Source organism: Lepidochelys kempii, chromosome 6, assembly GCF_965140265.1.
Source record: "Lepidochelys kempii isolate rLepKem1 chromosome 6, rLepKem1.hap2, whole genome shotgun sequence".
Classification (NCBI taxonomy): domain Eukaryota; kingdom Metazoa; phylum Chordata; order Testudines; family Cheloniidae; genus Lepidochelys; species Lepidochelys kempii.
The window spans coordinates 15268799-15337977 of record NC_133261.1 but is presented as its reverse complement, the minus strand read 5'-3'; the positions used below and the strand labels follow the sequence as shown (position 1 = coordinate 15337977).

At 50.9% G+C, this 69179-nt stretch overlaps 3 protein-coding genes and 2 long non-coding RNA genes across 18 annotated transcripts in view; 3 read left to right on the top strand and 2 right to left on the bottom strand.

The window, feature by feature from the left end:
- Window positions 1-820, bottom strand: part of LOC140912455 (uncharacterized) — a 1648-nt gene extending 828 nt beyond the window's left edge. The window contains exons 1-2 of the long non-coding RNA XR_012159287.1: window positions 749-820; window positions 479-652 (exon numbers count right to left, since the gene is read on the bottom strand). This is a non-coding gene — a long non-coding RNA (uncharacterized lncRNA). The remainder of the gene's footprint in view (window positions 1-478; window positions 653-748) is intronic.
- A 3510-nt stretch (window positions 821-4330) lies between these two features.
- On the top strand, window positions 4331-9763 carry CBLIF (cobalamin binding intrinsic factor). The gene is made up of 8 exons (XM_073349220.1): window positions 4331-4628; window positions 7002-7136; window positions 7778-7912; window positions 8218-8393; window positions 8550-8736; window positions 9044-9179; window positions 9386-9504; window positions 9702-9763. Exons 1-8 carry the CDS (start codon window positions 4409-4411, stop codon window positions 9761-9763), a joined length of 1170 nt encoding a protein of 389 aa, XP_073205321.1. The 5' UTR covers window positions 4331-4408.
- Window positions 9764-13637: 3874 nt separating this feature from the next.
- Window positions 13638-18495, top strand: MRPL16 (mitochondrial ribosomal protein L16). Of its 3 annotated transcripts, none has more exons than XM_073346884.1 (4): window positions 13638-13802; window positions 14393-14458; window positions 16028-16176; window positions 16464-18495. In XM_073346884.1, the coding sequence occupies exons 1-4, from the start codon at window positions 13751-13753 to the stop codon at window positions 16947-16949; spliced, it is 753 nt and encodes a 250-aa protein (XP_073202985.1). In that variant the 5' UTR covers window positions 13638-13750; the 3' UTR covers window positions 16950-18495. The 3 variants fall into 3 exon arrangements, with proteins under 3 accessions (XP_073202985.1, XP_073202987.1, XP_073202986.1); XM_073346886.1 differs by having other exon boundaries at window positions 13782-13802; window positions 14393-14580; XM_073346885.1 differs by lacking the exon at window positions 13638-13802 and adding an exon at window positions 13855-14100.
- Window positions 17465-55363, bottom strand: STX3 (syntaxin 3). 12 transcript variants are annotated; one of them, XM_073346871.1, is made up of 12 exons: window positions 55041-55361; window positions 37160-37240; window positions 36668-36767; window positions 31686-31760; window positions 30936-31003; window positions 29993-30101; window positions 28978-29051; window positions 28510-28644; window positions 26811-26921; window positions 26579-26689; window positions 19251-19359; window positions 17465-18767 (listed from the first exon to the last, which is right to left on the bottom strand). In XM_073346871.1, exons 1-11 carry the CDS (start codon window positions 55350-55352, stop codon window positions 19282-19284), a joined length of 1254 nt encoding a protein of 417 aa, XP_073202972.1. In that variant the 5' UTR covers window positions 55353-55361; the 3' UTR covers window positions 17465-18767; window positions 19251-19281. The 12 variants fall into 12 exon arrangements, with proteins under 12 accessions (XP_073202972.1, XP_073202982.1, XP_073202973.1 ...); XM_073346877.1 differs by lacking the exons at window positions 17465-18767; window positions 19251-19359 and adding exons at window positions 20867-23343; window positions 25757-25810 and having other exon boundaries at window positions 55041-55360; XM_073346878.1 differs by lacking the exons at window positions 17465-18767; window positions 19251-19359 and adding exons at window positions 24992-25011; window positions 25757-25810 and having other exon boundaries at window positions 55041-55360.
- Window positions 55364-55366: 3 nt separating this feature from the next.
- Window positions 55367-58317, top strand: LOC140912456 (uncharacterized). Its single transcript, XR_012159288.1, has 3 exons — window positions 55367-55472; window positions 56196-56272; window positions 57577-58317. It is a non-coding gene; the product is annotated as an uncharacterized lncRNA (long non-coding RNA).
- Window positions 58318-69179: the final 10862 nt, after the last annotated feature.

The window sequence follows — 69179 nt, the reverse complement described above, 5'->3', positions numbered from 1 at the left end:
CCTGGCTAACAGCAGGGAACATTTCTGTTCAGCCACAGGCAAACAGCCCAGCAGGAACGGGCACCTCTGAATGTCCCCTTAAGAAAAGCACCCTATTTCAACCAGGTGACCATGAATGATATCATTCCCCTGAGGATAACAGAGAGATAAAGAACGGGTGTTGTTTGAATGCCAGCAAACATATGCTGCAATGCTTTGTTCTGCAATGATTCCCAACTACGTTCTACTGGCCAGGCGTGGTAAAGTGTCCTACCATGGTGGATGGAATAAGGCTGCCCTCCCCAGAAACCTTTTGCAAAGGCTTTGGGAGTACATCCAGGAAAGCTTTATGGAAATATCCCTGGAGGATTTCCGTTCCATCCCCAGACACGTTAACAGACTTTTCCAGTAGCTGTACTGGCCACGCATGCCAGGGCAAATTAATCATTAAACATGCTTGCTTTTAAACCATGTATACTATTTTAAAAGGTACACTCACCAGATGTCTCTTCTCCACCTGGTGGGTCCGGGAGGCAGCCTTGCATGGGTTCGGGGGGTACTGGCTCCAGGTTGAGGGTGAGAAACAGTTCCTGGCTGTCGGGAAAACTGGTTTCTCCACTTGCTTGCTGTGAGCTATATTCGGGTCCCTTTTATGGCCTCTGTCCTTCATGCCCTGGGAGATTTTGACAAATGTTTTGGCATTTTGAAAACTGGAATGGAGTTCTGATAGCACAGATTCCTCTCCCCATACAGCGATCAGATCCCATACCTCCCCTTCGGTCCATGCTGGAGCTCTTTTGCAATTCTGGGACTCCATCATGGTCATCTCTTGCCACGCTGGCCAAACAGGAAATGAGATTCAAAAGTTCGCAGGCCTTTTCCTGTCTACCTGGCCAGTGCATCTGAGTTGAGAGTGCTGTCCAGAGCGGTCACAATGGAGCACTCTGGAATAGCTCCCGGAGGCCAGTACCGGCGAATTGCATCCACACTACCCCAAATTTGACCCGGCAAGGCTGATTTCAGTAGTAATCCCCTTGTCAGGGGTGGAGTAAGGAAATCGATTTTAAGAGCCCTTTAAGTCCAAAAAAAAAGGGCTTCGTCATGTGGACGGGTGCAGAGTTAAATCGATTTAACGCTGCTAGATTTGACCTCAACTCCTAGTGTAGACCAGGGCTAAGCGATAGAGACTAACAAATTTATTTGAGCATAAGCTTTTGTGGACTACAGCTCACTTCATCGGATGCATAGAATGGAACATATATTAAGAAGATATTTATACATACAGAGAACATGAAAAGGTGGAAGTACCCATACCAACTGTAAAAGGCTAATTAATTAAGAGGAGCTATTATCAGCAGGGGGAAAAAAAACTTTTGAAGTGATAATCAAGATGGTCCATTTTGGACAGTTGACACAAAGGTGTGAGGATACTTAACATGGGGAAATAGATTAAACTAGTGTAATGACTGAGCCATTCCCAGTCTCTGTTCAAACCTAAGTTAATGGTATCTAGTTTGCATATTAATTCAAGTTCAGCAGCTCCTCCTTGGAGTCTGTTTTTGAAGCTTTTCTGTTGCAAAATTGCCACCTTTAAGTCTGTCACTGAGTGATTAGAAAAGGAGTACTTGTGGCACCTTAGAGACTAACCAATTTATTAGAGCATAAGCTTTCATGAGCTACAGCTCACTTCCTCAGATGCATATCGTGGAAACTGCAGCAGACTTTATATACACACAGAGAATATGAAACAATACCTCCTCCCACCCCACTGTCCTGCTGGTAATAGCTTATCTAAAGTGATCATCAGGTGGGCCATTTCCAGCACAAATCCAGGTTTTCTCACCCTCCACCCCCCCCACACAAATTCACTCTCCTGCTGGTGATAGCCCATCCAAAGTGACAACTCTTTACACAATGTGCATGACTATCAAGTTGGGCTATTTCCTGCACAAGTCCAGGTTTTCTCACATCCCCCCCACCCCCATACACACACAAACTCACTCTCCTGCTGGTAATAGCTCATCCAAACTGACCACTCTTCAAGTTTAAATCCAAGTTAAACCAGAACATCTGGGGGGGGGGGTAGGAAAAAACAAGAGGAAACAGGCTACCTTGCATAATGACTTAGCCACTCCCAGTCTCTATTTAAGCCTAAATTAATAGTATCCAATTTGCAAATGAATTCCAATTCAGCAGTTTCTCGCTGGAGTCTGGATTTGAAGTTTTTTTGTTTTAAGATAGCGACCTTAGAGGTTGAAGTGTTCTCCTACCAGTTTTTGACTGTTATGATTCCTGATGTCAGATATGTGTCCATTTATTCTTTTGCATAGAGAAAAACACCTATCTTGCTCTCTCTAGTGTACCTATCAAGGGATATTTTGAGTTTTAATTGCTGGAGGCCTATTTGGGGCGGGGGGGGGGGAGGGGAGGAGGAAGAATCTGAATATAGTAGAATACAACAGATTATAAGGTGCAAAGGAACCATTAGATCATCCTTGTCTGACCTCCAGATAACATAGTCCAGAGAATCTCCCGTAGTGATAGGATACAGAGGGACCTAGACAAATTAGAGGATTGGGCCAAAAGAAATCTGATGAGGTTCAACAAAGACAAGTGCAGAGTCCTGCACTTAGGATGGAAGAATCCCATGCGCCGCTACAGACTAGGAACCAAATGGCTCGGCAGCAGTTCTGCAGAAAAGGACCTAGTGGTTACAGTGGACGAGAAGCTGGATATGAGTCAACAGTTGCCAAGAAGGCCAATGGCATTGTGGGATGTATACGTAGGAGCATTGCCAGCAGATCGAGGGATGTGATCATTCCCCTCTATTCGACATTGGTGAGGCCTCATCTGGAGTACTGTGTCCAGTTTTGGGCCCCACACTACAAGAAGGATGTGGAAAAATTGGAAAGAGTCCAGCAGAGGTTAACAAAAATGATTAGGGGACTGGAACACATGACTTATAAGGAGAAGCTGAGGGAACTGGGATTATTTAGTCTGCGGAAGAGAAGAATGAGGGGGGATTTGATAGCTGCTTTCAACTACCTGAAAGGGGGTTCCAAAGAGGATGGATCTAGACTGTTCTCATTGGTAGCTGATGACGGAACAAGGAGTAATGGTCTTAAGTTGCAGTGGGGGAGATTTAGGTTGGATATTAGGAAAAACTTGTTCACTAGGAGGGTGGAGAAACACTGAAATGCGTTACCTAGGGAGGTGGTGGAATCTCCTTCCTTAGATATTTTTAAGGTCAGGCTTGACAAAGCCCTGGCTGGGATGATTTAGTTGGTGTTGGTCCTGTTTTGAGCAGGGGGTTGTACTAGATGACCTCCTGAGGTCCCTTCCAACCTTGATATTCTATGATTCTATGATCCCTGCCTCCAGCCCAGTATAGAACTGGGGATCTGTCTTCAGACAGAAAAGGATTGGCGAAGATGCCCCCAGTAGAGGAGATCTGTCTCCCCACATATCTCAGCTTCTCTCTATGGGGCAGCAAGGGGATTGCCCTTTGCCTGCTATACAGGTAGTGATACTGATAGCTTTTGTAAAGTGCTTTGAGATCTATGGCTGAAAAGCTCTAGGTAAGAGCTGGGTGTTGAGCTCTGGCTCTCAGTGAGATTCAGAGAGTAATTCACCCTGGCCAAACATCAGTACACACAAGTAGGATTTGAGGGAAGAGGCTACAGCTTGGCTGACTCCTCTTGATCTCAGACACGTTCTCTGCTAGCCACTCCCCGTTCTGTCCTACTCACGCCACATGTTGGTTCGCCAACCAGAAGGCACCTCTGGTTGTTGGGTTGGCTGCTCTCCAAAGGATAGGGTATAACAATGGTGCTCACGTGACTCTTGGTATGTCCTTCCACTAGCTGTGTAGCTGATCCCACCAGTGCCAGTATTTGTTCTCCAGAGTCACCTTGCCAAACCCTTGAGAGTCTGTGTTGTCGAAACTGAGATAAGCGAATACAATGAATGGTATCAGAGATGGGGCGGGGGAGAGGTAGGGTGAGGGCTGGGACTGTGCATATAAAGGATGACACAGAAGGTTGCCAATGCTCTCTGAGATCCCCGAGTCCTGCCCCCAGCAGGAATCGTTGCCCAGAAGAAAAGGCAGAATGTTCCCCTGGGCCCTGGCTGTTGTGTGTGTGCTCTGCACGGCGACCAGCGCCACGGAGCAGTGCAGTGAGTATGACGGAGAGGGCCAGCAGGGTGCAATAGCTAGGCTCGGCTAATTCCATGTCTCCCTGGTGGTCCCTGAGCACAGTTAAGGAAATAAGCAGAGGTGGCACAATGGGTGCTGGTTCCCAGCATCAGTGAGAGCCAAGAGTCTCCAAAGAAAGTGAATCTGCATGGGGGGGAGGAGGCGGGAGGGCATGTTCCTTAATTCATACCCTGGGGCTGCCGAGGTGGCTCCCCAGGGCACATGCCCTCCTGAATGAATGTCTGCTTCTCTCCATCTCCAGCTGTCCCTCCTACGCAGCAGTACATGGTCACTGAACTCCAACGTAGAATGGAGAGCTCTGTCGTCCTGCAAAGCCCACCGAACCCCAGCATCCTGATTGCTTTGAACCTGGCTGGCGGCACACAGGATGGCATGAAGGAAAAGCTCATGGTGCAGCAGATAAAAGACAGGATCATCAAGGAAGGCACAGTGGGTAGGACACCAGAAATCAGATATTCTTCCCTGTGTGCCAGATCAAAAGCCCACTGAAGTCAACAGGAGATTTCCATTGACTTTGAAGGGCATTAGATTCAGGACTTCTGTGCATGCCCCAAGTCCCTTTTCCATATATCCTGCCCTTAGAAGACGAACTGGTATATCCTTTAGTCATAGAATCACAGAGATGTAGGGCTGGAAGGAACCTTGGGAGGTCCTCTAGTCTAGCCCCTTTTGCTGTGGCAGGACCACGTAAATCTAGACCATCCCTGACCAGTTTGTCCAACTTGTTCTTAAAACCCTCCAGTGACAGGGATTCCACAGCCTCTCTGAGTAACCTGTTCCAGTGCTTATCTAGCCTCGGAGTTAGAAAGTTTTTTCCTAATAAATAACCTAAATCTCCCCTGCTGCAAACTAAGTCGATTCCTTCTCGTCCTGCCCCCGATGGACATGGGGAACAATTGATCCCTGTCCTCTTTATAACAACCTTTTACATATTTGAAGACTGTTATCAGGTTCCCCCTCAGCTTTCTCTTCTCTAGACTAAATATGCCGAGATATTCAACCTTTTCTCATAGGTCAGGTGTTCTAAACCTCTTATTTGTGTTGCTGTCCTCTGGACTCTCTCCTATATGTCCCCAACTTTCTTAAAGTGTGGTACCCAGAACTGGACACAAGACTCCAGCTGAGGCCTCACCAGTGCTGAGTAGAGCAGAAAAACTACCATTCCCGTCTTATATACAACACTGCTGTTAATACACCCCAGAAACCACCCAGAATGACAGTTGCCTTTTTCGCAATAGCATTGCACTGCTGGTTCATATTCAATTTGTGATCCATGACAGCCCCCGCATCCTTTGCTGCTGCCATGCTGCCTAGCCAGTCCTTTCTGCTGCTGCTCAACCAGTCTGACTGACCCTTCTGCCATCCTGATTTTGTATGATCACTGATCCGGAAGGATCTAGTGACCAGGTTTCCCCAGCAGCTATTGTAAGGAAGGATGTCAATGCTGACCCCTAGTGGCAATAGCAAAGAATATTCCTTCCAGGCACATTTTGCTGAGTTTGGAGGGGATTGTATTAATATTCCATGTTAATATCCTGGCCCTCTCCCACACCACACACATGCAACCGGTGAAGAGGACATTACATTTCCAGGTTACACACTGACAAGTAAGATTTCATATCTAGCCTTAATTGTGCCCCCTTGAGTATCACTAGGATAAAGGCTCTAATTACAGGATCTTGGACAATTTCTCAAATAAAACAGGGTTTCAGCTCAACAGGAGAAAGTCTCTGTAACTTATGAACCACTGAAAACCAGAAGAAAGGGAGGGAGGCTAGAATAGGAAGATTGACTACAGCAGAAGCTGCTTCTCCCCCTATGTATTTCTATACTGTTTTCATCCCAGTCTGAGATCCTTTCATCCAGCCACCTCTGGGGAACAGCATTTTATAATCCCTCACAGCAACACCACACAATGGTTTAGCACAGGAAATAGAGACAAATCCTGTGTTCAGTGGAAACGGGAGGGCAGATGGCCTGGGACATGAAGAAAACTGGGTTCTATTCCTAACTCTGCCACTTATTCCCTTGGGAGTCTCTCTGGGCCTCAGTTCCCCATCAGTAAAATGGGGACAATTATTATTTATTAGGTGTATTATGATAGCAGCTAGGGGTCCCAATCATGGACCAGGATCTGATTATGCAAGGTGCTGTACAGACATAGAACAAAAATCTTTGTTGATTTCGACTGGAGGTTCTTTGGGGCAGGAACTCTCTTGCACTGCAGGGATGTACAGTGCCTAGCACAACAGGGCCCAGATATCAACCAGGCCTCTTAGATGCTATCCTAGTAGAAATAATAATAAATCTAAGGTGGAATTTCAGGAGGAAGGATGTTGTTAGAGCTGGAATTCAGACAAGACTGCAGGCTTAAGCCTTGCTGTCATGAAGAGCAATACGGGATCTAAATTACACATGAGTGCTCAGGACCTCAGTTTTATAGCCCATCTGATAGACTGCACCTCCTAGCACTCTAGCAAGGTCCTGGAGGCCATACCGACTCCAGAGGAAGAGCAGTAAGTCACTATCACCCCTGTGTAGCATGCAAGTGTCCCTCAAATGTTGCCCATCCTAACAAAGCCCTATCACAAGCCCACTTAGCTTTGATAACAACACATGCTGTGCTGGCTGCCCCCAGCCCGTGCACTGACACCCTCACTCCTCCTGGTGTTTCAGACATGCAATCTGTTATAGCTTTAACCCAAGGAAACATAGGAAAGACATGATCTGTGCTGTGCCGAGGACCCCCTGATGAGTTGATTACACTTTCTCTCTCTCTCCTCCACTTCCACTCCTTGTCCTGAAGAAATGACCTCTGGCCAGGTGGCCCTCTACATCCTCGCCCTCATCTCGTCCTGCGAGGATCCCAAGTGCATCACAGCCAACATCAACTTGGTTGAAGTCTTGAAGTTGAAAACCAAGGAGGAGTTGACCTACTTGAGTAAGAGGGGGAGCAGGGCTTCAAAGGCATAAGAATTGGACCAGGACTCAGCAGGACTGGGTTCTGCTCCCAGGTCTGCCACTGGCCTGCTGGGAGACCTTGAGCAAGTCACCACACCATTCTGTACCTCAGTTTTGCCATCTGTGCAAATAATAATGATCCTGACCTTCTTTGTTAAGCGCTTTGAGATCTATGGACAAAAAGCACTATACAAGAGCTAGCTATTAGTATTCTAATCAGGGAAGAGCCTTAGGGACTGGACTCCAGGTCTCCTTGCACCTTTGGGGTCCTGCCCAAGTGTGCCTGGGATCTTGCTGTCCAGGAGGAGTGTCCTCTGCAAATCTCCCTGGAGGCAGCAGTTGCCCAGGTCAGCACTGCGCCACCATTTCAACTGAGGGAATCACTGGGATCTTTGCTCTTTTTCTTTACCCAAGTGAGTGGGCACTGTTGGAAAGTGTTGTCCTGAGAGCTTAGCACCTCGAAGGTCACCTTCTGTGTCTACAGTGGGTACAGCACAGACGAGGACCAGGACAAGGGGTGCACTTCCCCGCCTGATATACAGACACAACCTTTAAGGGAGGGGAGGCCCATTGTGTCTCGGTGGCCCAATGTTCAGTCACTCCTGCTCTGGTGCTTTTCAGGTGACCACAGCACACCCAAGACAACATTCTACCAGCTCAGCCTGGACACCCTGGCTCTGTGCCTGGAGGGGGCCAATGTCAATGAGGCAGCAGTAAGCCTGGCCAAGGAGGCACTGGCCAAGGACTTCTTTGTGGGTAAGAGAAGCAGCCAAGAATGCCAGCCCCTCCCACTACTGAGCCCCAGTGCCACTGGGGCTTGCTTCCAATTAGGCACCCTGCTCTGCTCACTGACCTCACCCCAACATACCTGCTGCTGAACCTCCCCATCATTGCCCCCTGCCTGCCCATCTGTGCCCCCATTACCCTGTCCTCCTCCTCACTGCCCCTCCCTGCCAGCTGCATGGAGCCATGCTCCAGAGAATGTGCTGCTTTAACCACCCTTGCTGTCTCCTTCCACCCCCAATGGTCGTGGTGACGATGGGGCGGGGGCTGATTTGCAGACACCGGAGCCATGGCGACTCTGGCACTGACCTGCGTGCACAATAGGCTGGTGAAGGCTGAGCAGAGCAGAATCCTGGCGCCCATCCATGAAGCACTGTACAAGCTCCGACAGCAGATCCTCAGGGCCGTGGAGACCAACACCGCCAATATATACAGCATCGGCTTGGCTCTTCAGGTACCAAATCCCCACCCCCTCCCTGCTGGAAGCACTGGCCTGGTGCAGAGCCCTCAACACACCTTGAGCCATGGGTCTGGCTGTGGCATGTCTGAGTCGAGGTCCCAGCCCACCATGCCCTGCTCTGTTAGAGGCCTCTCCCTCCTCTTTTGACAGGCGCTCAATGTCACTTCGGTGTCCTATCCCACCGGGGACTGGAGCTGCTCACAGACGCTAGCCAAGGTGCTCACCGAGATCTCCCAGGGAGCCTTCAACAACCCCATGGCTGCTGCCCAGATCCTCCCTTCTCTCGTGGGCAAAACCTACCTGAATGTGATCAGACTCAACTGCTCGTCAGATAAGGGTAAGGATCGCTCTGTAGCCCCTTCCCCCACCAGCCACTTCCCCAGCCCCTTGGAGCAATGCAACAATGACCCTGGGGTCCCAAGATCTCTCACCTGTTACTTTACCTTGGTAGAGGTCTGAGCTAACCGGCCCTGATCCTGGCCTCTGCTCCACTGGCCCCAAATAATCCCAGTGTTGAGGGTTTCCCTGGTTGGTAGAAGGCTACTGGAATAGGTCTCCTTCACACCCTGCGGCTGGCCCAGGACCACAATAAGTGCTCTAACCACTAGGGTGACCAGATGCTCCTATATCCTCTCTCTGCTCAGTCATGGTGAAATACACCATCATCAACCACCTCAGGGGGCAACACTTCACCCACACCATCTCCGTGAGCGTACCCAAAGGCTCTGTGCTGCTCTCCGTCCTGCAAGCAGCTCAGCAGGACAATCCACAGGACTTCAGGTGAGCAAGGCAGGCCTCATGTGGCTACAGGTTCATCCTCCTTTTTGATCATTCTCTCCCTACTGGTGCGTCAGTTTCCCTGTTTGCCTCTGTCTCTCTCCTGATCCATCCCCTCTACATCCCTCTCCTTCCCTGCAGCCGACAACTGTACCCTCCACCCTGTTATCCTGGCTCCCTCCTGACTTTTGCCTTCGTTTCCCTTGCAGCTATGAAACAGAGCAGACATCCTGGGGCCTCATGGTGGTCTCCATCAACAACCGGGCTGCCAACTCCAATGACAAGACCTACTGGCAGTTCCTCAACGGCACAGAGCCCCTGGAGCAAGGTGCGGGGTCTGAGGGGAAGGGAGTGGGCGGGACGGTTGTTGACAACCACCTGGCAGGGGAACGTGCTTGTCCTCAGAGTTGCATCAGTTCCGTCCAAGCGGGGCGTTTCATAGGAGGGAGGCAACAGCAAGAGCGAGAGTGAATTCCATCTGAGCAGCACCACTCCTGCTTTATCATCCTGTCCCATTTCTTCCAGGTGTCGACAGCTACATACCAAGTAACAACGAGCATATTGAGGCCATCTTCAGCACATACTGAGCACACAGGTGGCCTTGGGGAGGAAGGGGATGCAATCAAGAGCAGGAGAGGCCTCTTCTGTCGCCCTTCAAGACCCCTCTAGGCTGAGGAGATACATGCCCAGCCCATCACAGGGCTGTCAAGGGCAAATAAAAAGAGTTCTCTGGTTCTCACGGATCGCTGAGTGTTTATTTCAATCTGAGGTGTGACACTGGGCTCTCAACAAAGCTCTCGGCTTCTGAAGGGCTCCCCAATTTGGGATAGTCTCTACCAGCAAGCTCTAGGGACAGATGTGATTTCCTGCTTCTAAAGAGGACTCAGATCAGCTCACACCCAGATTATAGCTGGCCACATTAAGTCTTAAGTCTGCGTGAGTTAAGATTGAGACCAGCTTTCTGTTTAAAGCTTGACTTTTCTAAGTACTTCTAAAATCCACACGGTTATTTGGATTTCCTTGAAACTTGGTGTGCCTCATAACGTGCTTGCAAGAGTTAGTGTTCCAAATGTAGGGGCATTTGACCAAGGGATCCCCAAGATACAGCTCCTGAAAAAATGTTTTCCCCCGTACAGTTTGCAAATTTGATCAGTGTATATTGATAAAGTTCTTTCTGTCTAAAGAGGCTCCAGAATAGGCCATTCTCTCACAGGGATACCATTAAATTTTCTCCCCATTTAAAGAGGTCCCTAGAACAGGACATTGCTTCCTAACCAACACTAGGGGATTGATAAAGCTCTTCCCTTTTAACAAGCCCTCAGATTGGGCCATACACTTCAGGATAACAAGAGGGTATCAATAAAGTGTCTGGCATTCCAGGGGAATGATAACATTCTAAAGTGGCTCCAAGATGGGACGATCTCTTTTGAAAAACAACAGCATGCCATCAAGCAGTGGGTCTCAACCTTTTCCGTACTGTCATGGGGTTGATATACCCCGCCACAGGTGCTGGGCCAAGAAAGACAAAAAACGGAGATGACAGGTCAAGTGGCAAGAGTTTCCCAGGCTGTCTCTTGTCCCTAGGGTAACAGGGCCCTGCCTCTGGGGTCAATACAACTGTCCCTGTCAGGGTTCCCTCCCCACTCTGAACTCTAGGGTACAGATGTGGGGACCCAGATGAAAGACCCCCTAAGCTTATTTCTACCAGCTTAGGTTAAAACTTCCGCAAGGCACAAATTCTTTGCCCTTGGAGGGTACGCTGCCACCACCAAGTGATTTAACAAAGAATCAGGGAAAGGACCACTTGGAGTTCCTATTCCCCCAAAATATCCCCCCAAGCCCTTACACCCTCTTTCCTGGGGAGGCTTGAAAATAATATCCCAATCAATTGGTTACAAAGTGATCACAGACCCAAACTCCTGGCTCTTAGGACAACAGAGAAATTAGACAGGTTCTTAAAAGAAGGATTTTATTAAAAAAAAAAAAAGATAAAAATCACCTCTGTAAAATCACTTTACAGGGTAACAAAATATTCAAAAACACAGCATGACTTCCTCTAGGCTTAGTTTCAAAGTTACAAAACACAGGAATAAACCTCCCTCCAGCAAAAGAAAAATTCACAAACAGAACAGAAGATAATCTAATACACCTTGCCTGGCTTTTACTTACAATTTTTGTAATATGAGAGACTTTTAGGATGGTTTATAGGAGAAGGAGTTTTCTGACCTAATGCTTCTCTGCTTCCCAAGAGAACACATAAAACAAAGCCTCCCCCACCCCACCCCCTTTGAAAGTATCTTCTTTCCCCATTGGTCCTTTTGATCAGGTGCCAACCAGGTTATTTGAGCTTCTTAACCCCTTACAGGTAAGGAGGAATTCTAGGCTACCCTTAGCTATATGGTTATGACAGTCCCTGTCTTCAGGGCAGTGCAGCCCAGCGGCCAGAGTTTACATGGTTGCCCTTGAGCAGTAGAGTGTGTTCCTTGGGGTGGTGACTGCTCCAGTGGTGGGTGTGGTGTGGGAGACCCAGATCCACCTTACTCCATTGAGTCCCGACCCAGGGCCCTGAGAAACCAATTCCTCCTGTGTTCAGGCTCAGTCGCTCTCTGCATCCAGTCCATTCTCCTGGGTCACTTCCTACCTTCACTTTCAGTGTAGTTAGTCTCCTGGTGTCAACTAACTCTTCTCCATCATCCTCAGTGTTTGCCTGGGTGTGTGTAGGGGCCTCAGCATGGTTAGCCTCTGCAGCCTAGGGCTCCTGAAGCCTGCAACACACATTCGCTCTCCTCCTCAGTCATCCTAAGCTGAGCTGAGCTGCTGCCTTTTATCCCTTGTCAGCAAGGGCAAGGGGGCCTGGCTTCTTCATCCCACAGAGTGTGGTTAACCATAGATGGGCCATTGCAGGGTTGATACACCCATATACCATGCAGGACATCGCCAATTCTTGGAATTAAATTGCAAGTCTTGCAATAATTGGTGTTTCTAACCCATTAGACTGCACTCCCCTCCCAGAGTTGGGGAGAGAATCGTGACTCCCATCACCCCCCTCACCCCCATTTCCAGCTCCCTGCATTGGAACAGCACCATCCAATGGAACAAATGTTGGTGCGACTCATGACAAGGTTGGCAGCTGGATGTTGGGTGGCTGAGGACACTCGGCTAGAGGTGATCTCCCATTAGGCAGGCAGCAGACAGTTTTTTCAATGAAAAGCTGAGAAACATGACCTGAGAGCTCCCTAGAGGCTCAGAACCCAGAAGGCAAAGAAAATGAACTCTCTATATATCTGTCTACCTATCGCTATATAAATCTCATTATTTCATGGAGATTTGGGGAGAGCCGACTCAAGGTATCATAATGCTTGGGGTTGGTGATGTTGCATGTGACCCCACATTACAGCAGTAAGGAGTTGCAGGGCTCCCCTCCCACCTTGCCATAATGAAAGGGAAGGGGGCTGAGGACCCACATGCTAAAAGATTTCCTGCCCCCAATCAGGCCATTCCTGCATGGTTCACACTGCATACTAGTCCCCACTGTGGATTATAGGCTAGGGGGATAATATGGGAGAGCCTCATTGTCTAGCAGGGCTGGGGGTATAATGTGGTTGAAAGGCTCCCCCAGCATGAGGGGAAGGGCGCATAGAACCCAGGAGTCCTGGCTCCCAGCCCCCCTGCTCTAACCACTAGGGTGACCATATTTTCCCAAAGGGAAAACAGGACACCCCACAGGGCCAGCCGTGTGTGAAGCCAGTCTGAGCTCCCCCTGTCTCCTGCCCCATGGGTCCACCCGAGACACCCCCACACACATCCCTACAGTGCATGAGGCCAGCCTGAGGATGCCCTCCCGTACACGGGGCCGGCCCAAGCTGCTCTCTGGAGCAGGTCTGGCGTGGCCGCTATCCCGCTTCCCGCACATTCCTCCACAGCCCGCACAGCATTGCATCCCACGTTTTTGGCAAAACTGTGTTTGTCCAGTTTGCTCTTGCCAGCCGATGATCATTTGGGAAGAGCAAATGGGACAAATGCACCGTTTTGCCAAAAAGTCGGGATGGCTGGGACAGGACTTAAAAACGGGACTGTCCACAAAATGGGACATATGGTCACCCTAACTAGACCCCTTCCCCTCCCTGAGCTGGTATGGAACCCAGGAATCCTGATTCCCAGGCCTGCTGCACCCCATCCCCCTTGGTGGCAGCAAAGACTCATGGGGGGCCAGCCCATACTTTCTAGGACGAGGCTGATGGGGGGAAGGGGTGGCAACAGCGCTCCCTGGGGATCTGGTCCGCTCCCGACTGCTTCGCTTCCGCCGGCCTTGCAGGCTGGAACCCCATAGTTCCGGAACCAAACCTCCTGACTCTTGCTTCCCCCAGTGCAACATGCCTACAGGATTACCGGAAGTGGTTCCTCCCGGACGGATTAAAGAGCACTCCAAAAATGGCGGCGCCCTGTGGCCATTTCCCCCTCCCCTTCCGCTTTCCCCCGCCGTGAGGAGCTTCTCAGTACAGCACCTAAGGCAGCCTCGTTTCGGGGGCATCCGGGCGCGAGGACAGTCCCACCCTCCGGAGCGGCGCGCGACCATGTGGAGGCGACTCGCGCGCCCTCTCCGCGCGCTGCCAAAGGTTCCCGGAGGTCAGAAGGTCGCCAAGCGAACGCCCTTTCCAGCCCCTATGAGCCGGGGATGGTCCCCCGTTGGGCGCTGCCGGGGTGTTGTCCGCCCAATGCGGGGCTCTCCTTGGGCTAGTGTCCCTCGCCGGCCACCGTTGCCGGGAGGGCTAGCTCAGTGGTTTGAGCATTGGCCTGCTAAACCCCGGGTTGTGAGTTCAATCCTAAATGGGGGCCATTTAGGGATTTCTATGATCCGTTCCGTTGGACGGCCCCGTTCGCATGGGGCTGGGAGCCGGACTCCTGGGTTCTAGTCCAGTTCTGGGTGAGGGGGCCAGTGGGGGTCCTATCCCAGGCTGCCATGCCTCCCTCTCCCCGTCTGCAAATCGGGGAGCGTGCGGCTTCGCCTGCTCTCAGGAGGGCTGTGCGCTCCCCAGCGAACGGCGCCCTGTCAAGGCCGCAGGTTGCAGCTTCGCTCTGTGCCTGGGGTCTAGGTCGTGTTCTGGTGGTGGCTGGTTAACGGCGACTGTCTCAGCTCTGCCTCCTGCTGGTGCTTTTATTAAAGGATCAAGGATCTGTGTAAGGTCTCTCTACATCTCCTCTCTCTTATTTTCCAGATCCTTTTTGTGCCAGAGTCCTCAGTGCTGGCCTGAAGAGCTATGTGCTTCCCCAGGATTATACCAGTGAGTGCCGGGCATGGAGAAATGCCAAGACAGAAGGGCAGCGGGTGTCTTGTAATGTTGGATGCATTTGTCACCTCCCTTGGAAAAGTGTTGCGGGAAGATGTTGAGTGGGGGCTGGAGTGGTAGGTGAGGGGAGAGCATTATAGAAAGCATATTAATGATTTTTGCGGTGTGGTGGGGTATTGACTAAGCACATCGTCACCATCTCTTGAGGGAGCATGGGTTAACCAGGATGCATATTATTGATCTCACTGTGAGGGGCGGAGGAAGCGTTTTGTCGTCCTTGCTATCAGGGAGGATTTCAGAGTAGGAGTGTATCAATTCTTATTTTTTTAATAGCTTTGGAAAATATACCTAGTTGCATATCTCCCTTGTCAGGAGAACACACCATTTGCTCTAGGTTGTCCTATTTCTTTTTTTAACACCTAGGGAGAGGGGTCATGTACTATTTTCTAAAGGCTAATGCATTTGGGTTTTGGACCAGTGTGGGAAGCAGACAGAATCTAGGGGCTTTGAGCTAACAAGCCCTTTGCCTTGCCTCACCCTGCTGTCTAAATGCCTCCCACATATTTGTATTTCTCTCTTGATTCCAGGCAAGACTGAGTAGTAATAATTTTTGCCAGCTGCTCTTCATCCAAGTGCTGATTTTGGCTTGATATTGAGATTGAAGGGAAGCTCTGCTGCTTATGTTTGATGTAAAGAAGCAGTAAAGCTGATACTTAGGCCTGTCTACACCTTTAAAATTTAGGTTGACCTAGCTACATCACTTAGGGCTGAGAAATTTCCACACAGTTAGGTCAACCTAACCCCCACTGCAGAAGAGGAGAGAAGACACAATCACCACAACCCATGGACCTTTGAGTGCATCATCCCTTGGAGGGGTGGACTACCTACATCAACAGAAAACCCTTCTGTAGCTGTGCAGCTGCTGTAGAGTAGTCATACCGTTAAGTCTGTATTGTTTCACCAGCCTCTCTCACCGCTATCATGTAGATGATAGATAAAATGGAGGAGAGGAATGGAGTCTTGTGGGACTGTGTAGATGAGGGCTTTGAGGTGGAGGAAGAGTAATCCATAACCACCCTCTGGGTTTGGTATGAGAGGACAGACCTTTGCCATTTTAGGATAGCTTGTTCATCCCTTCAGCTTCAAGGGGGTGGGATGGGAATATTTGGGGATAAATAGCAGGAGGCCCCTATCATTCTCAGTCATCTGCCCTAAAAGGAAGCATTAATGACCGAGAGAATTGGTAGTATTATTACTAGTGTCAAGAAGTAGTTTCTTAATCAGGGGACTAACCCAAGCTGCCTTCTTGCCTATCCTTAGAGAAATCAGCGTTCTGAGCCCATGTCTCCCTTTGCTTGATTTAACATACTAGTTATAAGATGCATAGGCTCAGGTCCGTGTCCACACAGTTTCAGAAGCTCAGTGAGGAAAACTAGCTGATGTTCCTCTACTGATGGTTCCATATTTGCACCCTGTAGCCACAGATCTGTGCCCATCTGCCCCAGTGAGAGAGTGGGGGTGCCTGTGGGGCATACTGACACCTCTTTTTGTTCATTCTTCCAGACGTCTCCATCCCTGACAGGCCCAAACTGAAGTTCATGGACAAAGTTCCAAGTGTACCTAAAGTGAGGCGGGAATTCAAAAACCTACGTGACATCCGTGGCCCATCCACTGAGGCCACTGAGTTCACCCAGGGACAGTATGGCATTTTGGTGAGTGGGAGAGGAGGGGAGATACAAATTGGGGTCACCTTTGGGGTGATTCAGCCAGAGCAAGGAAAACAGAACCCCAGGAGCTGACCTTTTCAGCTGAGGTAGCTGAGACCATTAGGGCTTACTCCATCCAGGGTGAAGACATAAGCTAACTGAGGCCAAGAGAGAGCATGGAAGTGGTATGAGTGAGAACAACTGTAAATAGGTGGCAGAAAAAGCCCCTTCACCTGTATCTGAGTCATAACTCTTCCTGTGCTTGCTCTCTCTCTCTCTCTCTCTCCTTGCAGGCATTGGGTGGTGGTTACCTTCACTGGGGTCACTTTGAAATGATGCGCCTAACCATCAATCGTCACCTGGATCCCAAGATCATGTTTGCTGTGTGGCGCATCCCAGCCCCTTACAAGCCCATCACCCGCAAGAGCCTAGGCCAGCGCATGGGCGGGGGCAAAGGTGCCATCGACCACTATGTGACAGCAGTGAAATGTGGCCGCCTCATCTTGGAAGTGGGTGGGCACTGCGAGTTCGGGGAGGTGGAGCACTTCCTCACACAGGTGGCCAAGAAGCTGCCGTTCCCAGCCGAGGCAGTCAGCTGCCAGTCCCTGGAGGAGATGCGCCAGGCAGAAGAGGAGAGAAGATGCAAAAATCAGAACCCATGGACCTTTGAGCGTGTCATCACCTCCAACATGCTGGGGAGCCGCAAGGTGCTGAGCCCCTACGATCTGTCACAGAAGGGGCGCTACTGGGGCAAGTTCTTTCTGAAAGACAGAGTGTAATGACCAAGTAGGGGTAGGAGGGAAATATATCAGGGACAGGTGCCTGGAAGGAGGATCAAGGTTCCTTCCTCAGCAGGTGTGAGGTCCCTCTTGGGTGCAGCCCATCTTGTAGTGATAGGCTCTCCAGGGCAGGCATTGCTGTGGAGATCTGCCCCTCAGCTCCAAAGGTGGCTGTGTTGCGTGCAGTAAACATGGAGGTGCAAGGGGCAGGTTAGGGTAACCAGTGATCATTTTGGATTAATAAAGCTTTCCTACAGTGGCATGGTCTTGTGCCTGTGCCTCTATGTCCTGTGTATGTTGGAGGCCAGAGGGGATGGTTAAGGGGCCGTCCAAGGAGTGTCAGATCCTCTGTGGGGTATTAAGTTAGAGCCTGTATTGCTGCACATCTGATCAAGTCAGGAAGATGGACCTCTCATGCTGCATCATTGAAGTTCCTAAGGAAACTTGCCCCACCCAAAAACACTTCCTCCCAGATGACCCACCCACCCCACTACATACTGAATACACTATAGCAGTGGTCACTGAATTGAAGTCTTTATTCAGAAAGAGGCTTCTGTATAGATGATTGTGCCTTTAGAACAGTACCTATACAGATAACAGCTGATATAAATTCAGAGTGAGTGGTGTCTCCTTAAGCACTGAGTGAGGCAGAGTCCTCTGCTCCACTCACATCTGACACTGGAGGGGAACATGTCATTTGCCCTCTGTGTAACTGCAGAGGGATTATTAGATTTCATGGAGGTCTCCCTCTCTCTGAAGAGCCTTTCACTAGTGATTGCCTCATGTACAAGTAACATAGGGGAAAGCAACCTTAGAACTTTCCTCATATGGATAGACAAGGAAGGACCCAAAGGAACAGAAGCATCAGGAGAGGTACAGAGTGACAGTGTCCAAGTTGCTCCTCCCTACTGCAGAAATGATTTATCGGAGGAGAGGGAAAAGAAATAAATACACTCAAGTTGCCACAGTTTGGGGGTTTAAAATAAGTGACAAACTTTCAGGTGAAAGATTTTTCTGTAGGGGAAATGAGACCATCCCACAGATAAACAAAGGAATATAGTCTATTTTGTGCCTAAGAGACCCTAGCTGAGGGAACAAAGGGCCTTACCGCCTTCTAAGTACCAGTGATTCAGGTCAAGCGTGGTCTGATTCCCACACTCAGAGCCAGAGAAATGGGGGGTCACAAGGATCGGAGAGTGAAAAGAGTTAGATTGCTCATCTGGGGAAAGATGTTGACAGTTCAGTGCCTGATCACGCTTCTGATGTACTGACAGTTACAATGTCAGATGCTATCTTTAATCCCCGTCCACCAAGGAGGAGATTTGAGCCTCCCAGAGCAACATAGGCAAGACTATGCCATTCCCTGCCCTTCAGTAAGTTTGTGCTGAGCATACACATTCCATTGAATGGATGTCCTCTGCTGGCTAGTCAGTCTCCACCCACAAGTGGGCAGAAGGAGTCACTGGGACTGAGAACAGAGCTGAACTAAAAGGTTGATATTTAGAAGCACTTTAAACAGCTAATAAACATGGTGTCTGAAAATGTTTACATTAGTGTCAGCTAGCATCATCCCCAGGGTGTCTTATTTGGTTCTGTCTGCAGCCCATCCTCCCTGTTCTATTCCGGCTTCCTCAGCCCCTCCAACCAGGAACACTGAACGGTGAACATCTGACAGGTAGGGTCCACTGGCCAGGCCTGTGATGTCTCCATAAAGAGGAGGATGTAGAACTGGTGAGAAATCCAGATGGGAAAGAACATTTGACGGGTGGCACCAGGGTGTGGAGTGGAAGAACGGTGAAAGGCCATCTGCAAATCCATCTGAAAAAATCAGAGCAAGAGACACCAAAAGGAGGAAGAACAGATGAATCTTGCAGTTCCATCTACCTGATGGTCCCCTTTTCAGTCAGTAACTACCAGCCCTCGTTCTTTTTGACATTGTCCCCTTGATCATCCCTTAGGCTTGGCAGTGATATTCCTGAATTGCACTTCCTGCACACTCAACTTTTCTTTTTCTCCTCATAGGGTGAACTCCCCTGCTGCTCTCTGATCTGACCCAGCACCCTACTGTGCCTCTGATCAGTTGTGGCATGTCAGAGATACCTCAAGCATTAGATGCAGCGCTGCTGAATATAGCGGCTAGACACCTAGCAGGCTGCCAATCTAGACCACTCTTTCCCCCATCCAGAATAAGGGCACAAAGCAATCACAGCACAGGGAACACAACCCACAAGTACAAATACTGACTGAACCAAACTCCAGCTCCCACCTTGCTGACCCATCACACTGCTACACCTGGCTCACCTGTGGTGGGCGGGGGGCAGGAGATGGGCACTCAGGCGAAGATGCCCCCAATGGTGGAAGCCAGGATGATGGCCAGGATGATACAACAGATCATGATCATGATCTTCTTCTGCTCAGCAAGAGAGAGAAATGTAAACAAACAGCTTGTGCAGGGGGCTTACAGTGAACTATAAATGGAAGTGAGGGAAGAGGAGAGGGAAGGGTCACCCATCCTCCATGTGTCACAAAGAGCAGAGGAAGGGGGGTCCATCGCTTTGGGCTGGAAAAGAGGAAAGGGATCCATGGGTAGTAGGACGGAGATGTGGAGGGAGGGAGTAGGGCTTTTCTTTCACAGAAGACAGAAAAATGTTTTATCCTTGGTGCTGGTGGCCTTGATGGGAAGTGATCGCTTAATGAGCTCATTTCCCTTCCCCTCAACTCACGTGCCATGCAGAAAAAGCAAGACGCTATCATTATGGGGGCCACGTGAATAGCTAGATAAATAAGAGCTAGCCTGCCCCACGCATACAGCCATGCAGAATGTCATGCCCCCAAGGAAAAAGACAACACCCATTATCTCATCTTACCAGAGGCACTGGATACGGCACAGCAGCGGAGGAGAAACCCCAGCCAAGTTTTCTGATCCAGATGGGTGAAGTGGAGAGGAGAGGCCCGTCTGGAGACTTGAAACAACAGGCCAGCCTGGTGGGTGGGGTTCTCTCACCCTTTCTCCTCCCCAAGGTTCATCAGCAGAGCCAGGTGGCATGGCGATTATAAACAAAGCTCCTTCCTTTGCAGCCAAACCTGGTCACTGCTGCTATTCTGAAAGAGGAGCTGTCTCTTTAAATGTCAGTGAGTCAAGTGAAAGCAGTTCTCAGCCCAGCACCGGAGGCTCAAAGTCCCAGTCTCATCCCCAAGGGAGTGCTACTGTCGTGGGGCTATTTAATTCTACATGGTGCTATCACTGTATCTACTGCCTTTCCCCATCGGTTGCTTTACTCAGCCTTGACTCTTGCTGTGGGTTGGATAATTGGGGCAGGGCTAAGGACGAGCAGAGAGACAGATTCCAGCCAGGAGCATTCTGAACTGCTGTATCCCAATGTTTGCATGGAGCAGTCTCTTCAAGGCCGGGACTTGGCCCCTGTGCAGTGCATTGGGCAGCACAGGCTGCATTACTCAGGCTGGGAGCTGGTGAGCCAGAGAGAACCACAGCATCAGTTTGTGTCTGGCAGCCCTGCTAATAAAGCCTCCTTTACACTGGGAGGAGGGTGGCCTAGTGGCTAGAGCACTGGACTGGGACTCAGGAGCTCTAGGCTCTATTCCAGGCTCAGCCACTGGGTGACCTTGGGCAAGTCACTTCCCCTGTCCGTGCCTCAATTTCCCCATCTGTAAAATGTGGGTTGTGATACCGACCTCACTTTGAGACCTACGGAGGATCAGAGCTAGTTACAAGTTATTACTACCATTCATTTCAGCCAAGTCCGGTCTTTCTCTACATGAGGGATGCAGGCCAAGGAGACAGCACCCCTGCCTCCCAGCCTTGAACCAATCAAGAACAGCTAGGGTAGCCATAGCTGGATGTTGTATTCAGGCAATGACAGCTCATGCAGGGAACAACACAACACAGGCGAGAGCTGTTTGTGATCAGATATAAATTCATTTATTTACTTTTTTAAATTAAAAAAAAAAAATCAAAGTTTAAAAACACACACGCGTGCATGCCAATACCCTCACTTGGTGAGGCAATGACATTTCCCCTGTCCACAGAGCTCTGGGGAGTTTCAGGGGCATCTCGGAGCTGCAATGGCAACCTTGCCCGGGCAGCATGCTCCATACCCACCACCTAGAAAAATCACAGACATCAAGACCTAGAGAAGAGAAGACAAATGGGAACTTCCTCCCAGCTCCGTCCGTTCACCAAGGGGTCCTGGCCAAGTGCAGTCTTACATCAGGAGAGTGAGTCATGGGGCACCAAGCTGGTGAGTGGATCTGAGAGAGATGTGCAGACCCTAGCTCAGCAGGAAGGATGGTGGGGGAGGAGGTGTGCGCCTGTACCAGCCAGATGCTGCTGGGCAAGGAGTTTGGCTCCCTTCACGGACAAGAATCCCCCATCCCAACTAACAAGGGCTGTCACCCCTTATCCTTCAACAAGGGGAGAGGACGTTTGTCAAGTGGATTTAGTACAGCCCTTGGGCCTCTGTTTATCCTCAGAGCAGGCACAGCATGGGTAGGTTTCCCCCACCGCTCTGCCCTGGGAAGACCACCACTGATTCAGTTCTTAGCTTCTCTACTGAGGCTTCCAAGCAGGGAGCCCAACTGATGTGATGGCATTTCTGCAATCCAGAGATCTGTCCATTGGGAACGGGGCCCAAGACCCTAATCCTTGTTTCCCACTGAGGCCACCAAATGGCTGTCCTATAGCTACAGCTCTTGGCCATGCCCAACTCAGCTGGATCACACCCAAACCCACATCACACCAGTAAAAACAGGCCACCCTGATTTCTGTGACAGATGCAGACATTCAGGGACTGGCTGGTAAGAATAATAAATACACACAAGGACTCCTGATCCAGGCACATTTAAAACATCCATGAAAACGCAAGCCCTGAGTAAACAGACCATTAAACATACATGCGGAGACACACACACCACACACACACACAAAAAATTATATCCCCAGCAGGGGTGGGCAGCTGGTCCCACAACCAAAGGAGAACCCCCCCAGCAAGGATCAGACAAGGTCAGTGCTAAGATTCACGGCCCAGGAGTCACTGATCACCATTTAACAGAATAACTTTAGGTCACTCAACCTAAAAGTTTCCAAGAACCCCCGGCCATGCAAACCAAACACAGGGAGTATCAGAGCCTGGGCTTTCAGTTGGGTGCCAGAAGCCAACCGGATTATTTTTGCTGCTTAGAACAAACAAGTAGGTGGAAACTCCAATCCTAAAGGTTCACACTTCAAAGCAAACAGAGATTTAGATTCCTCCCAGTCCTTAGCAAACAGGGATCACAGGAGACAGGGCTTGCAGGTCCCTCCTTCCGTACACAGGCACCTGCCTCTCAGGAAGGGATTAACAAGAGAAGTGCCCAGGTTCCACTGGGCTCTTCCTCTGCACAGAGCTCGGCGTGCTCATGCATCCCGGCGCTCTGCCGCAGACCCGCGTTTCAGTCCCAGCCCTGTCATCCGTCCCGCACAGTGCACTGAGGTCAGTGCCTGCATGTCCTGCTCTGCTTTGCTTCCACATCCCGTCCCTAATTCTGAGGTTGGCAAAGTTGAGGATGCTGCCAAGTCTGTGCCTGCTGGTTTGACTTATGTCCCTTGTTAATCCTGGTGTCAACATGGCTTGGGAGTGCTGTGGATTCCGGTGCTATAGGTTTAGTGCATTGCTACACAGGAGACTCAAGATCAGGCCCAGCTGCTCACTCTCCTTAGGGTTGGCAGGTCCTGGGAGCACTTCAGAGTCCAGCCTCAATTAGCATCCGATATGCCACATGGCCAACCCAGGTAAGCTCCTGAACCCTGATCTCTCACTCCCTGTCCTGGCTGGAGCAATTCAGAGGGGTAGTTCTTACATTCCCTGGCCTCCCTCAGTAAAGATTTTAAACAATTAAAAAAATTCCCCGTAAGAAAGATGAGAACAAGACAGGCCAGTGAGGTAGGAAACACAGTCCTGGACATTCCTTTAAGGCTCTGCTACCATTGGTGGGAATCCTGCCAGGAAACAAAATTTGACCAAAACAGGAAGTGACATCAGGAGGAGGAACTGGGGTTGGTGGTTGTGGACTCGGAGAGGGGGGGAGAAGAGGAAGACTTGACGACGGCTTCTCTCAAGTGCATCAGTGGTGCAGGAGACAGTTACCTCCTGGACATGGTGAAGCAAGCTCAGATCCTCCAGGAGGGATGTGTCAGCTAGCTGATGAATGGGCCGGCAGCTCTCCCAGGAAGTGCTATTGGGAAAAGCTCCACCCGAAAGGGAAATGATTCACAGCAGAGCCCAGAAGGCAGACTGTGATTAGCAGGTCCAAGGAAGGCAGGGGGAGCGGGAAGCCGGCGTGTGGAACACGAGGAGGATCACGAGGGAAAAAAGTTCACCACCAAGATCAGGAGTGTCTGGAGAAATTGAAGGAACAAGGGAGAAATCAATTCACGTATGTGAGGGCAGGCCAGCAGGGTAATATTAAACATAATCACTGACATCTAAACACTAACAGATCCTGGGCCCAGACAGCTAGAGATGGGGAAACTCTCTCTGCAGATGGGCCAGGGACCCCACTGTGGGGCTCAGAAACAGCCAGCATATGCACGCATATCCTGCATGATGATGTCTCCAAAGCCACTACCTTGCTCCCCAGAGTCTCAGCTTTCATTTAAAATAAAAAGTGAGTCTCTAGCTGTTCTGCTTGTAAAAGAAATTGCAAAGCCATGACCCAAGTGTATGTGAGCGGAGGGAGCCTGCAACAACTCACAGAAGTGTGAACTGCCCTGCTCGTGAGGGTCAATTAAATGGCTGTTTTGTTAGCTGTGTGAGTCATGGCTCATCGGAGAATGGGGAGGGAGGGTCACAGACTGGCACAGTTCCCTGATTTTGGTGTCACAGGTGGGTGGTGTTTGGTAAATGCCACATTTCCCTCCCCCCGACAATTAGCCCAAGCACCTTGGTCAAGCCCGGGGGGGACATTCAAACCTCCCACACCAGAAAGGGCCAAGCAACATCACACCCCTATTTTGATTATCTGCACAATCTGAGGGGGGGGGTCTGGTTTTGGTGACTCATAGGGGTGGAATCACCCCTCCCTTTGTCCCCCACAAGGCAAGGAATGGAGAGCAGACCAGAATTAACCCTTCAGATCCCTTTGTGCACAGCGGCCTACGCTGCACACTCTGAGTCTGCAGAGAGATGTGAGTGAGCCCTGTAAGAACAGCACATGCACCTGCTTTGCAGCAGACTCTAGCAGCTGCCTTCACTTGGGCCGCGTCCACAGAACTATCCTCCCCACTCTAGAATCTTGAGAAATCATGCCACCCGCTTCCCAAGTCATGCTCCCTACACCGTCTCCTCTTCTGCAAACACCTTCTCGCCTGCCACATCCTCAGTGCCAAGGCAAGAGTTAAAAATGTAAGAGATTGAATGCAAAGTTCAGCTGCAAAGCACAGAACCCAAAACTAGAGCCAAGAATCTACAGCCCAAAGCACAGAGCCCAGAGGCTAGAACCCAAAGTACACCACATAGTCTAGAACCCGAAGCCAGAACCAAAAGCACAGAAGCCAGTCTAGAACCCAAAACCATAACCAAGAGCTCACAGCACAGAACCCACATAGCCCAGAACACAAAGCACAGTGTCTAGAGTCTAGAACCCAAAGCCAGCAGCAAGAACCTAGAACACAGAACCCAACGTACAAACAAGGTTGTGAATACAACGCTCAGGATAGATCCAACTGACAAGTGAGAATACATTTTATTTCTGGCCCAATGCAGGGTTGATCTCCTGTGGTCTCCAGGTATGAGGAGCAAAACCCACCCGATATCCAAGGCACCCACCAATACACACCGAGCTCAGGGAGCTTCTGAACTCTCCTGGGCAAGGAAGCAAGTTCAAGTTACTCCACCACCTTTGCTCAACTGCCGCCCCACCGAGCCAGCGCCCCAGGAAACCCCCACATTCCCCACACTACTTACAGTTCAGGGGGCTAGCTTTACCCGAGCCCTACGGAAAGTCCAATAATCAGAGCTACTATTCCGAGCAAGACAACCACTACCACAATGATAATTATCATTTTCTGGAGAAGGGGACAAAAAAAAAAAAAAGGATAAACCATAAACAGCAACGCAACAGCAAATAAGAAACAACAGATATGGCTCCCCCTACACATGTCCCTTTAAGAGAGAGTTATTTCAGAACTGCAGAGCACTGATTTCAGCCACCCCTTTAAGGCAGCATAGCTATTTTTTTTTAACACCTCAAAAATATTCCCCACCAGAATCTTTCAGACAAAAATCAGACCATCCGCATTTCTAGGCTTCTGAATTTTTGTCCCCCTCTTAATTTAATCCAGTCCCAGCCTTCTCCAGCAAGGGATGCTGCAGGGAATGGCATAAAGGCACTGGGAGCACACAGCTACTCCAATCCTAGCCTCCCTCAATTGGGGGTACTATTGGGAATGATGAGCAGAGAGGTACTCCCAGCCACTCCCAGCAGGGGGTGCTGTAGATAGTCAGGCAGGAGTGCTAGCTGTGGGGGAGCTCCCTGCTACTCCAGTCCCAGCCTCTCCCAGCAGGGGGGCTCAAGTTACTCCAGCACTGACTCCTGCCAGCAGGGGGTGCTATAGGTAATGGTGTAGAGGTGTGGGCTATAGGGAAGTTCCCAGCCTCCCCCACTTGGAGGCACTTTAGGGAACAGAGCAGGAGCTCTGAGGACCGAGCCTGGCTCATAACCGCATTTATCAGACACACAGAGAAGAAGGAAGGGCCAGGGAGGAGTCCGGAGCGAGCAAAGTGAAGCAGGGAGACAGCCCAAGCAGTTACCTCAGAGAGGGATGTAGCATAGCACGTCGTACATGGAGAGGCTCAGTGGCTGGGCTGTGGGGAGAAGTGGGGGAGGAGGAGGAGAAGGCTGTGAAAGAAGAGCACAGGAAGCTGGAGCAAGGGATGGGGAAATATTACTGAGAAACTAAGGGGTCACCAGGGCCCCTGGATTTGCTCTGGACCTTTACCAGTCAGACCCATTGGCCCAGGTGCTCAAAAAAGTATTCAGGTGGCTTACTCACCTGGAAATCATAATACCTTTGAGAGCCATTGGTCCTTTCCCAACAGGGAGGGGGCTGAAACAGGGACGGGTGGAGGGATGGAGATCAGCGAGGTCAGACAAGGGTGGGATGGAGGATAACTGGAGGAGACTGAAGATTTGGGGAGAAGGAGGGGGAGGTCTGAGGGGGTGGAATGGGAAAAGGACTTTGACTGGTGAGTGGGGGCTGGATGTAGTGGGGCTTTGGTTGATGGGATGGGTCATGGTTGGATGGGTGACAGAAGAGTGAGATGGGAACCTTTGACTGGTATGCATGGGGACTGGACAGGGAGCTGTGGTTGGTGGTGTTGAGGTGATGGGGTGGGGCTTTGGTTTGTGGGATGGGTCATGATTGGATGGATCTGAGAAGGGCAAGATGGGGGCTTTGACTGGTGAGTGGAGGTTGGATGGAGGACTGTGACTGGTGGGATGGGAGACTAGATGGGGTGGGGTTTTGGTTGGTGGGATGATTCAAGATTGGATGGCATCTGAGAAGGGTGAGACGGGGCCATTGATTGGCAGGAGAATGGAGACGGGATGGGGTTGTGATTGGTCGTTCTCACCCTTCTGGCCTCACTCTGGTATTTCACAGCCTTTTTGGTGTCAGCCACGGCCCGTTCCACAAAGCCCACCGACTGGTCCATGTTGGTCTCTATGCGGTCGATCATGGCTCCCTTGCGGAGGAAGAGAGAGATGGCGGGAGCGGCAGAGAGCGGCGGAAGTGGCAGGGAGGCAGAAGAGAGCAAGAGAGCCAGCAAGGGGGCCTGGGCACAGATTGGGGCTCGGGGGACTCACCTTGTGCGCCTTTTTCTTGTATACCAGAGCCTTTTTGGTCTCATCGCGCGCTCTCTCTACGTGGTCTACCGTATGCATCATGTTCAGCTCTATGTTATCTAGGACCCCACCCTGTCAGGGGAGCAGGAAGAGAGGAAACTCAGACATCTGAAAGACCCACTGACCTGGGGAACCTCAGAGAGTCACGCACGGTATATCTACACTGCACAGTTAGCCTGGGCCGACACCCAGGTTTAGCCCAACCCCTCCTACCAGCCATGCACAGAACTCTCAGACCTGGGTTTGGAGGTGTGTTAAGCCTGGGCTAGCTGACTCGGCTCGGGGAGGCACGTTAGAGCCCGGCTCTGGTTTAACTCAGGCTGCAACCTACCCCACTGAGCAGTGACGATGCCAGGAAAAAATGTTACTCATGTGCTGATAGTCCTCCAATGCCCTTCCCACAATGCCCCATGAAGGACAAACTACCTGGGAAAGAATCCTAGAGTATCCCAGCACAAAGGCCCAAGGGTATGTCTCCAAGCACACAGAGGTAAGTACAGACACAGTGGGGACACACTAATTCGGTAAGGCTTTGCAGTGGGGATGCTCATGCAGGGGCTCAGACCGGGGTGCCAATCACTAGGGTTAACTGTGCAGTGAAGATACAATGCAGCCCCTCTGTGAGACCCCAGCATCACCTCCCACCATGAACATGCTCCTCCCATCATGAGATCCCAGCCCTGCCCTTGGAGGTCTCCCCCTCTGCTCAGGTGAACAAGGCAGTCATTCCCACCACCACCACCCTTCTCCTGGGCACAGAAGGGTCGCCATTGGATTGTAGGGCTTCAGGGTCAATCCACCGCCTCTCCCTGGGGCTGACGACAGAAAAGGGGCATACTCACCATTCCCCGACTCGCATGCCACCTCCTCGGCATTGCATTGTGGGTAGAAAACAGAAAGGGGGCCTCAGAGAGATTGACACTGATGCCTAAATTGCAGTGAGAGAGGTGGCTGCACTCCCCAATGCAGAGGTATCAGGAGAGTGAAATGGGGGGCTTTTCCCCAGGGACACACAGAGCAGGGAGTGGGCCCTGGCTGCAGGAGCTCTGTGGGGTCAGAGGAAAGCTAGGCACTGAGACAGGACAGCAGACCTCTGGGTCTCCATGACATCAGCCACATCACCAAGATTACAAACTCACTCCCACCCAACTCCTGCATCTGAGGTACCACCATCAGAAAATCCCTGGCTGCTAGAAGGCACCCGTGTTCAGTTGCTTAGTTACCCATTTCAATTCCCAGTCCCTCCATTTCCCCCATCCCTGCATTGCTTGGTTACATGGTTTTCACCCTGCCCAGTCTTATACAATCCTTTTTTCCCCCCCTACTCCCAGGTTACATGGTTATCATTCTGTCTCCTCCCATGGTTACTCAGTTACCAAGGCTTACCTCGCTTCCCCTCCTGTTACACAGCTGTCACCTTCATCCCGGTTGCTCAGTTACCCTGTTCCCTGCCCTGATTGCTTGGTTACCCTGTCCTTATCCCTTGAGGTCCCCACCCTTTAGTTGCTTGGTTACCCTGTTCCCTGCCCCAGGTTACATGGTTATTCTGTTCCCTGACCCTGGTTGCTAGGTTATCCCTTCCTGTCCCCCTTGCTCAGTCACTCAGTCCTTATCCCTCCAGAGCGCCCCACCCCCCTCATTGGTTGTTCTGCCCAGTTACCTGATTTTCCACCAGCATGGCAATGTCCACGAACATGTCGTGAAGCTCCTTGATGCTGCTCTCGAGCCGCACAATGTCCTTGTGCCGCCCCTCGATCTCGCTCAGCGCCTGCTTCGAGATCTGTGAATCCATGATCTGGAACAGAGCCGGGCAGGGTCAGTTACCACCCCACACAAACCCAGGTAATGCTAAGGAGCTGTGAGCCAACACCCTGCCATTCCCACTGCTCAGAGTCACCCTGCTCCCCACCACCCATATCCTGACACCCACACTTGCCCATCCCCCCAAATTCCCACTGCTTACCCCCATCCCAGTGTCTCCCCCTAGATATCCCATCCTATAAGTGCTTTGAGACCTACTGGTGCTGTGTAAGAGCTAGGTACTATTATACCATTGTATGCTCCAAGGTCCCTCCTCTTCATGCACCTCCATTCCCCCATCTCCTCCCAGTCCCCACTGCGTCCTCACCCCAGATGTGAATATTGAGGGGTTTCCACTCTCTAGCATCTCCTCCAGCTCCTCATCCGTCGTATTCTTCCCAGCTTTATCATGGGAGAAAGAGAGGAGAGATCAGACCAAATCCCTGGGCATGAATGGCGGAACTAGCAGGGCTTGTGTGGGGCTGCTCTCATTGACAGGTGTGTTTGTGTGAACCCCTCTGGCCTCCAAACGGAGATATGCCTTCCAAGCCCAGATTCTAAACCTCCCCCACATTCAGCAGACACACAGCTGGGAGGAATCCCACAGCTGCCCAGCCCCACACTTCCCAGCAGGGGACACTGAGACACCCCGGGTGGGAGGGTATCATGGGGAGGATTATGGTTAGGGCTCTCCCAAATTCATAATCCATTTTTGTAAATTTCACGGTCATCGCATTTTTTTAAATCTTGAATTTCTCAGTGTCAGATATTTAAATAATAAATTTCAATGTTGTAACAAAACAAATATGTATTTAAAAACAGCAAAATATAAAAAGCCCATAATGACATCCCCTCCCAAAAAGTGATCAACGCTGCCCTCCCCCTTCCCCTCCCCCCCCACACCCTTACTTCTGCACTGCTGCTGGTTGCAGCACTGCCTTCAGAACTGGTAGCCCAGCTGCTGCTCTCCAGCAATCCAGCTCTGAAGGCAGCACAGAAGTAAGGGTGGCAATACTGTGACCCCCCTACAAGAGTCTTGCACCCCCCTTTTGGGCCAGAACCCCCAGTTTGAGAAACACTGTATAGTATAGGAAAAAGTACACAAAAGATGAGATTTCACAGGGGAGACTAGATTTCATAGTCCATGATGCGTCTTTCACAGCTGTGAATTTGCTAGGGCCCTAATTATGGTCTCTGCAGTAACTCAGGCGCACAAACTGGAGTGGGGTAGTTTCCATTCCTATGGGCAATAAATCCAACCACCCCTTGGGCTGGGGAGGAGGGTCAGGCCCTGGCCACATGCTGCCTGTGGGCCATGTCCCCTGAGCAGGGAGGGTACATACTGATCTCGAGCTGCCGCTGGATCCGCCCTTTGCTACGTTCCCGGAAGTCGACCTGTGCCTCATTGTACTTGGTCATCACATCAACAAACTTCCGGGAGAGGACAGAATGCTGGGGGGAATGAAAGGGGGAGACGAGCAGTTCACTGTATGATCTGTATTGTGGTAATGTGGGCTCACGGGCACTGCCTCTCCAGCTGGGATAGCTCTCCAAGCAGATGACTATCTGACCACAGCACAGCCTACCTGCTCGCCATACCCTCCCCTTTCCCCAAACACAGCCTGGCTGGTTCCGACAGGAGCACCCATTGCAGCGTTGTGGAAATGTGGTCATTTGCCTGTGCCTCAGTTTACCCATCTGTATGAAAGGGATAATAATGCTCTGGATAGTGCTTTTATAGCGCTTAAGGTCTGAAGGAATTATCTAGTTCAACCTGTATAACAGACCAGAAAATGAATCCTCCATGAAGCCCAGAACTTCTGGGTAAGCTAGAGCAGATTGTTTGGAAGAACATCTGGTCTTGACTTTGAACAACAGACTCCTAGAAGTGCAGGGCTGGAGAATTCATCTCAGCCCTAGATAAATTCATTCTAATGGTTAATTACCCTCCTAATACAGAATTAGGATCTTATTTCTGGTCTGAATTTGTGCAAAATCAACTTCCAGACATTGGATCTAGTTCTGCCTTTGTCTGTTGGACTGAGGAGCCCACCACTCAAAGATCCTCAGATGAAGCCAAAGATCCATGTACTGCACATTTTGTTCTCTGTAACGTATCATTTCTCACACAGGACTCCGGTACAGTCTGCCATCTCGGACGCTACCTTTGTCCCCTCCCACCAGGGCTCTCTATGGGTGCAGCCTGCTCCCTCTGGGACCCATTCATGGCTAGGGGCAGGTCAATACAGGGATCGCAGTGTGAGAACGAGGGAGTGCCCTGCTCACCTGGGATTTCCGTATCCGCAGATCCGCCGACGACTGGACCTCATCCTGCTCAATGCTCCGCTCCATGCCTGGGGACATGGGCAAGTGGGGTGAAATAATGGGGGGGCTGGAGCAGCTGTACAGTCTCATAGAATATCAGGGTTGAAAGGGACCTCAGCAGGTCATCTAGTCCAACCCCCTGCTCAAAGCAGGTCCAATCCCCAATTAAATCATGTCTCAGCCTCCCTACCCAAGGAACTTTGAGTTCTCCTCTTCCTTTAAGAAAGGGGCTCAATCCCTTACTGCCCCCCACCCCTCCATAGCCAAGTCTGCAGGTTCGCCCTTCTCCACCCCCTTCCTATCCAGGCACTAGGAGCCACAGGATGCAGCCACGCCCACTCTGCATGGCACTCTGTCCCCACTAGTGGCGTCTGAGCCACAGGGGTTGATGAGCCTGCTACTGGCTGTACTACCAGAGGTGGGTCTCTTAATTCAAGCAGCAGAGACCTGTGCATTAAGGTCCAAAGGTCCCAGCAATCATCCCTGCAGCCAGTGCCCCACTAGGGGGAGAAAAGCTCTTAGCAAGGAAGGGTCATTTCCAAGAAGCAATCCCAGCGGGGTACAGGGAAGAAAAGGCAGTCCTGAGGAGGTGGAAAGATGATGGGCAATGGATGGGTGCTGATGGGATGGTTGGCCCGAGTAAGGGCTCTACAGTAAAAGAAGGCTCCAAAACAGCCCGCCCAGGGTTGGGGGGAGAAATAAGTCTCTTACTCTTAAGCTTGTTTCGGATGCTGTTGGCTATTTTCTTGATCTCTGCCGTGAGCTGCTCCAGGTCGTCTTTCGTCTCTGCAAAAGCACAAGCAATGAAACCCAGTCAGCACTAGCTGACCAGTAAGGCCACCAGGAGAGCACCTGATGCCCCACCACCACCACAGCTGAAATCCACCCTCCACCCCACAGCTGGACTGACCCATCCCAGGCAGGTGATCTGTTCATTCTTCTTCAGGCCCAGGAGGAAGCTCAGCCCTGGTCTACACTAGGACTTTAGGTCAAATTTAGCAGCGTTAAATCAATGTAAACCTGCACCCGTCCACACAATGAAGCCTTTTATTTCGACTTAAAGGGGCTCTTAAAATCGATTTCCTTACTCCACCCCTGACAAGTGGATTAGCACTTAAATCGGCCTTGCCGGCTCGAATTTGGGGGACTGTGGACACAATTCAACAGTATTGGCCTCTGGGAGCTATCCCAGAGTGCTCCGTTGTGACCGCTCTGGACAGCACTCTCAACTCAGATGCACTGGCCAGGTAGACAGGAAAAGAACAGCGAACGTTTGAATCTCATTTCCTGTTTGGCCAGCGTGGCAAGCTGCAGGTGACCATGCAGAGCTCATCAGCACAGGTGACCATGATGGAGTCCCAGAATCGCAAAAGAGCTCCAGCATGGACCGAACGGGAGGTACGGGATCTGATCGCTGTATGGGGAAAGGAATCCGTGCTATCAGAACTCCGTTCCAGTTTTCAAAATGCCAAAACCTTTGTCAAAATCTCCCAGGGCATGAAGGACAGAGGCCATAACAGGGACCCGAAGCAGTGCCATGTGAAACTTAAGGAGCAGAGGCAAGCCTACCAGAAAACCAGAGAGGCAAACGGCCGCTCTGTGTCAGAGCCCCAAACATGCTGCTTCTATGATGAGCTGCATGCCATTTTAGGGGGTTCAGCCACCACTACCCCAGCCATGTTGTTTGACTCCTTCAATGGAGATGGAGGCAACACAGAAGCAGGTTTTGGGGATGAAGAAGACGATGATGAGGTTGTAGATAGCTCACAGCAAGCAAGCGGAGAAACTGGTTTTCCTGACAGCCAGGAACTGTTTCTCACCCTCAACCTGGAGCCAGTACCCCCCGAACCCACCCAAGGCTGCTTCCTAGACCCGGCAGGTGGAGAAGGGACCTCCGGTGAGTGTACCTTTTAAAATACTATACATGGTTTAAAAGCAAGCATGTGAAAGGATTACTTTGCCCTGGCATTCACGGCTCTCCTGGATGTACTCCCAAAGCCTTTGCAAAAGGTTTCTGGGGAGGGCAGCCTTATTGCGTCCTCCATGGTAGGACACTTTACCACTCCAGGCCAGTAACACGTACTTGGGAATCATTGTACAACATAGCATTGCAGTGTATGTTTGCTGGCGTTCAAACAACATCCGTTCTTTATCTCTCTGTGTTATCCTCAGGAGAGTGAGATATCATTCATGGTCACCTGGTTGAAATAGGGTGCTTTTCTTCAGGGGACATTCAGAGGAGCCCGTTCCTGCTGGGCTATTTACCTGTGGCTAAACAGAAATGTTCCCCGCTGTTAGCCACAGGGAGGGGGGAAGGTTGAGGGGGTAGCCACGCGGTGGAGGGAGGCAAAATGCGACCTTGTAACGAAAGCACATGTGCTATGTATGTAATGTTAACAGCAAGGTTTACCCTGAAAGAGTGTAGCCACTGTTTTATAAAATGTGTCTTTTTAAATACCGCTGTCCCTTTTTTTTTCTCCACCAGCTGCATGTGTTTCAATGATCACAGGATCTTCTCCTTCCCAGAGGCTAGTGAAGATTAGAAAGAAAAAAAAACGCACTCGTAATGAAATGTTCTCTGAGCTCATGCTGTCCTTCCACACTGACAGAGCACAGACGAATGCGTGGAGGCAAATAATGTCAGAGTGCAGGAAAGCACAAAATGACCGGGAGGAGAGGTGGCGGGCTGAAGAGAGTAAGTGGCGGGCTGAAGAGAGGGCTGAAGCTCAAATGTGGCAGCAGCATGATGAGAGGAGGCAGGATTCAACACTGAGGCTGCTGGAGGACCAAACCAGTATGCTCCAGTGTATGGTTGAGCTGCAGCAAAGGCAGCTGGAGCACAGACTGCCACTGCTGCCCCTCTGTAACCAACCGCCCTCCTCCCCAAGTTCCATAGCCTCCACACCCAGACGCCCAAGAACGCGGTGGGGGGGCCACCAGCCAACCAGTCACTCCGCCACAGAGGATTGCCCAAAAAAAAAAAGAAGGCTGGCTTTCAATAAATTTTAAAGTTGTAAACTTTTAAAGTGCTCTGTGGCATTTTCCTCCCCTCCTCCACCACTCCTCCTGGGCTACCTTGGTAGTCATCCCCCTATTTGTGTGATGAAAGAATAAAGAATGGATGAATGTGAAGCAACAATTACTTTATTGCCTCTGCAAGCAATGATTAAAGGGAGGAGGGGAGGATGGTTAGCTTGCAGGGAAGTAGAGTGAACCAAGGGGCGGGGGGTTTCATCAAGGAGAAACAAACAGAACTTTCACACCGTAGCCTGGCCAGTCATGAAACTGGTTTTCAAAGCTTCTCTGATGCGTACTGCGCCCTCCTGTGCTCTTCTAACCGCCCTGGTGTCTGGCTGCGCGTAACCAGCAGCCAGACAATTTGCCTCAACCTCCCACCCTGCCATAAACGTCTCCCCCTTACTCTCACAGATATTGTGGAGCACACAGCAAGCAGTAATAACAATGGGAATATTGGTTTCGCTGCGGTCTAAGCGAGTCAGTAAACTGCGCCAACGCACCTTTAAACGTCCAAATGTACATTCTACCACCATTCTACACTTGCTCAGCCTGTAGTTGAACAGCTCCTGACTACTGTCCAGGCTGCCTGTGTTCGGCTTCATGAGCCATGGCATTAAGGGGTAGGCTGGGTCCCCAAGGATACATATAGGCATTTCAACGTCCCCAACAGTTATTTTCTGGTCTGGGAATAAAGTTCCTTCCTGCAGCTTTTGAAACAGACCAGAGTTCCTGAAGATGCGAGCGTCATGTACCTTTCCCGGCCATCCCACGTTGATGTTGGTGAAACATCCCTTGTGATCCACCAGAGCTTGCAGCACTATTGAAAAGTACCCCTTGCGGTTTATGTTCTCGCCGGCTTGGTGCTCCGGTGCCAAGATAGGGATATGGATTCCGTCTCTGGCCCCACCACAGTTAGGGAATCCCATTGCAGCAAAGCCATCCACTATGAAGTGCACGTTTCCCAGGGTAACTACCCTTGATATCAGCAGATCTTTGATTGCGTGGGCTACTTGCATTACAGCAGCCCCCACAGTAGATTTGCCCACTCCAAATTGATTCCCAACTGACCGGTAGCTGTCTGGCATTGCAAGCTTCCACAGGACTATCGCCACTCGCTTCTCAACTGTGAGGGCTGCTCTCATCTTGGTATTCATGCGCTTCAGGGCAGGGGAAAGCAAGTCACAAAGTTCCATGAAAGTGCCCCTACGCATGCGAAAGTTTCGCAGCCACTGTGAATCGTCCCAGACCTGCAACACTATGCGGTCCCACCAGTCTGTGCTTGTTTCCCGAGCCCAGAAACCTGCCCCATTAGCACCATGATGCATGCATTGGCAGGGTCCATGCTTTCAGAGAAATCTGTGTCCATGTCCTGATCACTTACGTGACCGCGCTGACATCACCTCCTCGCCCGGTATCGCTTTGCCAGGTTCTGGTGCTGCATATACTGCTGGATAATGCGTGTGGTGTTTAATGTGCTCCTAATTGCCAAATTTGCCTCCTTGGTATGGCGTCCGCACAGAAAAAAGGTGCGGAACGATTGTCTGCCGTTGCTCTGACGGAGGGAGGGGCGACTGACGACATGGCTTACAAGGTTGGCTTCAGGAGGCTAAAATCAACAAAGGGGGTGGCTTTACATCAAGGAGTATTTCAGGGAGGACTTCACGGAGGGTTCCAATAAGAAATGGTGCACCTAAGTTATTGTTCTTATTGGAACAATGAGGTTAGTCTGGCCTCTGATTGATACATGGCTAGATTTACCTTGCTGCACCTTCTCTGTGAGTGACTGCAGTGTGACCTAGAGGAATGAGGGGTGAGGGGGGGGAGCAAATGAGTACAAAACAAATCTGGTCTATTTCTTGTTTTGATCCACTCCATCTATCTTTTACATCTTTGGCTGGCAGCAGACGGTGCAGAAGGACTGCATGCCATCCACATCTCATGGCTGCCCGGCAGAAGATGATGCAATAGGACTGCTAGCAATCCGTATCGCCTGCCTGCTCACCATAAGACGGTTCAATAGGACTGACTGCAGGACTAAAGAGAATGACCTGGTTAAGTCACTCCAAATTTAGTCCCTGCGCCCATGTCTGCCCAGGCACTCCTGGCCGATGTGGCCAGGAGCACCTCGGGCATGACGAGGACGGCTACCAGTCGTACTGTACCGTGTGCTGCCACAAGGCAAGGGGTTGCTGCTACTGTGTAGCAATGCCGTACCACGTCTGCCAGCACCCAGGAGACATAGGGTGACGGTTACCTGAGCGGGCTCCATGCTTGCCGTGGTATGGCGTCTGCACAGGTAACTCAGGAAAAAAGGCGCGAAACGATTGTCTGCCCTTGCTTTCACGGAGGGAGGGAGGGAACGGGAGCCTGACGATATGTACCCAGAACCACCCGCGACAATGTTTTAGCCCCATCAGGCATTGGGATCTCAACCCAGAATTCCAATGGGCAGCGGAGACTGCGGGAACTGTGGGATAGATACCCACAGTGCAACGCTCCGTAAGTCGACTCTAGCCTCGGTACTGTGGAAGCACTCCGCCGAGTTAATGCACTTAATGCACTTAGAGCATTTTCTGTGGGGACACACACACTCGAATATATAAAACCGATTTCTAAAAAAACGACTTCTATAAATTCGACCTGATTTCGTAGTGTAGACATACCCTCAGACTTACTTTGCTCAGGGATGGGGGCGGACAGGATGATACTGTACAGCTTTTTCGCCCCCTCCACATTCTCTGCAATTTTCTCAATATTTTGTCGGGTTTCTTCAATCTAAACCACAAGAGGAGATCACTATTAGTTGTATTACAGTAGCACTGAACTGCTATTAAGGCCATAGGGTGCTAGGGGCTGTATAGACACATTTAGAGACAGTCCCTGCCCCAAACATCTCACAGTCTAAATAGGCAAGACAGACAAAGGGTGGGAGGGGAAACGATTTGCCCAAGGTCACCAAGCCAGCCAGTGGCCGATCTGGGAGAAGCACCCAGATCTGTGCCCTATCCACTGAACCACAGTTGTTCAAAGGAGAGGGGATCTCTAGCCCCAAGAGCTCCCCAGGCAAAGGAGCTCTGCCAGCCCGCCTTGCTCCCTCCCCCCGGAGAAGGGACACTGTCAACGTAAATGAGGCAGAGACCCATCCCAGGGCCATGCCTCCTCCTCACCTCGGAGAAGAACTCATCCATGAACCCCGCGTTCTCGATAGCGATCTCCACATCGTCGGCATCGTCATCCTGGTCCTGCTTCTGTAAGGGAGGGCAAGGCCAGTGAGAGGGTTAGGGGACCTACCCAGAGCCCGCACACCCACACCAGGTTTCCCGGCACATAGGAGAAACCCCTCACGGCCTACCCCCTGGGTGCAAAAGGCCATCTCACCAGTGCCCCGATTTCCACTCCCTACACCCAGCAGCCACCATGCCAATGCAGCACCATTGGGAAGCCAGGCATGCGACTCTGGGAGTCACCCTCACTCAGAACAATGAGGAGGGTGGGTCCTGGCCTGGAAAAGATTGGGATCCATCAAACTAATCTAAAGTGAAGGATCATCCTTCCTGGAGATGCTTCCCTCTCTTCCTCCTGCGGCGGCTGCTACAAGTATTCAAACATCAGGGGGCTTTTCTGTAACATCTGTGTTGGGACTGGGTCCCAGACTGACCCCCTGGAGACAGCTATCTTTGGTTCCTTCCCACAACCGGTGCATCATGAGTGGTGGCTCTGCAGACTTTCCCCACACCATTCACCGCCAGCGTGCCTCAGCCCAGATCTAGAGGGACCCCACTTAGGGGAAGTGGGGAGCTCAGCCTCCATGACCTATCAATTTGTGGGATCTCTGCTGAGACCGATGACAAGGGAGCCAGCTAGTGCTAGTGGAGGCCACTGGTTTTATACTTTGTCGTCTAGGGACAAGTCAGAGGAAAGACCAACTCATCTCATATGGGCTACTAAAAATACCAGCCATCAGAAGGCGACTCAGTGCCAGGCACATGGGATTAATCTGGAGTAATTGCATGACTTCATTGGAGACACTCCCGATTTACCCTGGTGGGACTGCGATCCAAATCCCAGCTCAGCAGCCCCAGCCACACTTGGGGACGCAGAAGTCCAGGAGCTTTGTGGAAACGGTTACTGCTGCTAATGGGGATGTGGTGAAGAGGCACCAGGAATTTGGGGTGGGATGGTAAAGAGGGAGTGGAGGAGGTAGAAGATGTATTGTGGGTAGCTAGTAAAAAGGCAGGGTTCATAGTGAAGGGGTCTGGCCCCTATTTTAAATTTCCCTGGGGGGAAGTGGCCCTCACCACACTCCCCTCCCATTCAGAGCAGAAATAGGATTATTTTACGGTTAAGACAGTGTTTTCTCCCAGCCCACAGCAATGATGCAACAGCCCTTCACATCATCACAACGTCAGCTAAACCACCTGCCTTCAGCCCTACCTGCTCTGTCAGCCCATCTCAGGAGCGAGCCCAGGTTACAAGCACACTGGCCTTAGGACACTCTCTGGAGGTCAACAAAGTCAGTCTGTTTTGGCTAAGCAAATGTCCAGTGCCTGCTGAAAGCATCTGGCTTTCCCGTGTCCTGCTGCTTACGTAGCCAGCCATGCTGCTTCCAATCAATTTCCACCAGGGAAAATCCCGGGTAACACCAATGAAATCACTGCAGTTATTCCAAACTCACTCTGATGTTAATGAGAACAGAATCCAGCTCTTCCACTCAGATCCATTGGTCTATTACACCCACTATGCACTAATGTAAATAGCTTTGCAACATGCACCAAATGACTGATGTGGGGCAATGCATGATGGGATAACCCACCCCACCCCAGGATCTGCCTCAAGTACCCCTTACATGCATATCTAGGTACCATCAGCAGAAACAGCCCTCTGATCTCAGCTGCTGACACAAAGTATCAGCAAAGGAGCTCTCTCACTCAGCCAGGATCCACAGCATACAGGGTTGGAGATCAAAGTCAACCCCTTGAATTGCACCTGGAGGCAGGTCAAAAGCTAGCATCATCTACACAGAGCAGGGGATACACCCTGTACCATCTGCATTGCTCACTAAATGAGCAACTGCCTTTCTGCCCTAGCTGAAGCTCACACATGGCCTCCAAAGACAGCTCCAGGTTGTGCTCAGTGCAGTGATCAGAGAGAGGTTCCCAAGGCATCACTGACTGCAGGGAGCTCCACATCAGAGAGGGCAGTTTGCAGAGTCCTAGCCAAATGCAGAGGTTGAAGGCACTCCTGCCACCCAAGACTCTATAGGGTGTGAATCTCACTTGCAGAGCAGTGCAGTACAGAGTGAGACTATCTCCCCTGTAAGTTCTCTAGATGGTTCCTTTCACCAGCAACCAGCATCACTTTCAGCTTGCCCAGACTAAGCGTTAGCCATCTCAGCCAGGCACTGGGAAGTTAGAGCCAACATGATTGGAGCCTGCTGAGCCGCAGAGGAGAGGGTCATCAGCACAATGACAGCAACCTAAAATATAGCAGTCCTTCCTAGCAGCCTTCCCAATGTGTGGAGCAAGAGGAACCACACGTGAGGGAGCCTTCAGTATCACCCTCTGAGATCTCCCCAAGAGGAAGAAACAGCCATCCAAACAACTCCACCAATGCTGGCTGCGGTCTGTGGGGGAGGGAAGACCCAGCTCCACAGGGATCAACATGAAACTAGGGAAATACAACCTAGATGGAGCTACTATAAGGTAGTGCATAACTGGTTGGAAAACCATTCCCGGAGAGTAATTATCAGTGGTTCACAGTCAAGATGGAAGGGCATATCGAGTGGGGTCCTGCAGGGATAAGTTCTGGGTCTGGTTCTGTTCAATATTTTCATCAATGATTTAGATAATGGCATAGACAGTACCCTCTATGTGGATGATACCAAACTGGGAAGGATTGCAAGTGCTTTGGAGGATAGGATTAAAATTCAAAATGATCTGGACAAACTGGAGAAACAGTCTGAAGTAAATAGAATGAAATTCAATAAGGACAAATGCAAAGTACTCCATTTAGGAAGGAACAATCAGTTGCACACATACAAAATGGGAAATGACTGCCTAGGAAGGAGTACTGTGGAAAGGGATCTGGGGGTCATAGTGGACCATAAGCTAAATATGAGTCAAAGATGTAACCCTGTTGCAAAACAAGCAAACATCATTCTGGGATATACTAGCAGGAGTATTGTAAGCAAAACACAAGAAGCAATTCTTCCATTCTACTCCGTACTGATAGTACTCTAGTTCTGGGTGCCACACTTCAGGAAAGTTGTGAACAAATTGGAGAGAGTCCAGAAAAGAGCAATAAAAACATTTAAAGGTCTAGAAAACATGACCTGTGAGGACATGATAACAGTTTTCAAGTACCTAAAAGGTTGCTTCAAGGAGGAGGGAGAAAAGTTATTCTTGTTAATCTCTTGAGGATTGGACAAGAAGCAATGGGCTTAAATTGCAGCAAGGGAGGTTTAGGTTGGACATTAGGAAAAACTTCCTAACAGTCAGGGTAATTAAGCACTGGAATAAATTGCCTAGGGAGGTTGTAGAATCTCACTCATTGGGGATTTTTAAAAGACAGTTAGACAAACCCATCAGGGATGGTCTAGATAATAGTTAGTCCTGCCATGAGTGCAGGGGACTGGACTATATGACCTCTCAAGGTCCCTTCCAGTCCTACGATCCTATGAATGCCTCATCTCTGTCCATCGTCAAGGAACCAATCAGGGAAATTTGTGCTTGCCTCAGAGTGTCTCTAGGCCAACAAACCAGACCAAGAGGCCACAAAGCAGTCTGAACCCTCCACCACATCACCATAGCAATTCTGGCACTTCTTCTCAATAGTCCCCTCTCCCCATACTCCCATAAAAAAAAGCTTAAGGAGTAAAGGTGTTTTACTAAGCAACAGCCTTGCTCCCAGTTTATGGGAATATGGCTCCTTGTCCTCTTCCACAGAAGCACAGATGACCCGTGCCATTAATGACCCCCAGTAGATCCCCAGTTGTTTTTGCTGCATGTGACAGAGACGGGGCCACCTCACAGGTTATAGGATGCTGCTCTGCCAGAGCCGGAGGGAGGAAAACCGGCTCGAATGCAACCAAATGCTGCGCTTGTCTCCTGATGTGGCTACGCTACCACCAATCTGTCCATTCTGAGTGTTTCCTTGCACTGGAGGGCAGTTGCTGCTGTTGACCCCGGATCCAAGAGGAGGTGGCTCAGATTTACCTGGATGTCAACCATTGGCTGGGGCCTGGGGTGGAGTCAGAGAAGAAAGCTTTCTGAGCCTCTACCACAGCCAGAGCACAGGACTTGAGGCTTCACAGTAGGATGACAACTCCCCTCCATCTGTCCCAGGTCATCTGTATAACCCAGGTGACCTGCGAGGATGGTGCAAAGAGGGGATCCTTAGCAGCCATCAGCCAGTGGTCAAGGATGTCTGACCAGGCCATCAACAGAAGGAGCCACAGTATTAATTCTTAAAAACTGCAGCAGTAGCAACCTAGCTCTCATCGCTGTAGTATCTGAGCCCTGCACAACCCCCTTGTATCTTCACTTTACAGATGTTCAGGGAGCTGGAGGTGCGGCGCAACAAGGAAAGATTGAGACACGAATATGTACATGTAACACGCACCCACTTTGCTACAGCCTTGGCTAACAGAGGTGGATCTTTTGGCTCAGATGCCCAGAGGTGCATGTGTGAAGATCCAGGACCCAGGCTCAATCCCCTCAGCTGATACACCCATCACACACAAGGGTGTGGTGTTACATACAGCTTGACTATGAGATGTGGAAGGCACGGTGATGGTGAACAGGCTGTAAACATCTGAAGGATGTAAATGCCAGTGAGAGAGAGAGGAATCATAACTAGATCTAAGGGGATGAAAGCAAGAAAAGGAACATTGGGAATGAATGTCAGAGAGCCTCCCTGATAAGGGACTCTGAAATTGATTCCCAAGGGGAATGATGGGAGCCCTGACTCTCGGGACATCTAAAATTAGACGGAGCCGAGCGCTAGGAAAGGTCGAGATGGGCCCAGTGGACAAAGCCCTTCCTGCCACATTTTAGCTGGCATTTTCCAGCTGGAATGTCTCTGATTCTAGCAGTTTCTAGTCACTCTTGACCTGGGGCTAGATAGGATTCAGTGACCTAGAAGTAAGAGGCTCCTGCTCTCTCCCACATCCTCGAGCCCCGGAGCTGTGCGCTCCCTGCAGCTTCCAAGAGGTTTCAAACAAACCCTGTTCGGTTGCCGCAGGGGAAGCGTGAGATGCTGGGGAAAGGACTCTGCAGAAGGGGGAGGGTTCCTGGCCCAGAGGAGGGGTCTTTGGAGGCTCAGCAGGCAAGGTGCCTAAGAGGGGTGTTTCGTGCACATGGGAAAAGGCTGTTTAGCCATCTGCATTCCTGAGCAGCAGAGCTAATCTCACATCTGGTTCCAGACACACACAGCAAAGGTATTAATGGATTGCTGGTGAGGAGAGGGGGGCTGCCTGCTCAGGAGCACGCACAAGCTGTCCCTCACCCATGTACCCCTACTGGCTTCGCCTGGGGCCCCTCAGCCCAGCTCTTCCTGCTTTAAAGGGACAGCGACTTCCCAAGACAGGTTCCCCATGTGGGTGACCCTCCCACTGGATCTGAAGGGACAGCTGCTTCCCTAAGCCACACACAGAGATTCATCCCATTGCCAATTGGTTCTGCCACTTCCCCCATTTAAAGGGCAACTCGGTGCCGCCCACCAACTCCCCCGTACACCCATCACCACCCTTAGCTCTTGGTTTAAGGGACAGATGACCATCGCCCTCCTTCCCACAGGGCCTGACGAAAACCAGGACCAGATGGCTGGATTCCTTGTTTAATTGCATTACACCCTCCCAAGGTGCTCTGCAGAGCCAGAGAAAGAAGGGTGCAGCGGGGGAGCCCTCCAGCCTGACACCATGTTGAGGAGCGGAGAGGAAAGGCAGGGGATAGGCATGAGGGGTAAAAACCCAGCTGCTGGTTTGGGGCTGATCCTTGCGCGGAGTCACTCGAAACCAGGGAACAGCCACTTCTCAGACGACTCCCTAACGGAGCAGGGCAAGGAGTCAGGATTCAGGGGCATCTGCAGAGCTGGGGTAGGGTGGAGGGAAGAATGACTGGGCTAGCAGGGGGCTGCAGGCTAGGATTGAGGGGCACCAGCAGAGCTGTGGGAGGAGCCTGGGGCTGGGATAGCAGGCAGCAGTGGGTTGGAACAGATGGGCATTGACTGGGGAGGAGAGGCATTGATTGGTGTGGGGAGCCCAGGGCTGGGATAGCAGGGTAACCAGCACAAGGGGAGCCCAGGGCTGGGATAGCAGTGGGCCATGGGTTGGGGTTGAGGGGCACCAGCAGAGCTGTGTATGGGGAGCCCAGCACTGGGATAGCGGTGCCTGCTGCAGGGCAGAACTGAGGAATGCTGATAAATTCAGACAAGAGACAGCGATCTGTGTTGCACCTAGCCCTGCCAATACAAAGAGGGAGATAACATAGGTGAGATAATGTTTTATTGGGCCAACTTCTGTTGATGAGAGAGAAGCTTTCGAAGAGCTCTGGGAAGCTTGTCTCTCTCACCAACAGAAGTTGGCCCAATAAAAGCTATTACCTCACCCACCTTCTCTCTCCAGTATTCTGGGTCCCACCCAGCTGCAACAACACTGTGTAATACAAAGGGAGACCATTTAAGCAACTGCCTGAAAACAAGAAACATCTGTAGCTGTGAGAGTCCTGCATGCTGCTAAGAAGAGAGGGGGCAGTTTTAACAGGAAATGCAGCTGGATCTCCGTATCTCCCCAACTCCTTCCTGCAGTTGCTGTTCTAACAGCCAGTTTGAGGGGACATCCCTTGCAGAGAAGGATTGGCACCGACCTAAACTGAGTCACCCCAAGAGCTTATTGTTGTATCTCCTTGTTAACACCACTCATCAGGTCACAGTTACAGTTAGGCCCTGATCCCTAGGGGTTACAGTGGATGAGAAGCTGAATATGAGTCAACAGTGTGCCCTTGTTGCCAAGAAGGCCAATGGCATTTTGGGATGTATAAGTAGGGGCTTTGCCAGCAGATAGAGGGATGTGATCGTTCCCCTCTATTCAACACTGGAGAGGCCTCATCTGGAGTACTGTGTCCAGTTTTGGGCCCCACACTACAAGAAGGATGTGGAAAAATTGGAAAACGTCCAGCAGAGGGCAACAAAAATGATTAGGGGACATGGAACACATGACTTATGAGGAGAGGCTGAGGGAACTGGGATTGTTTAGTCTGCGGAAGAGAAGAACGAGGGGGGATTCGATAGCTGCTTTCAACTACCTGAAAGGGGGTTCCAAAGAGGATGGATCTAGACTGTTCTCATTGGTAGCTGATGACAGAATGAGGAGTAATGGTCTCAAGTTCCAGCGGGGGAGGTTTAGGTTGGATATTAAGAAAAACTTTTTCACCAGGAGGGTGGTGAAACACTGGAATGCATTATCTAGGGAGGTGGTGGAATCTCCTTCCTTAGAAGTTTTTAAGGTGAGGCTTGACAAAGCCCTGGCTGGGATGATTTAGTTGGGGATTGGTCCTGCTTTGAGCAGGGTGTTGGACTAGATGACCTCCTGAGGTCCCTTCCAACCCTGATATTCTATGATCCCCCAAAGGAACCACATAGCTGACCTTAATCTAAGGGACTTACCTCTTTAACCTCCCAGCACCCCTGTGAGGTTTGTTCCAGAGGCAGAACTGTAGCACAGAGTGCAAATGACTTGCCCAAGGTCTGGGGAAGCCGAGAACTGACTCTGGGTCTCCAGTTCCCAGCCCAGACCATCCTTCTTCTCTTCTTTTAAGCCTGCGCAGAGTCCTAGGCGCAGATCCTTAACGGTATTTAAGCACCTAACTCCCACTGAAATCAATGGGAGTTGGGCACCTAAATACCTTTGAGGCTCTAGATCCACCCCAGCTTGAGTTCTGCTTTCCTAGATCCTATTGCAGAGCCTGGAGTTTGATTGCTAATGCCTCATGGCCGTGACCATTTTTCTGTTTGTTCTGTAAAGAGCCCAGCAGAGTAATGTGATGGAGGGGATTCTGGGGGAACCTCCAGTTAAAATCCTATCACCAGCAGAAGGGGAGATTGAGATGACCTCGGTCTCTATGGCATCACTAGATCCTGCCCCCTACCTGTGTGTCCCCAGGGCTCACAGAGACACTTGGGGAAAACACATTATTCTGCCTTTGGAACACACCAGATATCACCTTGTGCCAGCTATTTCCAGAACATTTTCTGGAGAAGGATTGCTCCAAAGCCAGTACAAGGGCTTCAGACCCTAAGCTATTCAGGTGAGACACTCAGGTTTCCCCCCACCCCCACCCAAGGAACAAAGTAGAATCATTTCCAGAAAAAACAAAAATGGGATTGCTCAGTGGTTTGAGCATTGGCCTGCTAAACCCAGGGTTGTGAGTTCAATCCTTGAGGGGGCCATTTAGGGGATCTGGGGCAAAAATGGGGATTGGTCCTACTTTGAGCAGGGGGTTGGACTAGATGACCTCCTGAGGTCCCTTCCAACCCTGATATTCTAGGATTCCCTAAGTTTGGGTTGAAATGGGAACATTCCCCACTCCTTCACCCCTTCCTTCTGTAAGCACACACACACACACACACACACACACAGTCTTTGACATGAGAGTGTCAAAAACTAAGATGTGTTTTCCCCTTGTTAATGAAAATACCAGAATCCTCTAGCAGTGGTTTCACTAAGCCAATGTTATAAGATAGGTGAATGTCTGCCCCTAGTGGCTATACCACATATGCGGTTAACACATCCGCAACAAGTGCCAGCCAAGGTACTTACTCCTTCAGCTCTAATGGTGGAGGTTCATGCTTCTACCCTCAGAGTCCTAGGTTCGACGCCTGCTCTTGGCTCAAAGCAGGGTGGTTTACACCAGCACACTGCTGGGTACCACAAAACCAAAAGAATAATGTTTGGCGCAGGAGGGAAGAATTCAAGAGTAGATTTTAAAACAAAAAAACCCAGTCAAAAGAGATAAGCAAGACAGACATCTGGAGCTAGTTCCTGCCATAGAGAAGATCATGAAAACCTCAGGAGTGGCATCCAGGGTGTATGTTGTTGTCATTAACAGGGAGCGAGAGAAGCTTAGTCATGTGTTACGTTCTGAAGGAAGAAAAATTGCAGCCATATGTTGGGAGCTGAGTGGAGGATCTGAGACTGGGCAGGGTCCCCAGCACCAAGGACTAGCTCCACCTGCCAGGGAAACCCAGCCGAAGGTTGGGCCATTCATTGGCCACTTTGCAGCCGCCCACTGTGGGCACCGTGGAGAACACTGGTGAAGGAAAGGATGGTGCGACGGGGTTACCCTGAGATCATGAAGTACTAAAACCCAGTTGGTTTCCGTGGGAGTTAGGCACCTCAATACCATTAAGGATCTGGCCCTAAGTTCTTAGTGTCCCTCACCAGGGCAAAGGCACTGGCCTCTGTTCATACACCATCCCCACCACAACATCACCACCAGTGCTCTACCAAGGTCCATGTTCATCCCAGGGTGTTACCCCAGGGATGACCTTAGCCCCCAAAGGCTGCCCCAGGAATACCTGCTCTGGGTTTCTCTCTGGTTATCCAACAGTTGGTGGGTCTCCATGGCTGATCCTGTAGCCATTACAGAGACCCAAGGCCCAACAGGACGACACATGACTCAAACAGACGCTGTCTCCACAGGTAACAAACAGCACAGACGGACAGCTGCTGCCCTCCCGCCTTGCCCCACTCCCCTGGCCTATTTAACATTTTCCTCTCCCCTCAATTTTCTGACCCCTCCAGCCATCAAACCAGCAAGAACCTGACCCCATCTGTTGTAGGCATCACCCAAAAAGCTCTGCTTCCTTCTTAAATCTCCACAGCAGAAGGCAGGAAAGTGTACTACTTGTTATACCGAGGACCTCACTTAGCCAACTGGGGGGGGAGGGGGGGAGGAGGAGTTTGGAGTCTGCAGTTCTGTGTTCTAGCCTCCCTTTGCTATGGAGTTACAAGTGTTATGGAAAAGCTATATTAAAAAGAGCTACAGATGTATATGCAGATTGCCAACAGAAAGAGCCCACCTCCTTGCACATAAGAATATACAGTATTGTTGTGCAAAGATCATTTTCTTAGCCTGTCGCTGACCTCCTCTCTTTGCATCCCTCCTCTGGCTCCCCCTTCTCTATCACATCAAACATAAGCTGCTTGTCTTCACTTCCAAGGCCCTTTGCGGTCAATCCCCATCCGACCTCTCATCCCTCATTCGCTATCAAGCTGTTGATGCTCACCTGCAATTGGCCCCTTGGACCAGCTTCCACCACCCACAGTTATAATTTCAAACAGGCACCTCTGAGCTTTCTCTCAGACTGCCCCTCATGCTTGGGAGACGCTCCTCATAAAACATCTCCAGCTCCACCTCATCATCCCCAGTCAGAGCCCTCTTCAAAACTCTCCTTTGCTGCGATGCCCATGAAAACCTGACCACGCTCAGATCATTGATGTGCGCAGACCACTGCCCATCCCACTGACCAATACTTTCTCATTGTTTTCTTGTACTTCCCTGGCTGTGCCCATCTGTTGTCTCTTCTCCCATACAGAGAAGACAAGTGACCTGGGGCAGGGACTGTCGTTTTGTTCTGTATTTTTACAGCACCTAGCACAACAGGTCCTGCTCCGTGAGCAGGTCTCCCAAGGACCGCGGTAATACAGATAAATAGTACTAATAGCAGCAGGTTCAATAAAGCTGCTGGGATGCACTGCAAGCAGCTTCCCGATTATGAGGCTCTTCGCTCCAAGTGGCTGCCCGGTGCAGCATGGTAACCGACGGCTGGTTTTTTAGTAGTGTTTTATTTGTCAAGTGACTTGGATCCATTTGATTCTCTGCTAGCGGCAGAGCTGTTCTCTCAGATATTTGACCAGAGCCCATCTAAACTCTACCCACGCCCAAGAGATCCCTGCCTACTGCAGAGCTGAGTGCCCACAAAGTGTCCTCAATGTAATGGGCACCAACGTCATCCAAAACAATTAGCCAGGTGTGGATAAAAGGAAGCTTCCCACAGGATCCTCTGCTGCCAGAAACATGGCCTAGCATCATCCCTCTCGCAGTCTGTCGTCTCGTCCCCCCCCGCAGGGCTGATCCCCTCCCACTGCTGGAATACCATCCAGGAACGGAGACCTCAAAGTTACATTAGGTTTGGTCAGTGCCACTGTACTGAACGAGCGACTGGCTTAGCGAATCGTTTCTGGCCATAAGCCCAGAGACATCCTGGTAAAATTGTGCACATCAGGATGTTAACTGTAGAGTGTCAACTCCCTAAGGGCTTCCCTACCTGGGAAATACCACAGATAAAATAATCATCAGCCCTAGCTCTTATCCGAAACTTTTCACCTGTAGGTCGCAAAGCACTTTGCAAAGAGGGCAGGATCATTATCCCCATTTTACAGCTTGGGGAAGTGATTTGCCCACGGTCACCCAGCTGGCCAGTGGCAAAGCTGGGACTAGAAACCAGGTCTCCTGAGTCGCAGTGCTCTGCTCACTAGGCCATGCTATTGCACAGTCACTCCCCCTGTGAGCACTCTATTCAGGAACAGAATAGTGGGGAGCTATTCTGCAATAACTATCATGGTTGATTTCCTCAGAGGGCTGCAGAGTCATTGGAGGAAGGTACTGAGGCTACTATTCCTGCATTAGCCCAAGGCCACTGCCAGATTGGCCCCTGTTTGACGGCTGGCACCATGGCATCGTAACCTCCAGCCTGGGACATGCTCTGCTCTCCACAGGACCTTTGGGGGTGGGGGCAGTAACACAGCTCTGCTCAGATCTTTACTGCTATGCTCATCATCTAGGAGGCTGAACTTTGCTCCAGCTAGAGCAGGCCAAGCATAACCAGTGAACCTCCAGCCTGTTCCCTCTGGAGGAGGAAGGCAGCTGAGCAATTGGTTGGTGATTAAACCAGGCCTTATAGGGCCTGTCTGTGCTCTGATCCACAGAGAGACGGACCCAAAACCCCTACTCAGACCCCCAAGAGCGGAAACCCCTGGAACAGACCCATCCCCCTGCCAACACAGTGCCTCTCAGATGGAGCTCAACGCCTCAAGAAGGTGTCTACCAAGGAGACACATCATGTGGCACAAACAACAGGGGAGCAACTATGGGAAATATGCTAGTTGTCCCACTGCCCTCCCAGGCTACAAAGAGCAGGTCATGAGAATGCCACAGTGACCAGCCTGCTCCTTGTGCCCCACTGGTCACACCCTGACAAGGTCCCCATGCCAAGACAGATCTGGGATTGTATCCAAGGGGTGGGGAACTGTCCCGATGTGCCATATCCCACTCAGACCCTGGTAAACCCCCCCAGGGCGGGACTGGATCATTTCCCAAGAGGGGACGGCCCTGCTACCCATCCAGATCCCCTCTCTTCACCTGCCCTCCCACTCTCACTTCCAGTCAGGACTCCAACCCTCCAAGGAATAAAAATAAAATTAATCCCCTTCTCTCTCCCAAGCGTTTTATCTCCTCTTCCCCTAGCTGATGGTTCTGTAATCCCAGCTAAATCCCTGTCACTCTGCCCCACCCCCTTCTCTCCCAACCACCAACAGGGACAGCAAATGAATCAACACTGCCATGGACCGGCAGAATGAGGAGAGCTCAGAGGATGCCTGTCCCCGCTCCTGTACTGCGGAGATCAACCCCCCAAAGCAGAGAGAGACTCCAGAATAGCCCATCTGTGATGCAGGAGTCGCAGGTTCAAGGCCCTCTCTCCCGATTCAGGGCAGGATCTTGAACCCAGGTCTCTTACATCCTTTATGAGTGCCCGAACCACCGGGTTATTGTGGGGACACAGATGCTCTCTGTCTCATGAGATCTCTTTAATTCCTATGCAGAAAATAAATCTCCAAACCTCTCCCTTTTTGCAGAAAGGAATTTTGTTTTCCAGCCAGCCCTGATCGTCACTGGGGTGATGGTGAAAGGGAGAGTTTAACCCCTGGTGTCCTGGAGGGACACTTCAAGACCAGGAGAGGCCTTTATTCCCCCTAGGGGAAGCCAGGCAAAAAAGTTTAACCCTTCGGGCTCTAGGAGAAGAGATCAATCTGATTGGGAGAGGCCTCTCCTTTCTGGATAGGCCAAGATTTTGGGGGGGGGAATGGGGGGGGAAGCTGTTAATGTGACAAGCCTGATGCAATCCTTAGGGTGAGCATTTTACTCAGGAGATGCTGGTTTCTCTCCGGGGCTCTGTTTTCTGGCACAGCCCGCTATTCCCCAATGAGAGAGCCATCTTTAGTGATGGTTTGGATCTCCCCCCAGGGTCTCCCATCGTTGGTGCAGTTCAAACAAGGCACATGGATTTCCCTGCAGGGCCCCAAGGCTGGGGTGGCGTTGCCCCTAGGACGCCCTGGGCAGAGAGGGGTTGGGTTGTCTCTCACGCTTCCCCTCAGAGCCCTGCAGATTCCTGCCCATCCTTTGCCGCTTCCTCATGCCCCGCAGCAACTTTCATCCCCTTCCCTCGTGCTCATCAGGGAATGGTTCTCTATAGAGAACAGCGCTGCTCATTCAGCTTCAGGGAGGGGCAACTACTGAGCACTCCCCCTGCCTCCAGCCTCAGGGCTGACCTTGCTGCTCCCCCAGGCTCTCACCAGAACAAGAGACCCTACTCCTCTTTTTGTAGCAAACACCCGAAAGTACATGGCCGTTCCACAGCCCACCATCATTAACCCTATTCACAGATTGGGAAACCGAGCATGGGAGGTGGGGGAGTGACTCAGCAAAGTCACACAGCGAGTCAGCAGCAGAGCTCCAGATGTCTAGGCCATGCTCTGACCCCTCGTCCACACTCCCTCTAATCCCCACATCTCAGCCTGGTATAGTGGGATATCACCAGGCTTTCAGGAGAATATGGGCACCAGATGTTGCTGCCCCAGGCGATGGGATCAGAACAGGGATGGTTTGGTCCTCCGAATACCTGCTCCCTTAAAGGTGACACACTCCAGGGTGGGAGCTAGACCCACTTCCACAGCATTATAGATTTCTCTGACACCTCTGACCAAAAACCCCCAGAGCCCCCCTGAAGCAAAGAAGCTGCAGACAGGGTACTACAGACATGCTGCGCCCACCCGGCTCTGCTAGCTGCTGCCATGCGCTACCAGCAGGGCAGATCCTGCATTACAGCTGGGTTGGGGTAAAACAGGCGGGGAGAAGGAGGGCGTAAGGGGACCGCCTAACCCAGGAGCCTCACAGACACCAGGCCCCCATTTGTTTCGGCCTTTTATTCTCTGCATTCAGCCCCTTTGTCTGATACACGTTTAGCCAGTGCTTCCAGGCATGAAAGCTGTGAGAGTCTGACCCCGTGCCAGCAGGCGGCCTTGCCCTGGCGACCTGCCTGCTGACACCAGTGACGCCACCAAGGGAACATACACAGCTCTCTTGGGTGACCCTACAATCCACGAGGCAGCACGCGCATGCGGCTCCCTTGGGTGTCCCTACCATCACGAGGCCAGCCTGCAGTCCCTGGGAGTTCGTACAACATCATAGAACAGAAAGGTGGGTGCGTAGCCCCGGGGGGGTGGTTGGAAGCACTCTGAGATAGCGCGTTACGCAGCACATGCAGTTCACAAACGACCCTACAATAGCAGCACATTGTGCACAGCCCCTGGTGCTCAAAAGCAACCCCACACACTAAAGAAACTAACACCAGAGCCAGTGTTCCCAAGCAACCCTCCCGAGAATAGCCCCAGGCCCTGGCGCTAACCACCCTGTGATCAGTAAGCAAGGTGTCCCTGTGATGCAGGGGAAGGAAGCTCAGATAGTCACAGAGCAAAGTGCCAGAGCAATAATGGGTGTGACCCTGCGGGTAATGTTATCGCCAGGTCCTGCTGCGGGTAAGGCCGTTAACGGACAGGCAGAGCAATGGGTGGAAAAAAGGAGGAAGTTGCCAGCTCGACTCATCCAAATACAAGTGGGGGGGATGGGAGGGGGACTGAAATGGCCTCCATCCCCCAAATCTCTTCAGTCCATCCCCCCCCCTTCCTCAGCTGACCCTCCTAGCCCCCCTTCCTCCCCCCCAGATAGAGGAACAAGGGCCCCTGGCCAGCAGGCCCCCTCTGAACCCTGGACCCCCACCACCACCTGTTCTCAGAAAGCAAAAGAACCTCAACCTCAGCATCAACCTGCTCAGCCCTCGGGACACCTCATTCAGACACTCTCCTCCTTCCCCTCCCAACCTAGGAGCATCAAACACCTCTTATCCCTGGGGTGGGGGGGCTGCCCCCCAATTTGCAACATATAGCCATTGCTCGACCCCCCCCCACCCCAACCTCTTTCACTGTGGAGAGAGAGGCAAACAATAACTCCCTAGATGGAGCTTGATTATTCCCCCCGCCCCCAGCTTTACATAGGAGAGACCAGGGAGATGGGGAGGCCGATTGTAGAGCTGAGGGATGGGGGAGATACTAGAGAGACTAGGGTGTTGGGGGGCGGGGGGCTGGAGAGACTAGGGAGATGTGAGGGTGGGGGGGAGCTGATTGTGGGGCTACTAGGTATCAGAGGGGTAGCCATGTTAGTCTGTATCCACAAAAACAATGCAGAGTCCAGTGGCACCTTAAAGACTAACAGATTTATTTGGGCATAAGTTTTCATAGGTAAAAAGCCCACTTCTTCAGATGCATGGTAAAACCCCCACTTCTCTGTGCATCTGAAGAAGTGGGCTTTTTACCTATGAAAACTTATGCCCAAACAAATCTGTTAGTCTTTAAGGTGCCACCGGACTCCTCCTTGTTTTTGTGGAGATACTGGAGAGACCAGGGAGATGGGGCCGGGCGGGGGGGAGAGATCCTGGAGCCACCAGAGAGCTGGTGGCTGGGGGGGGGGGGTGAGGGGCGGAGATACTGGAGGTACCAGAGAGCTGGGGGAGAGGGGGGGAGGAAGGGAGACACTGGAGGTACCAGAGAGCTGGGGAGGGGGGGGGAGGAAGGGAGGTATTGGAGGTACCAGAGAGCTGGGGGAGGGGGGGGGAGGAAGGGAGGTATTGGAGGTACCAGAGAGCTGGGGGAGGGGGGGGGAGGAAGGGAGGTATTGGAGGTACCAGAGAGCTGGGGGAGGGGGGGGGAGGAAGGGAGGTATTGGAGGTACCAGAGAGCTGGGGGAGGGGGGGGGAGGAAGGGAGGTATTGGAGGTACCAGAGAGCTGGGGGAGGGGGGGGGAGGAAGGGAGGTATTGGAGGTACCAGAGAGCTGGGGGAGGGGGGGGGAGGAAGGGAGGTATTGGAGGTACCAGAGAGCTGGGGGAGGGGGGGGGAGGAAGGGAGGTATTGGAGATACCAGAGAGCTGGGGGGGGGAGGAAGGGAGATACCAGAGAGCTGGGGGGGGGAGGGAGATATTGGAGGTACCAGAGAGCTGGGGGAGAGGGGGGGAGGAAGGGAGATATTGGAGGTACCAGAGAGCTGGGGGGGGAAGGAAGATACCAGAGAGCTGGGGGGGGGGCAGGAAGGTATTGGAGATACCAGAGAGCTGGGGGAGGGGGAAGGGAGGTACCAGAGGGCTGGGGAAGGGAGATACCAGAGGGCTGGGGAAGGGGAAGGGAGATACCAGAGAGCTGGGGGAGGGGAAGGGAGATACCAGAGAGCTGGGGGAGGGGGGGGAGGAAGGGAGATATTGGAGGTACCAGAGAGCTGGGGGGGAGGAAGGGAGATACCAGAAAGCTGGGGGAGGGGGGGGAGGAAGGGAGGTATTGGAGGTACCAGAGAGCTGGGGGGGGGGGGAAAGGGAGGTATTGGAGGTACCAGAGAGCTGGGGGGGGGGGGAAAGGGAGGTATTGGAGGTACCAGAGAGCTGGGGGGGGGGGGGGGGAAGGGAGGTATTGGAGGTACCAGAGAGCTGGGGGGGGGGGGAAAGGGAGGTATTGGAGGTACCAGAGAGCTGGGGGAGGGGGGGGGAGGAAGGGAGGTATTGGAGGTACCAGAGAGCTGGGGGAGGGGGGGGGAGGAAGGGAGGTATTGGAGATACCAGAGAGCTGGGGGGGGGAGGAAGGGAGATACCAGAGAGCTGGGGGGGGGAGGGAGATATTGGAGGTACCAGAGAGCTGGGGGAGAGGGGGGGAGGAAGGGAGATATTGGAGGTACCAGAGAGCTGGGGGGGGAAGGAAGATACCAGAGAGCTGGGGGGGGGGCAGGAAGGTATTGGAGATACCAGAGAGCTGGGGGAGGGGGAAGGGAGGTACCAGAGGGCTGGGGAAGGGAGATACCAGAGAGCTGGGGGAGGGGAAGGGAGATACCAGAGAGCTGGGGGAGGGGGGGGAGGAAGGGAGATATTGGAGGTACCAGAGAGCTGGGGGGGAGGAAGGGAGATACCAGAAAGCTGGGGGAGGGGGGGGAGGAAGGGAGGTATTGGAGGTACCAGAGAGCTGGGGGGGGGGGGGAAAGGGAGGTATTGGAGGTACCAGAGAGCTGGGGGGGGGGGGAAAGGGAGGTATTGGAGGTACCAGAGAGCTGGGGGGGGGGGGGGAAAGGGAGGTATTGGAGGTACCAGAGAGCTGGGGGGGGGGGGGGAAAGGGAGGTATTGGAGGTACCAGAGAGCTGGGGGGGGAAGGGAGATACCAGAGAGCGGGGGGGAAGGGAGATACTGGAGGTACCAGAGAGCTGGGGGGGGGGGATACTGGAGGTACCAGAGAGCTAGGGGAGGGGAGGGGGGGAGGGGGGTATTGGAGATACCAGAGAGCTGGGGGAGGGGAGGGAGGTAGGGAGGTATTGGAGATACCAGAGAGCTGGGGGGGAGGAAGGGAAGGGAGGAGAGATGAGAGACCGGAGCTACCAGAGAGCTGGGGAGGGAGGGGAGATACTGGAGGTACCAGGGAGCTGGCGGGGTGGGGGGGAACCACAAGTGCCAGCGAATGCCCCCTTCCCCTGGCGCTTCCCACTCTCATCATCACCACGGCATCGAGCCCCCGCAGCGCTGCAGGAGCGGTCTTGTTATTAGCATCCTCCCCCTGCAGCCCCGGGGCGCAGGGATCGAGCCCCGGGCCCCGCCTGGCTCCTCTCCGCCGCCGCCCAAGTGACTCACGGCTTTGAGCTGCTCCAGCCGATCCTTCATGGTGCCCGCCGCTCCTCCCAGCAGGTGCAGGCTCCCCGGGCGGCCGGCTTCGCTCCAGGAAGTCCTCGCGCCCGCAGAGGCCCGGGGGACGGTTCTTCGCCTTCTCCCCGCCCAGGCTAGAGAGGGGGTAGGAGGCTCATTAGCCGAGGAAAATAAGCCAAGACCCGTGCCCTCCTCCTTGATTTTTGGCCTCCCGGCCTCTGCGCGCGGCCGTGCACAGCGGATTCCCGGGCGCTGCTGCGCTGGCCTGGCCTGGCCCCAGCTGCTAATCCTCAATGACATACATAGGGAGGGGGTAGGAAAGACAGGGAGGGGAGGAGGGGGAAGACGGGAGCCTCCCACTTTACCTGTGCAAGAATCTGCTGCCCCACAATCTCTTAAAGAGCCAGGAGAGAGACAAGGGTGAGGTAGCCGATGAAGTGAGCTGTAGCTCAGGAAAGCTTATGCTCAAATAAATGTGTTGGTCTCTAAGGTGCCACAAGTCCTCCTTTTTTTTTTTTTTTTTTCTGGTCTCTCTGGCAGAAGTTGGGCCAGTCAAAGCTATTCCAGTACTTCCCTCCGCCTGTCTCTCTAATGACCTGAGATCCACCCAGCTACAACTAGAAAAGAGACAGGGGGTTGGACTAGCTGACCTCCTGAGGTCTCTTCCAGCCCTGATCTTCTGTGGTTCTATGACACAGTCAGGCCAGACTGGGCCCCAAGCTCAGCCCTGATCAGAACCAAAGAGCTCAGAGAAACCTCTCCTGCCATCTTTTCGGCTTGTACTTGGAGGGGAATTTTTAAGAGAGCCAGCCTTTGCAACCAAGGGCTTGAGAAACTGAGGCTGAAACTGACCAGGGATCACCTGGTGCCCCAGGTGCCTTGTCTGCTTTCACAGAGGGAAAGGCCCAGAACAAACATGCCATCAGAAAGCTGTTAAAATTCCTTCCGGTTTAATCATTTCAGAGGCCAGTTGCTAAGGCAGGGAAGGAAATTGGGATTCCAGGCAGGCAATCCGAACCCTGCGCCCCCATGGATTCCCTGGCTCTGCCTGCACAGGGCTCATTGCAGGATCAGGACCTTGGCATTTGGGGTTGCGTTTGTTTGTTTCCAATTCAAAGTGTATGACTGAGTTTTTCTTTAAAGGTCCAGCTGACAGCCTGATTCTGGGAGGGACTGATCCCCAGCTCCTATGAAAGCCATAGGATCTCAGCACCTTTCAGGTTTGAATCCTTAGTGGTGAACTGCAGGGAAAAAATAAATTGAGCGTGTGACTTTCTTTACTTTTCTGTAATGTATAAAGAAAGTGGAAAGGAGAAAAAGGGAGGAGGAGAGTAGGGCTAATGTGAAAACTGATTGAGACAGGGAATTATTTTGATTCAAGATGCTTAAGACTGTGTGAGGGACTGCATAGCCCAGCCCAAGGAAGAGGAAGCAAAGATGACTTTAAATAATTTTTGGGCCCCTCTTGGTTCTGGGCCAGTCAGGAGCCAGAATAGCTCCTAGCATAATTTAGGCACCCCAGGGTTATGGCAGCCCTGTGACCCAGAGCAGCCATAAAGTTGTGCACTGAGGCTGGGCAGGTTTGGCCCGTGGTTAGGGTGTTAAATGGAGACCCACACTGAATTCTCTGCTCTGCTACAGACTTCTTGTGTGACCTTGAGCAAGTCATTCAGTCACTCTGTGCTCACTTTCCCCATCCATACAATGGGGATAATAGCACTGCCCTGCCTCAGAGAGGTGTGTGAGATTCAATACATTAAAGTCCGCGATGTGTTCAGATACTAGGGTGGTAGGGGCCATATAAGTATATTAGATATGAAATATGCTTCTGCCCTGCCCCGCTTCTGTCCCCAGGGCTTGTAAGAAAGCCTGTGTAGGGCTGGTCCTATGCGATGCCTGCCCCCAGAGAAATTCTTCTTCCTAGGGACTAAAGGTTTTTTCTAGGGGGTTGCACATGTTGTTGCTTGTGTCAGCTGAGCTTATTGCACCCCAGGGGCTCCTTGCATCCCTCCACTCTCCCCAACAGCTCCCTGGATGCCACCCTCCCATCCCCCTCTATTGCAGGGATTCCCTGAACACCCCAGTCTCCCCCAGCTAGGGTTTCTGTGTGCCCCCATACCCCCCTCCTCCCACACCAGAATCCCCCATTTTTCTACCATGCTATTGGCTTTCCGTGAACACCCAGTCCAATATCCTCCATGCCCCCATTGTCTGAATGGCAGGGGCTCTGTGTGCTCCTCCATTGCCATCTTTCCCCTCATAGTCCCCATTCCCTTTTTCTCCCAGTCTCCAGCAGTTCCCTGTGCTCCCATTCCCTCCTTTCCCTATACTAGGGTTCCCATGGCAAGGGCTCTCATGTGCACCCCCTTACCCACTTCCTCCCCATGTCAGGAGCTCTGTCTGCTCCCCATTTCCCATCTTACTAAGCCCTTTGACTCTGTAAACTGAGATGGCCTGTGGACAGTCCTCCACAAGTTCAGTTGCCTTGGTAAGTTTGTCAGCATTATTAAATCTTTCCATTCAGGAATGCACGTTCATGTCCTTCACCAAGACTGCTTCTCAGCTCCCTTTGTTGTCACCAATGGAGTAAAACATGGCTGTGTTCTTGCTCCAACACTATTTGGCATCATGTTTGCAGTTGTTATAGCAGATGCGTTCAGAGACATTGATTGTGGCATTTATGTGCAGTACAGTGTAGATGGAGGTATCTTGAATATGCATTGCCTGCCTGTGAGGACAAAAGTTATGAAGACAATTATTCATGAACTGCTGTTCACCGATGATTGTGCTTTTTTGGCCCAGGAACATTCAGTTGCTCACTGACTGCTTTGCGTTTGCCACAAAATGTTTTGGCTTAACTATCAGCCTAAAGAAGACAGAAGTCATGGTCCAGACTTGACTAGGTCGTACCGCAGCTACTCCATTTGTGGCCATCAATGAGGTTGTTGACAAATTTTGACAGGCAATGTCGTTTAACAAGATGCAATGACTGACGACAGCATTACCAAGCACATTGGTGCAGCAGCGATACCTTCAGAAATCTTCGTCATTGTTTCTGAAAAAACAGTGTCAAACTGTAAACACAAATGGATGTTAACTGTGCCATTGTCATCACCACACTCCTCTACTGCTGCAATATGTGGACTTCTTATCAACACCATCTAAGATACTTGGACCAATTCCACCTATGATGTCTATGGTGGATAATGGGAATAAAATGGTAAGATTTGGTTCCAAATGTTGTCAGAAGTGTGGTGCTCTATTCTGTTCAATGTTGACAACAGTCAGCTGCATGCATGTGTTCCCTCTGTGTGCTGCCCCAGCTCCGCAGATCGCTGACACAACAGACCCCGAGAGAACCCCCAATGACCACAGACTCTGATAAGGTATGAAGGCATCCGGCCAGGCTTATTGCCAAATGAAACACAGTCTCTAGCTCCCTGGATCAGATATCTACAGTTCTGCTAGTACATATGTACTCCCTGACAGTGGACCGGCTCAGTCAGTGGCGGGATTTACCACTGCCCCCTAGGCCAGACAAAGATATTCACTGAGGGATTCTTATACACAGGTACAAACAAGTTACACATCACTCCTGACGCGTAGAGGTGCAGCCCCTCTACGTGTTAGGGTGCCGCCTCTCACAAAACAACTCTAACATATTACCTTCCTGCCCCTGTCCTTAGGATAGGTCAGCCTGTTCCTGTTATCTGTGGGGAATATGCTAGTACCGGAGTGTTCTGGTACCATCGTGGCACATGTTTCCATAACTAGTGCCCAGTACCTGTTAGGTATGTGTAATTTTGCACCATCAGCACAGATTCTGTGAGCAGGGCCTGCCTCTGGCTCACAGCTGAACTTTGTTTTATGTTAGCAAAGTCTTGACCATTACTTTAGTTCGGGCCTTAGGCTTCATACCAGGCCTCTGATGCAAGAGTTTATGTTTCAGGGCCTCATCTTACTACACCAAACATTGAGGTTCTTAAGTGCTGCAACATCACAGTCATTGAAGCTTTTATCGTAAGAGCACAGCTGGGATGGTGTGGTCCATATGTCTGCCAGTAGAATACCGAAGGCCTTTTACAGAGAATTGTAGACTGGAACTTGTGTTAGGGGCAGAGCAAGAAAATGTTACAAAGACACTCTCAGGGTCAACCTCCAATCTTGCAATGTTGACCTCAACACTGGGGAGCTCTTAGCTCATGACAAGGTCCAATGGTGGCAGTTCTGCCACTTTGAGAGCTCATGGATTGCTGCAGTCAAGGAGAGACATGTGAGGTGTAAAGCTAAAAGCAACCCACATATATCTACATTTGTCTTCACCTGTGGCATCCGCGGACAGGATTGCAGGTTCCACAACTGGTCTTTGATCTACAATAAATGACATACAAGACCTACAATAAGTCATTGCGGCTCGTCTGTCAGACTTGGTGGGAAACTCCATCATAACTATGCCAGCCCAGCTCCCAAGTGTAGGTGCAGCCTGCATTGATAGGAGTTTTTCTGTTGGTGTAGGAAAACCACCTCCCCAAATGGTATTAGTGACGTTGATGGAAGTGCTCTTCCATCGACATAGCTGCCTCTACACTGGGGCTTTTGTCAGTGTAGCTATGTGAGTCAAGGGTGTGTTTTTTTCACATTGCTGATCATTGTAAATATGTTGATATAACTTTTCATTGTAGGCCAACTCTAAGTAAAAGGCTAAGGCCTGGTCTATAAAAATTCACACCCTTAAGTGCTATAACTATGCTGATCTAACCCTTGCTGTAGATGCGGGTTGGTCGACAGCAGAATGCTTCCATCAACCTAGCTACTGCCGCTCAGGGAGGTGGATTACCTACATCAACAGAAAATCCCCACCCATTGCTGTAGGAAGTGTCTACACTATGGCGCCATAGCATTGTAGCGCCCGTAGTGTAGACACCCTGAGAAAACTCCCAATCCACATTTCTGAGTCTTCCAAGGAGTTCTCCAACAAAAACAGGGAAGACCCGACTTTCACTGCGGATATTTCCAAGGTAAGAAACAAGCACACACTCCTGCAGTGCATTCAGAATGGTTGGAAGAATTGTCAAAAACACAGCTTTGATGGAAAAGTAACTTGCCACCAGCAACAAAATGGGGGGAAAGACACTCAATTTTGGTGTCACATGGATGCAGTTACAATTATGCAAGAAGTTGCCTGTAGCTCGTGTCATTATTGAAACATTTTTCAGATGACAGACAAGATTTTCAAAAGCAAGTAGTGATTCAGGGAAGGGCTGGTCAGGAGTTTTTCTATTAAATGGGTTTTCATTGGAAAATCTCAACTCATTGAAAACAAATTTCAATTCATCTTTCATTGGGAAGGATTCTCAGGTCCAGGATGGAATTTCTAGTCAAAACCAGAGAGAGAAAGACCCACCCCCAGAATAGGCAGTCACCTGGAACAGCACTGTCAGAGGGAAGCTGACGAGGTCAGGGGCTCAGCCTACCTCCGATGCTCTGTTCACTTGCGATTAGTTAAGTCACTGAGTTACTGGAAGGCAGTTAATTAGCTAGGGAAACACCTGGGCAAGATAAAAAGGAAGTTACACTACAGTGAGGCTCGAGGAAAGCATTGATCCCCAGAGAGCAGAAAGAGAACGCTCCTATGGAGAAGGCTTCTCAAGGGGAAGGTGGTGACTGGGGCTCAGCAGCAAAGGAAACCCAGGGGGAGATTGCTCCTGGGTGGGAGAGTTTCCAGAAGGAAAGGACTACAAATGCTGAGTCTCAGAGGAGCCTGGCTCCCATGGACGATTCCAGCAGGCAACAGGAGAAGAACTGGAATTATGTGCTGTCCTGAGGAAGGGTCCTTGTGGTTCAGCCTCCACTGGGGACCTTAACCCAAGAGAAGAGACCCTTCTCCAGCTCATGCCAAGTGGTCCCTGATACCAGAAAAGGGTTGTGGGTGATAAAGGCCTCTCTGATAAGGGACATTGGGCATAACTGGGATTAACAGACTAAGGCTGACTCAGTCCTTTCCTCCTCTTCCACACCCCCACCACAGCTAGAGACACAAGCAGGACACGTATTCGTGTTTCATGGGTGGTTGAATAAACTAGACCCCTGGAAGGGGCGCTGTTCAATATACAAATCTCATTGGATTTATTAAAAAACCTCATTTTGGGGAAACTGAGGTAGGGATGCAATGGTGACACTGTCCTGGGCCACCAGGGTGTGCTACAGGCTGAGGGGAAGACCCCCATTACAGGCACTCACTTGAGATGCAGGAGACCTAGGTTCAAAGCCCTGCTGAACTACTTGAACCTGGGTCTTCCACACCCCACGGGAGTTTCCTAACGAGCAGGCTACTGTGGGGTGGGGGGAACACTTGCTTTTTTTGTGTGGGGGGGGGGAGTTTCACAAGGTCTCAGTTTTTGTCCAGATGCAGAAAAAATTAGAAATTTCAAAAATGTTCATGGGATCTGAAAACCATTTCCCATCTCACTCTTTTTCTAGGTCCCCACATTTTGGGTGCCCAATTTGGGGTGCTTTACCTGGCTCTGGTTTTCAGGAAGTACTGAGCACCCTCCTTCTGAAAGCCAGATTTCTTCAAGATGTTTCAAGTTGACCGCCAAGAAATCAGGACATCCAAAATCACTAGTCACTTTTGAAAATTGTGGCCATGTACCTTTATACATTGAGTTTACGGTTTCTCACTGGCCCATTCCTGTGCCAAAGTTTTATTAAAAGAAAGCATGTAAAAGCTAAAACAAGAAAGCAATAGACCCGTATGGCTGCATTCCTTTATTCTGCTGTCAGGGATAATGACTGAAATGCTTTAGCGTTGGCTCATTTGTCACCTCTCCCCCGCTCCCTCCAGCTGTCTCGAGCATGGCATGACGTCCACAAGCTCTGCCATGAGGTCCCTACCCCATCCATATCTAAATCACTCCCTGTGACGGGGCGGATCAGCCCCACACTAGTACAGAGTCAGAACCAGAAGTTTCACCGGGGGTCAAAGCCAGACTCAGAGTTATGCCAAGGGTCAAGCCAGAGCCACTAACTGGAGTTAGGTTTCAGAGTAGCAGCCGTGTTAGTCTGTACTGGCAGAAAGAAAAGGAGTACTTGTGGCACCTTAGAGACTAACCAATTTATTTGAGCATAAGCTTTCATGAGCTACAGCTCACTTCATCGGATGCATAAAGTGGAAAGTACAGTGAGGAGATTTTATATACACACAGACCATGAAAAAATACACATTGTAAGGAGGGTGATCACTTAGGATGAGCTATTACCAGCAGGAGAGTGGGGTGGGGGGAGAGAAAACCTTTTGAAGTGATAATCAAGGTGGGCCATTTCCAGCACATTTCCAGGAGTTAACAAGAACGTCTGAGGAACGGGGGGGGGGGTGGCGGGGGGGAATAAACAAGGGGAAATAGTTTTACTTAGTATAATGACTCAACCACTCCCAGTCTCTATTCAAGCCTAAGTTAATTGTATCCAATTTGCAAATGAATTCCAATTCAGCAGTCTCTTGTTGGTGTCTGTTTTCTAAGTTTTTTTGTTGAAGGTTAGTCACTTCGAGATCAGAAATCGAGTGACCAGAGAGATTGAAGTGTTCTCCGACTGGTTTTTGAATGTTATAATTCTTGACATCTGATTTGTGTCCATTTATTCTTTTACGTAGAGACTGTCCAGTTTGCCCAATGTACATGGCAGAGGGGCATTGCTGGCACATGATGGCATATATCACATTGGTAGATGTGCAGGTGAACGAGCCTCTGATAGTGTGGCTGATGTGATTAGGCCCTATGATGGTGTGCCCTGAATAGATATGTGGGCACAGTTGGCAATGGGCTTTGTTGCAAGGATAGGTTCCTGGGTTAGTGGTTCTGTTGCGTGGTGTTTGGTTGCTTGTGAGTATTTGCTTCAGGTTGGGGGACTGTCTGTAGGTAAGGACTGGCCTGTCTCCCAAGATTTGTGAAAATGATGGGTCGTCCTTCAGGATAGGTTGTAGATCCTTGATAATGCGTTGGAGGGGTTTTAGTTGGGGGCTGAAGGTGACGGCTAGTGGCGTTCTGTTATTTTCTTTGTTGGGCCTGTCCTGTAGTAGGTGACTTCTGGGTACTCTTCTGGCTCTGTCAATCTGTTTCTTCCCTTCAGCAGGTGGGTATTGTATTTGTAAGAATGCTTGATAGAGATCTTGTAGGTGTTTGTCTCTGTCTGAGGGGTTGGAGCAAATGGGTTGTATCGTAGAGCTTGGTTGTAGACAATGGATCGTGTGGTGTGGTCTGGGTGAAAGCTGGAGGCATGTAGGTAGGAATAGCCGTCAGTAGGTTTCCTGTATAGGGTGGTGTTTATGTGACCATCGTTTATTAGCACTGCAGTGTCCAGGAAGTGGATCTGTTGTGTGGACTGGTTCAGGCTGAGGTTTATGGTGGGAAGGAAATTGTTGAAATCATGGTGGAATTCCTCAAGGGCTTCTTTTCTATGGGTCCATATGATGAAGATGTCATCAATATAGCGCAAGTAGAGTAGGGGCGTTAGGGGACGAGAGCTGGGGAAGTGTTGTTCTAAGTCAGCCATAAAAATGTTGGCATGCTGTGGGGCCATGCGGGTACCCATAGCAGTGCCACTGATTTGAAGGTATACATTGTCCCCAAATGTGAAATAGTTATGGGTAAGGACAAAGTCACAAAGTTCAGCCACCAGGTTTGCCATGACATTATCGGGGATACTGTTCCTGACGGCTTGTAGTCCATCTTTGTGTGGAATGTTGGTGTAGAGGGCTTCTACATCCATAGTGGCCAGGATGGTGTTTTCAGGAAGATCACCGATGGATTGTAGTTTCCTCAGGAAGTCAGTGGTGTCTTGAAGATAGCTGGGAGTGCTGGTAGCGTAGGGCCTGAGGAGGGAGTCTCCATAGCCAGACAATCCTGCTGTCAGGGTGTCAATGCCTGAGATGATGGGGTGCCCAGGATTTCCAGGTTTATGGGTCTTGGGTAGCAGATAGACTACCCCAGGTCAGAGTTCCAGGGGTGTGTCTGTGCGGATTTGTTCTTGTGCTTTTTCAGGGAGTTTCTTGAGCAAATGCTGTAGTTTCTTTTGGTAACCTTCAGTGGGATCAGAGGGTAATGGCTTGTAGAAAGTGGTGTTGGAGAGCTGCCGAGTTGGCGTTACGCGGCATGAACCTGCCCCATTAGCACCAGGATGCCCACATTGCCAGGGCCCGTGCTTTGAGAGAAGTCTGTGTCCGTGTCCTCATCATTCTCGTCACCACGCTGATGTCGCCTATTTGCCCGGTTTCGCTTTGCCAGGTTCTGGTGCTGCATATACTGCTGGATAAGTCGCATGGTGTTTAATGTGCTCCTAATTGCCAAAGTGAGCTAAGTGGGCTCCATGCTTGCTGTGGTATGGTGTCTGCACAGAAAAAAGGCACGGAACGATTGTCTGCCGTTGCTCTGACGGAGGGAGGGGCGACTGACGACATGGCTTACAGGGAATTAAATCAACAAAGGGGGTGGCTTTACATCAAGAAGAAATGAAAACAACTGTCACACAGAATGGCCCCCTCAAGGATTGAACTCAAATCCCTGGGTTTAGCAGGCCAATGCTCACCTCACTGAGTTATCCCTCCCCCTGGTATTTCAGGCAGGACTGAATCTCCATTAAACTTTTCAAGGTGCCCCTGACAGACCTCACTGAAGCAATTATCAGCCATTGATTTCACGGAGGGAGGGAGGGAGGAGCAAATGAATACAAAACAAATCTGGTGTATTTCTTGTTTTGATCCACTCTGTCTATCTTTTACATCTTTGGCTGGCAGCAGACGGTGCAGGAGGACTGCTAGCCATCCTCATCTCCTGCCTGCTCGCCAGAAGACGGTGCAATAGGACTGACTGCAGGACTAAAGAAAATGACCTGCTCGCGTCACTCCTATTTTAGTCCCTGCACCCATGTCTGTCCAGGCGCTCCTGACCGACCTTACCGAGGTGGCCAGGAGCACCTCCGACATGATGATGATGGTTATCTGGCCTATTGCGCCATCTGCTGCCACAAGACAATGGGCTGCTACTGTGTAGCAATGCAGTACCACTTCTGCCAGCACCCAGGAGATGTACGGTGACAGTGAGCTGAGCGGGCTCCATGCTTGCCATGGTATGGCATCTGCACAGGTGACTCAGGAAAAATGGCATGAAACGATTGTCTGCCATTGCTTTCATGGAGGGAGGGCCTGACGACATGTACCCAGAACCACCCGTGACAATGTTTTTGCCCCATCAGGCACTGGGATCTCAACCCAGAATTCCAATGGGCAGCGGAGACTGCGGGAACTGTGGGATAGCTACCCACAGTGCAACGCTCCGGAAGTCGACTCTAGTCTCGGTACTGTGGAAGCACTCTGCCGAGTTAATGCACTTAATGCACTTAGAGCATTTTCTGTGGGGACACACACACTCGAATATATAAAACCTATTTCTAAAAAACCGACTTCTATAAATTCGACCTTATTCCGTAGTGTAGACATACCCTAAGAGATTCTGAGATTTTGAAATCCAGAAGAGACCATGATAATCTAATCTGATCTCCTGCATATCACAAGCTTTAGAATTTCAGACATTATTTACTATAGTAGAGGGAATTTTTGACATAAGTGACACCATTATGTCCGATAAATTGTGGTTTAGAATGATAACCAGTCCCCAGTTATAGACTTCAGGTGATGGTAAATTAATCACTCCCTTTGGTAAAATAGTCCAAAGGTTATCTGCCCTCACTGTTAAAATGTTATGTCTTATTTGTAGTTTGAATTTCAGATCTTGCTATGCCTTTGTCTTTTACTTTAAAGAGCCCCTTGAATCAGATATTGTCTCCCTGCATAGATCCATATAGACCATTATAGGGATGGCAGTGCAAGTGCTTCTGATCCACTCTGAGGCTTGCCTTGAGATCAGTGATCACCTGGCTTTGTAACTCTTCCCCTGGGTTAATGTTAGATACCAAATTTCTTCCCTTGCCTGGCTTTTTCAGCTTGAAAAAGAGGCCACTAAGGGGAGGTATGATAGAGGTCTATAAAATCATGATTGGTGTGGAGAAAGTAAATAAAGAAGTGTTATTTACTTCTTCTCATAACACAAGAACTAGGGGTCACCAAATGAAATTAATAGGAGGCAGGTTTAAAACAAACAAAAGGAAGTATTTTTTCACACAGCACACAGTCAGTCTGTGGAACTCTTTGCCAGAGGATGTTGTGAAGGCCAGCATCTGCATGGGGATGCTCCCTAACAATTCCTCTCCACCCCGCCAAAAAAACTTCCATATTTTTCTCATCCATACCCAGCAACACTCCAAATTCATACCTAGGTTCCTTCCCAGCAATTACTTCCTCTCCCTCAGCTCCTCCATTACCCCTGATTCCCGGAAGCCTTTGCACTGTTTCTGAGGGGTGCGGGAAATACGGTTCTGTACTATAGTTTTAGCCTCTATTATTCACTCTATCAAGGTGATCCTTTAATTTCAGGCACATGTTCTATGGTACAGGTGGGAGCCCTGAGAAGGCCATTGGAATTATTATGTGTCAGAGGCATAGTGCTAAGAGGACTGGGAGGAAATGTTTCCATAGAAGATGTATTAGTTGGTCATATCGAAATCGTGGATATGTGGTTCGGATTCATAGGAATCCTGCTGAAAGTAGTATGGCTTTTGATGTTAGTGAGAGGGAAAATAATTCAGGTGTAACAGGGAAAGGCTTAACAATGAGTAATTTATTGACTTGCAGGATCTAAACTACAAGCTTTGCATTGGCCAGTTGCTCAGCCAATGGCTCAGGAGCAGTGTCACAGCTAGTCTGGTTGTAGAAGGGGGCTGGCAGGCCCTTAGGGGGTGCTGAGGGTCCATTGATCCCTTGGATGGCTGCAGAGTTAGGGGGTAACATTAAAAAGACTGAACCCCCACTGATGTTTTAATGTGTAGAGATTCTAAGGCCAGAAGAAACCTTTAGATCATCTAGTCCAGTGGTTTTCAAACTGTGGGTCGCGACCCGGTACCGGGTCATGGAATGGAAGGCACTGGGTTTCAGTGGCTCTGGTCCACTCTGCCGACCAGGCCGTTAAAAGTCCCACCGGCGGTGCTGCCTGGCAAAGGCCGGCTAGTCTCTACCTGTTCTGACGCCGCACTGCACCCCAGAAGTAGCCAGCAGCAGGTCCGGTTCCTAGGCACAGAGGCCACGGGGCTCTGTGCGCTGTCTCCACCCCAAGCACTGACTCTGCACTCCCATTGGCTGGGAACCGGTCAATGGGAGTTGAGGGAAGCGGTGCCCGTGGGCGAGAGCCACGCGCAGCCTCTTGCGCACCTCTGCCTAGAAGCCGGACCTGCTGCTGGCCGCTTCCGGGGTGCAGCGCAGTCCACAGTGCCAGGACAGGCAGCCAGCCTTAGCACCCCCGCTGCGCCGCTGACTGGGAGCCACCCAAGGTTAGCCCGCACCCCAACCCCATGCCCCAATCCCCTGCCCAAGCCGTGAGCCCTGCCCTAAACCCCTGCACCCCAAACGTCTCATCCTTGGCCCCACCCCAGAACCTGCACCCCTAGCCCAGAGTCCTGACCCCCTCCCTCACCCCAACCTCCTGTCCCAGCCCTGAGCCCCCCCAAACCTGCAGGCCTCTCCTGCACCCCAAACTCCTCATCTCTGGCCCCACCCCAGAGCCTGAACTCCCAGCCCAGAGCCCTGACCCCCTCCCACACCCCAATCCCCTGCCCCACTCCAGACCCCCTCCGCACACCCTGAACCCCTCATTCCTGGCCCCACCCTGCAGCCCTCACCCACACACCCCAACCATCTACCTCAGTCCTGAGCCTCTCCCACACCCCAAACCCCTCATCCCCAGGTCTGTTGGGTCGTGGGCATCAACAATTTTCTTCAATTGGGTCGCCTGAAAAAACATTTGAAAACCACTGATCTAGTCTGACCTCATATTAGCCTGTTGAGCTTAATAAAAGGCACTTTCCTACCTTTATGTCCAGGAAGGAAGGGGAAAGGAGAGAGGGTTTTTTAGTCTCATTCATCCTTTCCTCTGGAACCTCAGGGTCCAATTTGTGACAGCAGGGAACAAAGCTGGCCTAAGAGCCATGGAACTTCCTTCCTGAGGAGGACGTTGGGAGCCCAGATCTCAGTGCCTTCAGAACAGGTGCAAACTCCACTTCTCTAGCCTAAGCCAATAGCCCAGACATCAGCCAAGGAAAAGAAGACAGGAGGATGAAGAGATGTATATGAACATCACAGAGTGGTTTACACAGACCTAGCTCAGCCTCCAGTCTGAGTGTGTGATAGCTCCTGGCTCTAAGGGACAGTCTTTTAGCTCACGCTGTAGACAGTGCTGGAAGTCCCCAGATCCATTGCTGGTCGTGACCAAGCTGGGAGAACAAAGAAGCCAAGAATTCAGCCACCTCCTGGGACTAATTCTTAAATTGGCTCAGTTTGTGAGGTCCTGTGGTGATAGGTGCAGTAGAAGAACTCTCGATAAACAGAATCTCATTTTGATCCATTTGAAACTGAGCTTGTCCACACAGGGAACAAGTGCGGAGTAGCTAGTGTGTACCAGCGCCTGACGGCTAACTCCCCACGTGGACACTCTTATAGCACACTATGAATGCCTCTGTGCGCATTAGCTTCATGCGTTTTGGAAGTGTACTAAGCTAGACCACCTGAGGGCGCAGTAAGAGTGTGCACATGACCAGTTAGCTAGTGTGGGGTAGCTAAAGTGCTTTAAATTCACACTCTAGCTTGCTGCACACTAACTTCCCTGTGAAGAGAAGCCCTCAACTTGCTTGGTCCCAGAATTTCTGATCTGGAAAAGAAGGGGAGGGTTGGAGAAATATCCTTTGTTAATTTAAAACAAAGAATTATAGATTTGGGACAGTCTTAAAACCCTGTCTGGTGTAATGATGGATAAGGTTCATGTAATAATACCTGCTCTCTCCCACTTTTTGTCTTCTAAGGGTATGTCTACACTACGGAATAAGGTCGAATTTATAGAAGTCGTTTTTTTAGAAATCGGGTTTATATATTCGAGTGTGTGTGTCCCCACAGAAAATGCTCTAAGTGCATTAAGTGCATTAACTCGGCGGAGCGCTTCCACAGTACGGAGGCTAGAGTCGACTTCCCGA

Bases quoted from the DNA above. Each gene is read 5' to 3' on its own strand.
- STX3 (XM_073346870.1), bottom strand. From the start codon at position 55,352: ATGTCATTGAGGATTAGCAGCTGGGGCCAGGCCAGGCCAGCGCAGCAG. The intron at 36,768-37,159 runs GTGAGGAGGAGG...CTTGTGGTTTAG, and splicing joins TGGATGAGTTCTTCTCCGAG to ATTGAAGAAACCCGACAAAA. The intron at 26,690-26,810 runs GTGAGTCCCCCG...TTCCTCCGCAAG, and splicing joins ACAAGAAAAAGGCGCACAAG to GGAGCCATGATCGACCGCAT.
- CBLIF (XM_073349220.1), top strand. From the start codon at position 4,409: ATGAATGTCTGCTTCTCTCCATCTCCAGCTGTCCCTCCTACGCAGCAG. The intron at 4,629-7,001 runs GTAGGACACCAG...CTTGTCCTGAAG, and splicing joins CATCAAGGAAGGCACAGTGG to AAATGACCTCTGGCCAGGTG. The intron at 7,137-7,777 runs GTAAGAGGGGGA...GGTGCTTTTCAG, and splicing joins GGAGGAGTTGACCTACTTGA to GTGACCACAGCACACCCAAG.
- MRPL16 (XM_073346884.1), top strand. From the start codon at position 13,751: ATGTGGAGGCGACTCGCGCGCCCTCTCCGCGCGCTGCCAAAGGTTCCC. The intron at 13,803-14,392 runs GTCAGAAGGTCG...CTTATTTTCCAG, and splicing joins GCTGCCAAAGGTTCCCGGAG to ATCCTTTTTGTGCCAGAGTC. The intron at 14,459-16,027 runs GTGAGTGCCGGG...TCATTCTTCCAG, and splicing joins GCTTCCCCAGGATTATACCA to ACGTCTCCATCCCTGACAGG.